The sequence below is a fragment of the Hyposmocoma kahamanoa genome, unplaced genomic scaffold (genome assembly GCF_003589595.1).
Source record: "Hyposmocoma kahamanoa isolate Upper Pololo Valley unplaced genomic scaffold, ASM358959v1 78, whole genome shotgun sequence".
Taxonomy (NCBI): Eukaryota; Metazoa; Arthropoda; class Insecta; order Lepidoptera; family Cosmopterigidae; genus Hyposmocoma; species Hyposmocoma kahamanoa.
The window spans coordinates 15,569,326-15,641,414 of NW_020653945.1; the positions used below are offsets into that span (position 1 = coordinate 15,569,326).

The 72,089-nt window shown below is 35.8% G+C and overlaps 1 protein-coding gene and 1 non-coding gene across 2 annotated transcripts; one reads left to right on the forward strand and one right to left on the reverse strand.

Annotated features, from left to right (window-relative positions):
• Positions 1-20,341: 20,341 nt before the first annotated feature.
• LOC113233064 (zinc finger protein ZIC 4-like) lies at positions 20,342-53,439 on the forward strand. Its single transcript, XM_026468029.1, has 3 exons — positions 20,342-20,647; positions 27,591-28,421; positions 51,806-53,439. The coding sequence occupies exons 2-3, from the start codon at positions 27,713-27,715 to the stop codon at positions 52,423-52,425; spliced, it is 1,329 nt and encodes a 442-aa protein (XP_026323814.1). The 5' UTR covers positions 20,342-20,647; positions 27,591-27,712; the 3' UTR covers positions 52,426-53,439.
• A 14,067-nt stretch (positions 53,440-67,506) lies between these two features.
• On the reverse strand, positions 67,507-67,588 carry Trnas-gcu. The gene has a single exon. It is a non-coding gene; the product is annotated as a tRNA-Ser (tRNA).
• Between the last annotated feature and the right edge of the window lie 4,501 nt (positions 67,589-72,089).

The window sequence follows — 72,089 nt, forward strand, 5'->3', positions numbered from 1 at the left end:
ACATTTGTTAGTCTGCTTGTTTTTATTTAGTTTTTTTTGTTATTTCACGAAAATTTACATTTACGTATTGTTATCAAACATGAGTAGAAATCAATTTTAGTTTTTAAAATTTGTAAACATAGTGCTTATGAAAATAGAAAGACTAAAATCAAGACTATAACTTTTACAGCTAAACTGTGAACAGTCTTAATAAGCTCTAATGTACATTATAGCAATCTAAAACGTAATGTACTTAGTACACAACATATAAACCTTTAAAATAAGATCTATAAGGTATCGAAAATCTACCTTTAATATACATTCAAGACTCTAGTGAAATAGCAACTTTCTACAGTCCTTTTATATTGTCCCCTTCATTAGACGCTGACAATTGCGTAATAACAGTGATTGGGGTATAGTCGCTATTCTCTTATCCACTCTTACGCTGGGGTTTTTGTGGCAAAAGCGCATAACGCGATACCTGTGAGAAAAGACGTTGAATCAAATGTACCTTTTACAACAATTTTAGATGTTGCTAAATATAACAAATTCAAATTCAAGCCTCTTTATTGAACTTCTTGTTATATTGACACATAAGTGTTTTTTTTTTGATAATATCAATTATCAAGTAACGGGTCGAACAAGACGAGTGCCTAGTGGTAGCTATACGTCTATCCATAACAGTTTCACTGCCACTCAGAGCTTTAAATCGCAAAGATCTGAGGGGCACTGCCACTGCGCCCGTCACCATGAGACATAAGTTGACAAGTCCCATGTACCTGTAATTTGACCATTCCGCAAAGCTCCACAAAGGAGATGGTGTCATGTCCATAATACTGATGCCATAGTCAATCCAGGCAGAAAGTTTTCGAAATCATTATAGATAATGTTAGAAAATTTGTGTAATGAAGTTTTTCTCACTGTATATAGACTCTAGCAATCGTAAAGTGAATAAAACGATAAACGCCTGGAGACGTTGTTTAAAAAATTATAATACTAACTTGCTAAGCGAGCTACCAAATAAATTTCAATCAAATGTACATGAGAAATTAAAGAATTAATTGTGAAAAATGCACGTTTGATAAGCGTGGAAGCTTTAGGCACGCCCGCGCACGCCCCCTTACGCCCATGGCCATTGAACATGTTATTATGGTCATAGTTAGAGAGGTTATTTTAAAGGCGAAAGTCTTCTTAGATGTGGAAATTTATGGTGTGAAGGCCACATCTGCAAAATGCTTTCTTAAATTTTTTGTTTAAAGTTTATACGAACGAAACTAGCCTATAATTTATTTATGCGTAAGTAAGTTATTAAATTTGACACTTTCATAATTTGTACCATATAGTTCGTATTATTTTTATAACTTTCATGTGATAAGAGTACTTCTGACGTATGATGTCATGTCACATGTGTCTTTATTACATCACAAGTACAAATTAATCACAATAGTGTACCTACCTACACATTGTTTTGTAACACTTGTTTATTTGTGTTATTAGGTATTACTCATCTCTTCATCTAAACTAGTTCAATCAGTAGGTATAGATACGATGTTAATAGAAATATTTCAAGTAGTACTTATTTGTATCGTAAGTTCCAAGCGCATGTATTTTTTTAAATTTTTATTTTTTGTTAATGTTTTTCAGTGTCAAGATTGATGTTGATAATTGTGATTTTAACACGTAAGATTATTGATTTTTTGTATTGGTAAGATTTTTCGCATAGAGTTTTATAAATGTAATTTCTTATATTATAACCTTAGCAACCCTTACGTGTCAGGGTACGTTGTAATATAGCCGGGTCGTGTTGTCGTAGAAAGGCACTTAGAGTGCGCGCGTTTTCCTCGGGTTATGGGTGCCCCTGCCGCGCTCCGCGGGACTCCGGCCGCCCCCACTTAACGCAATTTATTGCGCCCCCTTAATAAATAAATAAAGAGCCAAAGAAAATTCGATGAAATACAAGCAGGCGCCGCAAGCCGTGCCAGTTCCCGAGCTTTCCGCCAGTAAAACTTGTGAGAAATTGCCTTAATTTTGAACGAGACCCATTCTTGTTTGAACACAGTGTCCAATATTTATGATGCAAATTATAAAACTTTGCTGTAAGATTATAGCCTCTATTCCGAAACACCCACCTCTCAATTTACCACATGTGCCTTTTTATGCGTTACATATCATATCACCCTCGACACATTTTTCGTCCCATTGCTGAGCAATGTTTAAGCCATGGTTTGCACGATCTGGTGCAAAACGGGTTGAGGACAAACAGTTGGTATAAAACTATTATTACATTAACGAAGATATATAAAGTAGACCTAGAGTTTCGTTAATTTATAACGCAGTAGAAATCCTATAGACTATCAGTATAGAACAATTACAGTAAGTAAAAATTATAGTAAGGCTTTAATTTTAGTTTTAAATTTAGATAACGAATTACAGAAAATATCCACATCCATGAATCTGCTGTTGTATGTCTGACATGATCGCCTAATAAAGTTATTGCCAATGAAACATTTCGGCGACTTCTTAATTGAGAAAAGTGTATTCCTTCGATAAGATCTTTCAATTTGATAAGGTACTCTGAAATCTATAAAATTTATTACACGCCTGTCCATAACAGTTGCAGTGCCACTCAGAGCTTTAAATCGCAAAGATCTTGAGGGCCACTGCCACTGCGCCCTAAGACATAAGTTGACAAGTCCCATGTGCCTGTATTTCTCCAGAACCCTTTACCCTTCTAAACTAGAACACAGTAATCATTGACTTACAACAGTAATGCTCACATTAATGCTTGGCGGCAGAAATGGGCATGGTGTACAGTACTAGTAGTGGTGTGCAGTACTTCCCCGGACGAAATCTTTTACAAATAAAAAGTATTTCTGCCGCCAAGCAGTAGTGTAAGCATTACTGCGTTTCAGTTTTGAAGGGTAAGGTAGTGAAATTACAGGTACCTGAGATTTTACTACTACGTGGCAAAATCGTTGCGATTTAAAGCTCTGAGCGGCACTAAAATTTTTATGGACAGGAGTGTCGCTCACCGCTTGGTGGTTGTCACTTGGTATCATAAAAAAAAATTAATATATTGCCCATAAACGTTATTGGTTGACGAAAACAAGCAGGCTGTCAGTGGCCGCCATTACCCGCGCGCAAAAAAACTTTTAAAGTTTTGCTGCTTAGTACATGCCAGGTCCGGAAATCTAACTGTCGATTTCTCAGTTAAGAAGCAAGCGTTCTTCCATTAGGCTACTTTCATTCATATACGTAGGACGTAACTTATGCGTACAATATACCGAATACTTTGAATATTTACATTTGTTATGCTATTATTAGACTATAGAGAAATTGCATTTTTCATGTAAATGGTGCACTATTTTAAATGAATGAACGATCAAACTTAGTATAGTCAGAACTCTAGAACCCGAAAGATGTTTTGTCTCTAATCTACCTACATAGCCTCCGATAGATATCTACTTGAAAATGGATCGGACGATCGTTTTGTTAGCGTCCCGCACAAGCGGAGCCGGTACAAAAAGTACAAACTCATTAGTAAGCTCTACCAGGAGCACAAGAATTAATGAAGGTGAACAATAATTTAGGGTTTAATTAAAAGTGCAGCCCCCCGCCGCGTCGCTGCGCGTCCCGACCGAATTATTATTTCTACATAATTTGTGAAAGCAGTAATTTAATAAAAGTCATCTGCCTCCAAACGACGGCGATGAAATTAGAAAATATACTCGAAATAGGGGTATATTCGTAGCTACTCGAGATACCATATAAGATCCTGTAGGTATTTATGGGAACCAAAGAGTCATAATATTTGAATGTATTTCTAACGAAATCTAATATGTATTTAAAAAACTGAATTTTAAAAACCAATAGCACATATTGATAAGCAGGGCCGAATTTAAAGTTTGGGCAGTACCATATCTTTCTACTTAAGTTGAAATTATAGTGCCCCTCCGTATCATCCTCTTGGTTATACAGGAAGAGCACTATAACCTGGGCAAGCAAGCCCGCACAGGGACCTTATATGCTAAGATCCTGCCCACAGATCAGCCCGTGGACAGGGTTGTTGCACACCGTTGTCAAAGGTGCCTTGGGTGAGCACTCGCCCTGACTTCCAGATAGGTTTCGGAGCTGTGGGCACGCTCACTTCCCGTTGTGCATTTCATAACTAACGGTTACCACCGCTAAAATATAAAAAAAAAGTTTTGGCAGTGAAAAGTTTTTTTTAGTTTAATTTAGTTTAAATGATTTTTGGCGCGCTCCCCCTGGCTTAGTGCACCTCCGAACATTATTCGCGTGGTAATGTTAGATCAAGCCCTGCACATAAGGCAAATAGCAAAAATAGTATTTTTCGAAATGTGACAAATACCTGACTATAAAATAGTTGTGTATACTAACAAGGTGCTATTATGAAAACCCTCGACAAAAATATGAATGCGACTGATTGCCGGGATCTTGATAACATTTTGCCTAATGGCAAGCTACAATGACGCAGTTTCCATGAGTTTGATTACAGTACTGATTACTTGATCAGCCCTTTTGTATTCTATTCCCCACAGTCAGTTGTATTTCTATTCAGTTATCCACGATTTTTGTATTTATTTAATGTTTTCGGGATGTCATTAAGTAATTGATGGTATCTTTTTGTGCCTTATCCCTTTCTTGTTTCGTATACTTGGTAGGTATAATTTTTAGGATATTGCCACATTAACTGCCTCCGTGGCCAATAAATGTGTCTGTGGCTCAATGGTTACCATGTGTCTTAGGGCGGGAGAAATATTTGTAAGGCCTATATTTGTTTCTCTCGTAATTTTGGGTATAATTTGTGATTGTCTATGTGTGTGTCCATGGCACCCGCGATACAGAGTTTCCCTAGTGCTATGAGTGTGTGTGTTAAAAAAAATATTCGAAATTTGTCAGGGATATTAAAACCTTTCATACAAGCTATTACATGCTACAGCGTTTTCAGTTTTAAACTTATCACGAACGGCATAAAGTTCTTCTTTTCGTATCTACGGCGTACACTAATGTCTGCCATCGTGTTAAAAGGATTTGCCAATTGACGTAAAGTACTAGCCGATTGTTGCCTAGGATTCTTCCTGCTATCATCCTCAGGATACCATTGGTGCTCATTCACGCAGACACGCAGTCGCAACATCTGTGACTCACTTTTTATTCTATGAATATGTTACTAAACAAAAAACTAAACTTAGTCGTATATATACATATATTGCATACCAATTGTAAAGTACCTACTTTATTACAGGATCTACAGTACGTTTACTTCAAAGTATGTTATATGATTCATTTATTTATTTTTCATTACGCAATTTGATCGTGAAACCAGATCCAGTAATTAAAATACCTAATTGAGTTCGTCAGGAATATTTTACTTTAGCGGCCCAATTAACATTCCGTAGAACAAATTACCAATTTTATATTGCGCGACTTTATTTTTGTAAGTACCATAAATACAATATAAAGCCAATTCATCTGATTATTCTTTTATACTGCTTATCATACAACATTTTATACGTAAATACGTACGTCTTATTCGATAATTTAACTATTTTTTTTATATTTATTCATTTATACTCACGCCCTTAGATTCCCACTGGGGTAGGCAGAGACAAACCTATCTTGCTTCACTTACATTAATCTATCTTTTCATACATGCACCTTATTGTTCTCACTACGCACATCAGCTTTTTTAAGAACACTCTCAATTTCATCACAGAATGTTCTTTGTGGCCGTCCTCTTCCAATGATTCCTTCTACGTTAGCTCTATAAATTTCTTTCGATCCATGTGCCTAAACCACCTCAGCATACCCTTTTCTTTTTTTGTCGCTATATTCTCTTTCAAATCACATTTCTCACGGATCACAGCATTCTTCACTCTGTCATACAGCAGCACAGCATATATTCTTCTGAGGGATCTCATTTCAACTGCATTCACTCTACTCTCATGCTTCTTCTGCCACACCCAACACTCACTCCCATACATTAACGTTGGAACCAACACAGCATTATGTACCGCAATTCGTGCTTTCTCAGATATACTGGCTGCACGTCATTCCCTTTACGGCCCCGTTTTCCCCATTTCACTTTTTTACTCTTCTTTCAATGTCTTTCTCACATTCATTATTATAAACTCCATAAAATCTGGCTTGCTCTAGGCATTGCATTATAAAATTGTAATATTTTTATACAATCGCCCATCACAAGGGGCCTAATTCTGCTAATTGTTTTGATACCATTAGGTCATTATAATTCCATTGTAACTCCACTGGATTATATTACAATTATGATAATATTTGTTATTCTGCTGAAATCTAGTTGCAATGGCAGTTGAGTCTCAAAAGAGTGTCAGAGCGTCATTGTTATGGCAGTGATGACACTTATTTATTCCACGATCGACATCCCCTCACTATAAACATAAAAAGCAATTACAAATATTAACCCTACCTTCTATGTCTGTATTTATGTATGTATTTGAAATAGCTAAATTTATTAGAAAAAATAATGAACCATTCATTAGTGCTGTACCCACTTCTAAAAGACCGTCTAGATATAAGAATATATTAAGTCTTTCGCAAAGTACATTAAGCATAATGCAATAAAAGCTCACAATAAAATACCCGAATACATAAGAAGTGAGACAAATTACAGAAATTTCACTAAAAAATTAAAAGTATTATTAATTGACAAGTGCTATTATAACTTAAATGAATTTTATATTAACAAACTTACGTAGTTGTTTTTGATTAAATTATGTTGTTATGTTATTTTATGTATTTGACAAAGACTGATGATGGATGATTAATATTTTAATTTTTGTACCAAATAGTTGTAGACCACGTCGTTAGGTTCCAAGATTTTTTGGCTCGCCTATATATATATATATATATATATATAGTGAAGTTTATATAGATAATTCAGGTTTTTAATTGCGGTAGCACCCCCTGGACAACATCAACGCCTCCCAATTGCTTCCAGCGGTCCCGCCGCTCCCTAGGACTCTTCAGCCCACAATGAGTGGCGATAGGCACCACTTTGGGAAACTGTGGCCTAAATCCTCGTCTGAGAGGAGATCCGTGCCCAGCAGTGAGACGTATAAGTGGGTTGACGATGATGATGATGATAACGAATTACAGGCTTCATACTTCAGTGTAGCTGTTCTACAAAAAAAAAAATACAAAATACAAAATAATTATTTTACAAATGAACTTGTGCAGGCACATTACAATTTAGTTACGACAAAAAACCAGGTAACACAACTCAATTGTAGCGTATATCGCGTACAGAGAATTTCCTACGATTCCTGCACTAGGCAAAGCCTGTCTCGCAGGTAATCGATAAAAACATTGTTACTGTATTCTTCTTCCGATGTTCTTTTCAAATTTTCAAATCTACATTCCCGTACATTTCTATATAAGTTTTGTTAATAATGACGCCCTTAGCCGGCTAAGGGCCGGTAGGGAGGTGTGCGAAAAGGGAACTATAACCTGTGCAAGCAAGCGTGCTGTATTTAAGTACAGCCGATTAACAAATTTTAGTAACAGTAGACCTAGTTGTGAAAGAGTTCGTCCAGGGAAGTACTGCTTCCTTATCACAGGCCAAATAAATGTGCTCCTTACCTATTTCTGCCACCAAACAGGATTGTGAGCATTACCGCGTTCCGGTTTTGAAGGGTGCTGGGGAAATTACAGGTACATGAGACTCGTCAACTGCGCCTCAGATCTTCGGGATTTAAAGCTCTGAGTGGCACTGCAACAGTTATGGACAGGCGTGTCGCTTACCACCAGAAGCACGACTTATTCGTCCCGTCACTTGGTATCATAAAAAATAAATAATTATCTCTAAAACCAATTTATAAAATTATACTAATAAAAAAAGGTTAATATCTCATACAAAACAAAGTTTGCCTTCGTGTTTTCTCGTAGAGCAATAAAATTTTTCCTTAAAACGTTGAATTAGTCGTGAGTCACTTTCGTGAGTTTCAATTCATCGTGTTCGTTTTTTGAACAATTGCTTTATTTTCGAAATGGACTCAATTTGTCGCGTTGATTCGTGGCTGTGCGGCACTTTGATGAGTTTTTGTGGGCAACAGCGGTGGCGGCTGCTGTTGCGGCAACAGAGTCAGCGGCGGTTTTCGGCACACCGATTGGCCGCGGTGCCATGGTAGTTCAATTTAAGTCATTGTACTATAGGCATCCAATCGTTAAAAGAGGTCGAACTTACCTTAGAGAGATTTTAATTCACTTATCAAGATTAGGTTATATGAGTATATAGAATATAGGCTCTATTTCTGTACTTAATAGAGTAAACATTTTAAAACTTCTTGGAAATGAAATATACTGAGTTACTAACATAATTATTATGTGAAATATCTAAAAAAAATATTATTATATTATATTATGATAAATTTCATCTGCGTAATAATTACAACTGCAGAATAATTACTTCGAGTAGCCTACTGTACTATACTAATTTTCATACTCTTATTTGTTTTCTACACAAACATTCATTCCCTAAATAATCCCCTACAAGGTTTAATTTTGTAACAAAAAGGAGCCTATGTCTTTCTCCTAGTTCTCATCTACCTCTATATCAAAATTCATCAAGTTTGGTTTAGCGGTTCAGGCGTGAAAACAACGAGTTATTTTCGTATTTATAATATTGGTTTGGATTGCACTTATGTTAGTACCATTTTATTGCGTACAAAATATTCGTCGTCAGCAAGTGGGAAAAAAGAATTTTGATTAGCAGTTAAAATTTTTTTATGACGGTTTATGAGGCAGGTATGTACATAAGTTTAAATGAATGTAATCTCCTTATGTGAAGTAGTTTTCTTCTGAATCAAGTATTGAAAAAAAAACCAAGAAAACCTCTCTCATATTATGAATTATTTTTTTAAAAAGTTTATTGAACTGATATTCAATTCTTTTTATGTGAAATTACTCCACTAGTTTAATATAATTATTAATACAAAGATCGAATACTCAGGAAAAACTCCTTCGATTCGACCGGATTTATTTATGTTTAGTTTACCAAAAAATATCAATATTTTCAAGAACATTTCAAAATATTATTCTTAGTATTAAATGACAATGTTAGCGTCTGTCCCACACATTCGTGCAGATTATAACCTTTTATATATACATTACATATACAATTCACAGATTTCTTATTGCATTCATTTCTTATTTCATATTATTAAAAGCACACTTAGCATATAGGAACTTCTAGAAGTTATTGTGTTGTATGGTCACACAAATTTATGGAAGTGGTATCTCTATACCAAAATTCATCAAAATTGGTTCAGCAGTTGGAAGAAACAATTTTGCTACATACTTATAATCAAAATGTCAAGTACAGCATGTTGCTCTCGTTTTACTGAAAATACTATTACTTAGAAAGCATATTATTATACATATGCTACTGTAGGGACACATTTAGCATTGTAATCATTTTTCAGGTCTAGTATTGGTATACGGCCCGCGCGCTACCAGTCGTTCCCTCACGGCCGTCCACATAACTCGTATAATTATAAATGTAATTATAATTGGAGTCAAAACTATACAGTTTCCACGTGGAATATTACTGTGTTATTAATTCGCCATGAAGAACACAAATTATACCCTAAACTACAAACGTGTTGCATGCGTATCCACAGCATTTATAGCCAAAAGACGGTAGATATCTAAAACAGTCTGAAAAAGGCTGACGCTTTATTCATCACTTTAATTCCAAGCCGTTTCGAATTGAACCATTTAGTTTATATAATTGGTTTGTTCCCATTTCGGTACAACAAATTAATTCGTTTGATGCTTACTTCCAACACTTTCCATCAAATGTTTTACATTTGTCAATATTCGAGTTCAGTAAATAGACTTGCTCTTTAGTACGTTAGACAATGAGGGAAAGATAGATGGAAAGACCAAGAGTCATTCTTGGTCTTGGTATGGTGCACAAACAAAAAAGAATATCAAAGTAAGCAGCTATAAGGAGGTGAAGGATCTGGCTTCTGACCCACAAGTACTTGAGGAGGCTACACCGACAAGAGCCTGGCTTTTAAGGCGAGGTATTTCAACGCCAGCCTATATTTTAGGCAGCGAGGTGTACCCATTCGCGTCAATTAATATGAATAAAATATGACCAGGTGGAGAAAGAACAAGCTCCCGATGGCAACTGATGGAACAGCGGGCGGCGCGGTGAGTCGTTAAACCGCTGGGCAATTTTCAAATTTTGGGAATAATGTGAATTTAATAACTATAGGGCTTCAGTTGAAAACCTACATTTAGCATGTTCTCTGTAGTACTTAAAGAGAAATATCTCCATATAACGAAGTTACGAATTATACATGATCGAGTAAAGTACATTCTGAAACAATGCATATTCTTTAGACAATATCCTTAGGTGTAGGCGGATATGTTTGTACCTAAACTAAGTTAATACCTAAACAATTTGAATTTATTCTGAGTGTTCGATCTTTGTATTAATAAATTATAACAAACTAGTGGAGTAATTTCACAAAAAAAATTGAATATCAATTCAATAAAAATTTAAAATACAGTGAATAGCGACATCTCTCATCAGGGCTGTAAAGGTATCTAACTAGGTGATAAAACTTTCATAGATGTCTCACAGATGGCGCTACTACTATAAAGTCGTTGAAAAACTAAATACAAAGACACGACAACAAACACAGAGATGTTCGTAAGGTCCGCTGATTCGTTCCGTAGCTTAGTTGGTGTAGCGTCTGGCACGGTATGCTAGAACAAGTCGGTTCGAATCCGGCCGGATGAAAGGAATTTTTTCTGAGTGTTCGATCTTTGTATTAATAATAATAATTAGTTTTTCTAATAAGACAATTATTTATGTGAAAACACTACGAAAGTTAACGTATAATAAGAGTTCGTCATCATGAACCTGTTTTATGTATCCGCCACGCTGGCCCACTGCGGGTTGGGGACTTCACACGTTTTCCCAGGGTTGTGAGCCTACTTCAATTTGCAGGTTTCCTCACAATGTTTTCCTTCGCCGAAAAGTCCGAAAGGCTCATAGTAAATATGAATTCAAATTGCGCACACAAATTCCGAAAAACTCAGAGGTGAAATTATTACAATAACTTATTATAATTAGTTTATAATTAATTTATAATATTATAGTATTAATTTATAATTAGTGTATAATTAATAATAAGTTATAATTAATAATAAGTTATATTAAACATATTACAAGTTAAAGAAATTATATCTATATACAATGATTTACAGTCACAGTGACACGAAATATTTTATTAATATATGAAGCTAATGTAAACCCCGTTTGAGAGATTGATCTAAAAAATATTGTACGTACATTTTTCGTAATAAACTTACTAGTTCTTAGATATAACTCAAAATATGCACATTAATTTGACGAACTTGTAATGTTCGAAACTACACCACACCATGTTTTTACTACAGCATGTGGCAAGCCGGTTTCGATCTGTTATTATTAATTACCTTCTTTCACAAAGCTCTCTCCAATGGATCGCAGTGATTAAAATATCTAAATAATAGCCGGACATAATAGCTTCGTGTAAAAACTCCGTGCCGAACGGCGGCCTCAAATGCTCACTCGTTTATTGAATAGAGATTCATCGTTCGATCTCACTTAGCCGCTAATGAGGAATTAGAATGTACCAGCTAAATAATGGTTATGTAGAGCAACATTTAGATATATATGTAGTTTAATTGACCATTCGTTCATTTAGAAATGACAATTTATTTTGCTAAAAGAATTGAGAGCTTATTTCAACATAACGAAAAAAGAAGTACGTGTTTAAATATTTTGTAAAAAAAAACAATAAAATTAAATGCAAAAACATGTATTCCACCGTTAAAATTAGACTCAAATAAAAATGTAATCTTTATTTCATAGGTAAGAAAATTACATTTGAAAATAATCATAACAAAAATTGTGGAGTTATTTCACAAAATATCTCAATAATCGAAAAGCGACGTCTACGTCAGTTGTGATATCTATAAAGGTATCGGCTACGGTGAGGAGGTTATTCAAAAATATCTCACTAGATATCACTAGCGGCGACGAATGCCGAAAGTCAGTACAAAGATCTATAACAAAAACACATAAGAAAAATTTCAACGACTTGGTAACTGGCACCGTGGCTCAGGTGGTTAGGGCAATGCTACGGTGCAACATGGTCATGGGGTTATGTCCCACTGGGTTGACGAAGTTTTTCTGTCTGTTCAATCTTTGTATTCCTAATCATAACAAAGCTAGTGGAGGTATTTCACAGAAAACCTCAATAAATCGTCACATTGATTAAACTCTTCTACTCATTCGTACGACAGATTCCCCTAAGAAGAACGAGTAAGGAACTCTAGGGGTTGCTTTTAATAAATAAAGAGCTAAAGAATAAAATTAAATTCCACCAAGCACAGTAATAAGATATATCTCATTAAAAGAATCGATAACGGGAGGGTTTAACAAAGTTAATTGCTCGAGCACTACCAGGTACTCGAATAATAAGCGTTCGTTAAATCGCACGCACTCACGCTCTGCGTTTGCGCACAGACGTGTATAAATTGCTCAATTTAGTTTGGACGAAATGGCATATTAAATTATAGCTCTGTGTTGTATTTTATATCTACCCAGCTTCTTCAGTACGCGTTCTTTGTAGCACTGCGGGAGCTTTCTCGGTGCGTTTGCTCATGAAATTGTAAATGAAAAAAGTATTTGATAACGCATGCTCAATATACAGACACAGTAATTATGACCTTCAATTAGTTCCAGCATACAATTTTTATGGTCAGACAGCCCGAGAAATAAAAAGAGATAAGTTTATTATATGAATTAGATAACCGTTACAATGCTCGGGGAAAGAAGATTAAAAATAAAAAAAGTTCTTCATTTACACAAGATATATAAAGATGGAACGCTATAAGAAATCGAATATAAATATCGCCCCAATAATAATTTCGAGTTTGTTTCTTTGTAAGTTTTTATGCAGATGTGTCACGCAACAGGTAGGTACGGTCGAATCGAAAACTTTACGAATCCGAATCTAATTTCGGTAGAATCGATGCGGCAAAAAGTCGATCGCGTCCGATTGTGTCGGCGAGCTCATAGGAACCGATATCAATAGTCATGGGACCGGAGTCGATCTGATGGCTTTCTTCCAGGATCGAATTAATTACATTTACAGTTATAGAAAAGGGCAAAAGGTGAACAAGTGTATCTCAGGAGATATCTAGAAATGACAAAGCATAATTTGGACTTTTAATTTGGAAAAATTTAGTAATGGTTGTCTAACGCAGCATTAGATACTTAAATGCAAAATACAATTTGTTTTACACCTGTACCGTTGAATTCCTGCAGCGAATATACAAGGACCACTTCAGAATCAGCAAGGTAAGGAAAATGAATAAAAATAATGACTTCACTGTACTATGATATAATGGTTTGTTATGATAAGACCAATTGCGAAAAAAATAAGTTTCATTTCACAACGAATATAATCTTAGTAGTTTAGACTTCAACGAGTTTGAAAATCAAATTATTCTGAGTCATCATAAATATTTGTATTTTTGTCATGCTGTCTGGAGTAAAAAATCGATCAAACTTTGTTAAAATAGATCGAAATCAAAATCATAATATCTTGTAGTCATGATTTCCCTCAATCTTTTTTTCTGTTTTTCGAAACAAAAACGAATTTACGGCTGTTCAGTTACAGTTACAGTCGTTATAAAAAGAGATATTTCTTGTCTGTAAAGATGCTTTGATGACATTCCATGGTAGCTTTGTGATCGAACCAACATAATTTTCCGGCGCATCGAGCGATTAGAAATCAAAAACAATTATTAAAACCGCGGACCGCCGTTTCCGTTTCATGACTCACTAAATTTTTTGTTGTGCTTTTGTGATTCCCGTACTTTCTTTGAATTTTGTACAGCGTATTAAGGTTGGAAAATGTTCACGATAGCAATAATTTATGAAAAAAAATTAATGAAAGCAAAAAAACATGTCTGCATAGAATATACCTGTCTACCGTGAACATAGGCCTCTCCCAAAGCTGTACGGTAATTTCAGTATTCGATCCTTTTCCAATCTGCATTCGGGGCTTATGTTATGTCATCTGTCCATCTACACGTAAACCATATGTACCGTAAAATATATGAACTTATAAATTTCTCTTGAAATGTCTGTCTTCAGCCATCAAGTAGCAGTAGAGCTCCTTGTGGAAGAGTTCATCCAGGGAATTGTCACCTTATCTTTTCTGTCGCCAAGCGATACTAATAATAATAACGCAGACACTCATAGCCCCGCCATAACCAGAGAAACCCTGTATCGCATACGCATTTACATACTTATAGAAAACCACAAATTACACCCAAACTCGCGAGAAAAGATAATGTAACCCAGTGAAGTATTTGTAATACTTCTCCCAGCCCGGGAATTGAACCCGGGACCTCTGCATGGTAGTCCAGGGCGGTAACCGTGCGGCCGCGGAGGAAGTTGAAAAAGTGTGAGCTGTGTATATGTTCCGTGCTTATGTACTGTGTTCCGGTTTTGACCCGATCGCTTACCACTAGGCGCATGACTTTTCACTTGGCATCAAAAAAAAGCACAGGACGCGTAAATATTTTTTTTTCAATGTCACCGTGTTAAATACATCATTGTAGCTCATACCTCTAGATTTATTATAATAAGAAGTAGTAGAAAATAAGATATTGATTCAGGTACATCAACCGCTAAAGTACATACCTAATAAATAAGATAAAATTATAATTTTAATACAAAGATCAAACACTCAGAAAAACTTCCTTCGATCCGGCCGGATTTTAACCGACGTCTTCTAGCTTTTCTAGCTATACCAACTAAGCTTAGTTGCTTAGTTGGTATAGCGTCTGGCACGGTAAGCTTGTAGACGTCGGTTCAAATCCGGCCGGATCGAAGGAATTTTTTCTGAGTGTTCGATCTTTGTATTAATAATTATAACAAACTAGTGGAGTAATTTCACAAAAAATAATTGAATATAAATTCAGTAAAAAATTAAGATAAAATTAGTTTTTATTACTTAATTTGTGTGTTTTTTGTTGTTTGTTCATTAGTAAACACGTAACACACACGACGACTAAAAAAAGGCGTGACATCTTTGACCACGATAGTCAGTAAAATACTTGACTACAGAACCTATAGGGCAGCGCTCCACTGAGAGTAGTAAAGGGTGCCCTTTCCATTATGAACTTCATCCATCTGTTTATAGCCAGGAAGGCTGATTGCAGGATAAAGGAGAAAAAAAAATTTATTAGTGAAACTGTTATTTTTATCTAAATCTGTATCTATATTTGTTTTTTTTTTCATACAAACCAACATTTAGTGCCCTTTACATGACCCATGTTCGCGGCTAACTAACATGGTAAAGTCCTCTAACCATTTATGACTAATACTTATGCAAACCACCCTATTTTCCACTATATAATCTCTTTTTATTATGAAGCTTTATGTAAGCTTTTACAACACAGCGCAAATTGAAACAATACTCAAAATTTTATATTTTTAGTGTCCTCAGTTTCGTTGTGCGTTGATGCCATGTTTACCAAGTATTTTTTATTAATTGCGATTGTGTAATATATATATGTGTAATATTCGATATGGTAAATTTTATCACATGTGATAAAAATCAATCTTATGTATATCGTTTTCCGAGAGCTGTGAACCCTTTTTCAACGTGCATCATCACGACGTTTTCTTTCACCGAAAAGTAAAGCTCGTGGTAAATTTCAAATTCAGGTTCGCACATAAATTCCGATAAACTCTGAGGTGCAAGTCCAATATCGAACCCACGGCCTCTGCTTAAGAGGCCGTAGATCAACCTATTTATTCGGCTTTTCAAAGAAAATGTGAATAGTAAAGAAAAGTCCCCAACCCGCATTGCGCCAGTGACTCTGGTCTAAAATCTCGCTTGAGAGGACACTCCTGACCAGCAGTGGCACATATAAAAATAACAATAATAATAATACTTTTATTATCAGATTAAGGTACATCTATGTGATAAACTCTGATAACCACACTGGTACACGCCTGTGTCGTGGTTATCACGCAAGACGTTTATGACGGTGGACGAGTATTAGGTACAGCATTTCTTCTATACAAAGTCGTAATATAAAATAAAATATATATGAATAAGAAATAAAGAATTAATGCACTACTATTAATAAAGTAATATGAAAAGTTACAATATGAATGGATTGATGATGATTGTATATCCTTTACACTTATGATTGTCACCAATGGCGACAAAATTTTAGTGTACAAACTATGAAATATAACCAGGAAATAAAGTTTATTTATTACTTCATGTTGATTTCCTCATAAAATGATACCTAGATAAATAATTATGCATGCATATATACATATATATTACATTATTATAGTACAATAACATGAATATATATATGCATTATATATTCATGTTATTGTTGTAATCACAACCGTTATTCTAGCAAATTACAAACATTTTTTAATTTAATTTTGTTTGTGCGGGTGCAGGGGTGCTCAACTCGCCATCTGGTGGGTTGCACTTAATAAGGGCGATGTCCTGCGGAGACATTGTCTGCAGTAATTTGTAGCTAGCATCACTCCCTAAAACTCCCGTTTAAATAATAACCTTATTTATTTTTAGATTTTGACTACCAAAATGTGTAACTAACCACACCACTGACGACGCGGCGTTACGATGCTAAATAATCTGGAGCTACAATTAGTAAGTTCTATTTATAAGCTTTTTGGTTTTTCAAACAATACCAACGTTTCGGTTTCTTTACAGCGTGACCATGGAAAAACAAAACAAATACACGCGATTTAGAACCGAGAAAATAGTTACAACTGCAAAACTAAGAATTCGATGTTTTTTTATTTATTTTTTAATGTAATTTGAAAATTGTTGCTGCTTTGCAAAATTTTATATCCACAACTTTTAATTTAAAAACGCTTGAGAGAAATATAATCAGTACAAAATATTAAAACGATACTTAGTTAGGTGTAACATCTGAAACATAACTAACTAACTTTATTAAATGAAATCAAGCACAAAATCCAGTTGAACGCTAGTAAAGCATTTGTAGCATGCTATCTATAAGTACAAGCCTCGAGCAACAAAGATGGCAAAAAACGAATTGCGTGAGAAAAGCACTGGCGTAAGATTTATTAAATTAATCATTGAGGTACTCCGCGAGTTCGTGCAGGATATAAATGGAATAAAATGTTGGAGTGGTAGGTAATATGCGCAGGAGCGGCCGCCGCCCCCAGCGCTTGAGAGCCTCAGCAACGGCCAATGGTAGGGCGAGGCGAGAGGGGCGTGTCAGCATGAGGCACTCCTTCGATACGCACGTGGAATGCGATTTTTCACTAATTAATCGTTAAATCTTTTATTTCTTGTAAGTAGTTGTATTAAAATATAATTTAGTGTAGTTTAGAATACTCTTACGAGAGTTTTTATATTGGTAGGTACGTTCTATAATTTATTACGTTATTTGCAATAAAAATTTCATTCAAGTTTTATTATATAACTTAATTAAAATTAACTTTAATGGCAGTAAAGCTCCTTGTTAAAGAGTTCGTCCAAGGAAGTACTGGCACCTAGCATTACTGCGTTCCGCTTTTAAAGGGTGCTGGAAAATTACAGGCATGGGACTTGTCAACTTATGTCTCAGTGCCCCTCAGATCTTTGCTATTTAAAGTTCTGAGCAACACTGCAACTGTTCACCGCGTACGTAGGACCCGTCAGCCAAGGGAAGTCCTCAACGACCCTGACGACCCTATCACTCTCGCCACTTTGAAGGCCAACCAGATTTCTAGTGAGTCCCGCCCCTCACGCACCAACCGTCCTCGGCGAGGTCGTAGAGGCCCTCATTTTAGCACGTACACTGGTAGATTCTCTCCAACAGCACGCCCTTCTGGCGGAAGTCTCCAGTAGCGCCCTGAGCCGAGGTCCGTGCCCACTTGGGCGCCCTCAGGCCCGCTACTTAGCTTTAAATTTATTTTGGGGGTTATGAGCCTTCAGCTCGCCCTTTTTCTCCGGTAAAGGCCATCAGCGGCCAACTGCAAAATATCATTAAAAAAAAAAAAACTGCAACTGTTATGGACAGGTGTGTTGCTTAACACTTCTTCCCGTCACTTGATATTAAAAAAACTTTTTTTTTGTATAACGTCGACTGGCTTTTGGAGACTTTAATTGGAGAGTGAATGTAAATATTAATAACTTAAATGAATGTAACTCGTGTACAGACTGTTAACTACTCTTTACAATAAACAATTAAAAAACTAACATCCAGTGTTAATCTGAATCTGAAATTAATTACCGCATTAACCCATCCCAGAGATGTTAAGGTGCGTTTACAATGTTAATTGCCCGTGGGAGAGCTCGTAAAACGTCGGTATTAAAACTGCAATAGATTCTGTAATGAGGGAGAGGAATAGCTTTATTTTTATTTTTCACTCTATTTTATTCGACTGTATAAAATATTAGCTGGTGCCTGCGACGTCGTCTGCGTAGAATAAGTACTTCGAGTATCCTACTGTACTATATTAGTTTTCATAGTTTTATTGGTTCTCCTTACAAACTTTTATCCCCTATTTCCCCTTAAGAGCGTTTAGACGTGGCGACTGCTACTGCTACACTTGGGATTCATAGATAACCATTCTTGAAATTTATTTTTGTGACAAAAAGTAGCCTACATACTTCTCCTAGGTACCATCTATCTCATACCAAAATTCATTAATAGTTCAGCGGTTTAAGCGTGAAAATGTAACAGACAGAGTTACTTTCGCATTCATAATATTAGTTTGGATTCAACTTATAGTATCATTTTATTACGTACAGTATGCACGTCGTCAGAAAGTGGAAAGAAAGAATTTTGATTAGCACTTTAAATTTTTATGACCGTTTATGGGGCAATGTAAGTGCATAGTTTAAAGAAAGTAATCTCTTTATGTGAAGTAATTTTCTTCTAAATGAAGTATTCAATAAAATTCAAAAACCTCTCTACTATAACTTAAATATTTTTTTTTAATTTACCACCAATTAATTATGATATTTTCAAGATCATTTCAAAATTTTATATTTTTGAATGTAATAGTCAGTGTCGTACACCTTTTGCATATACTTTGCATAATACGTATTGCAAATAAAAGTACATTAAACATGTAGGAACTTCTAGAAGAACACAATAATGTGTGGTATACAAATTCATGGAAATAAAAAGTAATTTTACAAAAACTAAAACTCTAAAAGTGATATACGAAGTTCCAAATATCGTTCTATTTTATTTAGGTATGTTATTGTAAAAATGCTTTATAGTATGTGGCATAGAGTTATTTTTAAAATGTGCGTGTGAGTGCATGTGTGTGTAGAGTATCCAACGCCAGCATAATGTTGCCTGTCATCACTAGTTTTTATTTGAAATCACATAGGCTATAATTATCAACGCAGTACAAGGCGTAGGTAAGGATTCCAACTAACAGAAGCTAATAAGATTTTAGAAACTAGGTATAGTCAAATCGTAAATAATAGGTATTTATTTTTAAATTATATAATGGTTGTAAAATTAATGCAAAGAGTGCTTAGCTCATAAATTAAGTACCTACTAGATTAATTTAAATAAGTGTAAATATATATATTTTAAAAGGTCAGTATCAGTAATACATTATGTTAGACGCGATAGCATCAAACATAAATATTACAATGAGTTAATGTAACTAATATATTATACTAGCTAAGTGATAGAAAATCGCTAGCGAAATATCGGCTCCGCATGTAAGCGCGACACAGCAACGCAGCGTGACGCGTATTAAATTAAAAGCGACGACATGTGTTTTCTTTCCCACAGGAAAATACATTAGCCGAAACATTTCCCGACCTCGCCCCTCTTACTCCCACCTACGGCACTGCTGCTGAGTGCGAGCGGAAAACGCGACATGGCGCCCTCCAAACTAACAGCCAGCTTTCAAAGTAAATCTGATAAAGCGAACACATTACGACACCAACACAAAGAAAATTTCTTCTTTACACTACCCGTGAGCTTTATCTTACTTCTTTGTTAATCGTCGTCCGAAAAGAGTAAGTTAGAAAGAGACGGTTAGACGATGCAGTTGCGTTCAGAAGTGGGCACTATTGGGTGAAAAAGTGGATGGCGTCCCGCCCTTCTCGTCGCGCAGGGCTGCGTTCGCGCCTTGAGGTTCGGGCGCGACTCGTTTTGATTTTCTGAGTAGCGGCATGCTGCTGCCGGCGCGTCGAGGGGCGGCGTCGCGGGAGCCCACAGTCATGCTGAGAACCTCAGCGGAGCCGGTGGACCCACGTCGCGAACCCTTTCATCGGCGCCAGAAAAAATCGTTGCGAGACAATTTGTCCAAGAAGCTGATGTCGCCAGCTATACGACGTCGAGTCGAAAAGTCCGGCTGTGAAACTAAAACTATACCGTTATAACAATACGCCAACTCCTGTGATAATAATTCCATTAGTTTCATGAGGATACTGAAATTTATTTTAGGTACACGTTGAGTGAAGTGTTTTTTACTGGTGTCGTTAATAAAACTATGCATATAGTGATTCCTCAACAATCCTGATGGTATAGTCTGGATTTGTATAAATGCCAGGTGAGTTTTGTTAATAATTTTATTTTTATTGTCTCAATAATGCTATTACGAAATTAATGGATAATTTAGGAACCTCACTTACCCTAAACAATATTGTACGGAAGAATCAGATAGGGTACAACAAGACAGTGTACAGTTTAAAAATTAGATATTTTTCCCTATCTATTAATAAAATGTTATTTACACAACCCTTATCATTTAAACTTAGGTAATAGATTTGATAGTAGACTTTTTTTTCATTTCAATCATTCTAATTAGGCAGCTGTAAATTTGACCATATAACATTTAACTTCAGTTATGAAAAGCTTTCTTGGACGTCGATTTCTAAATTTCGATTTGCCACTTAAATAACATCGCCATAGAATGAGTCTAGTTCAAATTATATATAGAAAGAATGATTTAAATATAAAGCTTAAGTAAGGCCCGTATAGCATACAAACAAAAATATCTCTATCAGACAATTTAACTCTGTAATACTTTATGCACAAAAAATGTATGTTATGTGTACTTCGGCATTTGTGAACCGATTTTGATGATACTTTTTTATTGGAAAGAGAACACTTCAGTATTGGTTCCATTTAAATTTGAAGAAAATATTCCACCTCTAAGGGTAGCAAACTAAGGGATGGATCCGGTTTCGCGCACTTTCCGGTATCCAATTTCAATGAAACTTGCAAATAGATGTATTTCCACGAACTTTTGAGGTCAGTTTTTTAATATAAAAGGTGTAATAAATTACGCTTTAAATTTCGTATGTATGAGTATCTAAAATATTTGATATATAAATTACTCAATAGTTTATAACATAACATTATGTTGTATACACAGTGGTAGGTAATTTAAATTAAGATTATTATGGATCCTGTAAAGGCACAGCAAAACTTTTAAAGTTATTCTATTTACTTAAGCGTTAAGATTAATGAGGATATATTGCTCAGTGTGTTTGAAAAGAAATCGTTTTTAAAATTTATTTTATAATACTTTGTATCAGTTTATTCAACATGTCATCTACATAATATTTAATACATATATGTATAATTAACTGGGCATATTCCTATCATGTGAGTTGACATTGTTATTAAGTACATGTTGAGTATTAGTACTTATAAATTAAAAATCCCAATGTAAATATGATTAGTTTCAGAACAATACTGAAAGCTTTAATTTTGGCCTAGAACTATCGTTAATATCTACCTATATACCTATTTTTTTTCACATAGAAATAAAATAGACTATGGAAACAATTTTACTTGAGACATTAAAAACTATCAAATTAAATATAAATTTTAACATTTTCATCGTTATTCACTGAATGATTATTACTAGTTACAAAATTCTCACGACGTATTACAAAATTGCCATGTACGAGATTTAAAACTATAGTGAAACAAAACTTTTGTACTAAAGGTGTATTTGTTATACAGCTTCTACGTATTGGAATGACAAAAATCCACGGTAGTGACACGTTTAGATCTTGCAGTCAATTCGATCTTTAAAATAAATATTTGAAATGATAAATGTGTACAAATATTTATTTACAAAGAGCCACCCCTAGAGTTAGTTATACGCTCTTCTCAGGATAATATACCTTACGAATGAGTGGTAGATTTTAATCAATGTGACGTTTCCAATTGTAATTTATTTACCTACGAAATAAAGACGAAACAGTTTTGTAGAAAGGGCGCTGTTTTAAAATGCAGTTTAAGGTTTAAAATTGAATGTAAAACAGATTGTAAATAATTTAAAATAGTCCTGAAAAACCAAAACATGCTCCCATGAATTTTTTTTTGAAATGGAGCCCTTTTTATAAAACACCGATGTGAGTCCAAAGTTTTATTCTTTTCGAGATGTTTTAGAGCAGAAGGACAAGGACTACAGACCACATAATCTGTGACAAGGACAAATTTTGTAGAAAAATCGGGAGAGAAATAAAAAGAGATATCTAGGTATATACACAATCAAAATATAGAGAGCACAAAAAGGTGTACCGTACGAAGAAGTCATAATTATTTACTCAACAGACTTCAGTTGCATTTTATTTTATTAAGTAATCCACCCATTTACTGAAAATTACATGTATAAATAAAATTACTATATGTAAAGTATTTTTAGTGGATTGAAGAATTGTGTAAAAAAAACAGAACGTTCAATTTTACAAAGTCATGTGGAGGTGATAATCGGACCCTTAATAAAGTGACATGTGAATTTCAAAAGCGCATTTATTACATGAAAGTCATTAAAATAAAACAAATTATATATATATGAAATTTTATCTCTCGTATTCATATTTGATAATATATTCATATTGAAAATAACATAAAAAGTTAACGACTAATTTCGTTCATAAAATTTTTAAACCTCTCCACTGAATAATTATCGTTTTACAGATCTGGCCTTATTACACCAAGAGTATGAAACTTGTCAATTAATCAATACATAGTACTGTAAAACTGACCTCAAAAGTAATTCATCCCCTAGTTTGCCAACCTTAAATGTACAATATTTTCTTCAAATTGAAATGGGACCACTTCTGAGGTAGGTACCCTCTTTCCAATAAAATCATCAAAATCGATTTACAATACAAATAAACTACAGTCTAATTGAGAACCTCCTCCTTTTTTTTGAAATCGGTTAAAAAAATTGATTTTTCTACATATCCACTGAATAATATCACTGGTTATAGATTTTAAGAAATGAAAAAGACTGAAACTTTGTTTATTTTTTCCATTGAGATATGGTTAAAAACCAAAAACATAGACAGCAACAAGCACGTAGAAAGATTCGTAAGGTCCGCTAGTTCCTTCCGTGGCTTAATGGCATAGCATTTGGCACGATTTGCTGGAACACGTTGGTTCTAAATCAGCCGGATCGTAGATATTTTTTCTAAGTGCTTTGTGTTGTGTGTGTTCGATCTTTATATTAATAAATTATAACAAAGTAGTGGAGTAATTTCACAAAAAGAATTGAGTATCATGGTGGTCAAACATCACGGCGTTCAATAATAAACTTAAAAATTATGAACAAATAGTTTAAATTCCTATGTGTAGCAATCGCTAAAACCTTAAGATCTCTTTTCAACATTTCAAAACGGTTTTTATTATTAAAAGAAATAAAATTTAATTACTTGATTAAAGGATAGAAAATCATGCAATGACTTATCATGACATGACTTATGATTATATAATTTCATATTCTTATTATTTAATATAAAAATATTGTGATGAAATCAATCCTCAACCTGCGTGTTGGATTGTGGTCTAAACTGTCTTCTCAGATGAGACCCGTGAACAGCAGCAGGTAATATTTGCAGTAAGTTGACGATAACGGTAAATAGATTAGTATTTATTTTAAATTTAAGTACCTAGTTACATTACGTAGGTAAGTACGTGTGAAACAGGTTTTGATTGTAGAAAGTTACTTCCATCAAATTATTACTTTTTACTTTTCACGCAAACAGTCTTCCATGAATTAATAGTTATTTATATATTCCTCTTAGAATTAACCTATCGCACTGTTAATACAATACTGTATTAACTCAAAAAGTGTAGGTATTTGTTTCAAAATCGATGAAAAACGAATTTCACACCGTGAAAGATTAATAAAATTAATGTATAGGTTAAAGTTTATTACAGATATCTAAACAAGTGTCTACTCGCCAAATATATTTTGAAAAATAGGACTGTTTTGTCCAGAATTAGCTCAAAAAAAATTGTCTCATTTTGAGTTAAGTTGATATCTTTTAATTGTTTCTTACAATATTCTAACCACTGCTTTATTGAAGTGTAGAGAATCAAATTTTACGTTCAGCAATAGCATAATCTGGAGTTTCACATATTTTGAGTTACAACACTATTGTATAGCAGTGCGCTATAATGCCAGCAATTTATTGATAATTATAATAGATAAGATGACCAAGAAATGATGTTTTGTTGAATAGTTTGTAATAATAACTTTTTGTTTTATATTTATGTTACTAATAGAATTTTACAAGTTCAGCATTAACTTAAGTATCTACCATAGGGTTTTTTAGCCGGTAGAAGTCAGGCATAACCTCTCCGAAGCCCTCGCGGCGGAGAAGTATCCTAGGAGGATTTCCCTTTAAGTGTCTAGACGGAGTTTAACTAAGGATAAATCAAAATTCAATTCCACAATAGAGGCTGTCAGCGCTGAAACCTGTAACCTATATTTATCATATGAAATATTTATTGTATGAAAATATCATCCAAATATGAAATAATGACGTACTTAAGTATCATTTAAAGTAAATTTGTAGAAAAAAAAATTAAATGTGGGTTACACCACTTTTGCGCTGATAGCCTCAATTAAGAACTAATTACTACAAATTAACTAACAAAGAGAACATAATAGCACAATGTTAAGATGTAATTTACTTGAATTTATTCTATTTCACGTCTCTTTCAACAATAAAATAGATGCACTTTTATGACGAGCCGATTCATTTCAGTTGTTTATCTTTTATATTACAAATATTTTGTTCAAAAATTAATGCATTGAACATTTCAACGCCCTTATCCAAATTAGTACCTACACTTTACATTGTAGTACATTGTCACTTTCACACACATTTTTTTACAAAATAATTAAATATAAATATAACTTGCTTAATACTGTCTTAGAAATAGTTTATACGTAATAAACACTTACGGGCAATGAATTTTAGTTGTTTACAAATTATTACTCGTGTAAATATAATAAAATATAAATAGAATGTGAAGATTTTGAAAAACGTACATAATATTTTTTATATATATAAATTTAAAATGTAAATAATTAAATTAAATGTATACATAAACATACGCACATGCACACACACACACACACACACACACACACACACACACACACACACACACACACACACACACACTAACACACACACACACACACACACGCGCGCGCACGCTAACTATACACCATATTATGTCTACCACCTACTATTTAAATTTAAAATATCTATTGTTTTTTCTTAGTTGATACAATTGCTACTTTTTAATGTGTAAATAAATAAAATCTAGGTGCTTACAATATAACAGCGTGAAACCCTCTCCACTTATATTGCCATGACCTTACGGGGCGTCATATTGTACTATAGATAGCAAAGTATGCCCTTTTTCTTTCATTACAAATGTGCAATATTGTCGCCTTACTTTTTCAAACGCGTATCTTAAAGCACAAAGTTACTTAAATGCAAACAATGAATTGTACATACAAATTTTGCTGGATGATTTTACACTGGCTTTTACTTATATTTATTCTTAAAGTAATGCATCTAAATTAACCCCTTGATAAGAAATTTAAAATAAATAAAAAGTTGTGCCATCTCCTGAATAATCACTCTTTATAAGTACGAGTTTGAGAAAGTAGGCGACGATATGATATGCAATAAATAAATACCTTATTTAACATGAAATATATTAAAAAAGAAACGAATATATAAATTAATAAAAAACAAACTCGTTGAATAGGTCTTATCCTCAACTACAGAGAACAGGGAATACATAATCCTCGCTGATATTTTGTTATATTTGGTTATTGGTTAAGAACCCCACAAAAAAACGACAATTAAAATTTAAAATCTAAAATATGCAAGAAACAAGACAAAACATAAAGTACAAAGCAAAAGAAACGCATATCGGGATTGCTTGTCAAATAAAAACCACAATAGTTAAAAAAAAATTGCAAACCCCAAGCCTTGAATTCAATATAGAACTACTTACACAATTTACAGAATAAACAAGCTTGCATAAACGCAACATATACATATACATAACTTAAGTAGTACACGATAAATTCCTTCATCTTATGAAGACCTCGAAAGATATTAATGAGATTAAAGACTAATTCCGTAAAACTGCAGAAAAAATTCAACGTAACATCTGTAAATTTCAACAAATTTAACTTTGCTGTTGCGATGCGAGGTGTTACTATGGTTCAAGCCCAGAATACACGTGAAATTGATTTAAATGTCAGAAAATGTCGAATTTTTATTAATCCTATCGCTCCATGTCTGTCTGTGGAGATCTGTCAACCCGTTGCTTTGTGATGAAGCGGCCACGCGGCGGGGAGCCCGCAGATAATGCACAGATTAGATGAAAATCTAAAAGGAACGACATTGTTTAACGGGCCCAGGTAGAGAACAACTCTTGTATTCTATATACTACGGTGAAGTGTTCTAAACAATATACAAACAAGATTACGTCGAAATAATGCGATTATATGCATTAGCAAAAAATATACATTTGCCCTGATGGACACATTTTGAAAATGTTTTCGGGTGTGACATCAAACTATAATGAATTTTTTTTAGTTACAGAAATACTTATTTCAATGTTTGTTTTCACATTTAAACAGACTCTGAAATGTTTCGTTTAAAGAGGCATTAAAATCCTTAGGTTACTTTTAGGGGCACTACAATTTCGTGCATGGTCGTTAAATCAGGATTGTTTTTGCTTTTACTATTCCTATAGTAGTGTAGTACCTACATAATTTTATTAAGAAGTGGTAATAAAATAATCCTGGGTGCATTTGAGAGTCCGTGAAACCGGTTTTATCATTCATAAAATCTATTTTAATAAAGTATCGACGCTAAACCTCTGCCATAAAAGAGATTGGAGCCAGCCTAACAAATAAACTAAAATTAAATATACACAGGCACAATCAAAATTTTTGTCTCAGGCGTATAAAAATGTCCTATAAATTTACCCACAGGTTAATTTAATGTCCAAAAGTACCTGCCTCACTTTTTTTTCACTGTAAATAAATGCGTGTCGCCGGTTATGGGTGCTCGAATGCGTATTATTATTTAAAATTTTTGAGAAATGATTTTGAATTTGTCTCGATCTCAAATGGCTACGAGAGTTTTTAGTTTACTTTTTATTATCCTGACTTTATTTGATATTTTATAATTTTTTACGTTTTACAGGTTTCGCGGTCCTGGATGGTCCAATAGGATTGCTGTAAGCTCAACAGAGCAGTATTGGAACACGGAAGCGTCGGTGACGACGCTGTCGGCAAAAGCAAGAGCGGGGCGCTCCCGCCGCGTGGATGGTGGCGGGCGAATGGGGCTATGCGCCGGCGTCGGCCGCCCCCGCCATGAATGTTTTTCTCGAGTCGAATCAGGCACATCTAGCCTCGTACGGGCTGAAGATGTCGCCACAGCCGGGATGCGGCATGGGCCCGCAGCATCGCGCTGCTGCTGCGCCACACGCGCCTCCGCACCACGCGCCGCATTACCAGCCCTATCCGCTACACTCGTACCAGCCTGGAGGCTACTTGCGTGACTACGGTGGCTGCGGCGAACTGTTCCCGCAGCAGCCATTGGATCAAAGCTGGGAGTGGCGCGGCGACGTGCACTACCAGGGCGGCGCGCCACCTTTGGTGCCCCACGCGCATCCTCATGCGCCGCATGCCTTCTTGCGCTACGTGCGCGCGCCGCCTCGCCGTGACATGCGCTGTCAGTGGCTGGACCCCGATCAACCGCCGCCAAAAAAGTTGTGCAACAAACTGTTCTCGAGTATGCACGAAATCGTCACGCACCTCACAGTGGAACACGTCGGCGGGCCCGAGTGCACAACACACGCGTGTTTTTGGCAGGGCTGCTCACGAAACGGACGGCCCTTTAAAGCTAAATACAAGTTGGTGAATCACATTCGAGTGCACACAGGGGAAAAACCATTTCCTTGTCCGTTCCCCGGCTGCGGGAAAGTATTCGCCAGATCGGAAAACCTAAAGATTCACAAAAGGACACATACAGGTGAGTATCATTATTTTTTCTATAGTTTTATGCAAAATTACATGCAATTGCTATTCATTATTTTAAGTAAATAAAAGCAATATCCCCTTGGTACATACAGTACCTAGTATATACGTGGGGCGCACTATAAGTTTCCGGAATAAATCAGAAAAAAAGACTATAAATGGTCAGAAATGAATTTATTGCAATTGTAGCTGTAAAGGTACTAACTGGGTGATAAATCTGTTAAATATTTCTCATAGATGGCGCTACGACTAAAAAGTCGTTGAAAGACCAAGTACAAAGACACGACGCAAGCACATAGAAAAATTCGTGAGGTTCGTTGGTTCGTTCCGTGGCTTAGTTGGTATAGCGTCTGACACGGTATGCAAGAAGACGTCGCTTCGAATCCGACCGGATCGAAGGAATTTTTTCTGAGTGTTTTTTCTGAGTGTTCGATCTTTGTATTAATAATTATAACAAACTAGTGGAGTCATTTCACAAAAAAATAATTGAATATCAATTCAATAAAAATTTAATTAATGAATTTATTGTTTCTCAAAATATTCTCCGTTAGCGTTAATGCACTTTTTCATAGGAATGAACCAATTTTGAAAACATTTATGCCACTCCTCCGTGACAATCTCTGAAACATATTTTTTATACTCTTCGACTGCCTCCTTAGGTGATGAAAATCGTTGACTGCGTTTCTGGTTCTTAATTTTTGGAAATAAATAAAAGTCACAAGGTGCCAGGTCGGGACTGTACGCGGAATGGCTCATAAGTTCAACGTTGTTCAACTTCAAAAAATCATTTGTCTGTCAGGCCCTGTGAGAACTGGCATTATCGAGGTGCAAGATGAGACGGCGTTTGCGGTTATTTTTACGGAGTTTGTCAATAACTTCCGGTAAACAAATGGTCGTGTACCAATCACTATTCACGATACAACAATTCTCCAAAACAACAGTAGCCACGTGTCCAGTTTTATTAAAAAAAGAGGCAATCATCCGCTTAGAGGCACTCTGCACGCGCGCCACTTTGGTTGGTTTCAGCTCATCTTGAAAGACCCATAAACTCGATTGCTGCTTTGTTTTGGGATCGTAACTATAAATCCATGTTTCGTCACCTGTTACTATGTCCCACACCAAATTTGAACCCCTTCGTTGAGATTCAACGAAGGGGTTCAAATTATTCAAAGTTCAATATCAGATGATAAGCATGGCATTGCACCAAGTGACGCGATCCGTTTTTTGAGCCACAAGTCAAATTGCGTGGGATCCACGGAGTGCACAGCTTTTTCACACCCAAACATTGACTTCCAAATGTTTGTGTAGTATTGATTGTATTTGACTCACGCCTATGCCTAAGGATGCCCGACTCTCATCGTATGTCACATGCCTGTCTGTTTTGATCATACGGCGCACAGTATCGAAGTTTTTGTTGTTCACATCAGTGGACGGGCGACAATCACGAAATTCGTCACTGAAATTCACAAGACCGCATTTGAATTCTGCAATCCAGCTATAAATATATTAAAAGTCTTGCATGGTGCTTCATCGGCAAAAGCAGTTTGAAGCCGTGCGAAGCTACGCTGAGTAGTAGACAATCATACTACGAAAATTTTCACGAGTTAAATCCATGGTGATGTAGACAACCAATTTCTAAAATGACGCCACAATGTAAAAACAAGTGACAGTCTGAAACAAACTGTATTCTACAACCAAAGAGTTCCATTTTCAAATGTTATAATTACTGTTTAAATATTGTTTATGTAAGTGGCCAGTTCCGGAAACTTATAGTGCACCCTATGTACTTGCAACGGGTTCAAACTTAGAATGATTCGTCACGACTGTAAGTAAGTCAAAGATATAAACGTTCCTTGCGTCCGGCAACGGTGTAGTGAGACGTCGCAGCTATTCAAGCGAAGTAGTGTTGATCTGCCGAAACATTTCAATTCTCATTAATTCATAATGAACCGCCTCCCGCGGTCGATGCCGCCTGCCGTGACTGACGGATGCGATATATCCTTGCACGCCTCGACAATAACCGCACTGACACAATGACATCACAACAAACTTCTGTCAAAGAAGATCCTTGTAACACGATCCTGAGCACAAACAACGGAGCTAACGGCCAGCCTATAAATGTCCACGTCGACTTGTGAAGTCCGTTTCTCGGTAAGGACAAAAACCGTTCAACTCAGAGCTCCATTTTTCAATTCATTACAAAAGTCGAAAGATTCATCTGAACTGTGTAATGTTATATAGAAAAAATCAGCCATAAATTAAAACGTCCAGTTCCATCGACTGGGTTCCTTGTGCGTCTCCCTCGCTCGCTAGGCGCATTGTTACCAGTATAAAGTATTGGTACTTAAGTTTAAATATCGATTTTTAAGGGAAGAGTCCAAGAATTTGTATAGCATCGGTTGGCGTCGGGAGTGTGGCCAGATGGTTTTATTTTATTTTTTTTTCGACTGTCACTGTTCGGTGTTGCGTTGGGACTTTTGTCCTGTGCCCCCGTACGCTATTATCTCATACGGATTTTGAATAGAGCAACCTTTTTGTGGGGAAGTTTGGAGAATTGTTTTATGGGTGGTTATAAATTTACTTCGAAAGCTTCCTGAAAAAATGGTTGACTAGGAGCTCAATTTCATTATTAGCTATAATTAGTAGAGTGTAAATATTGAAATTATGATTGTTGCCCAAAAACTTTTATATACAACTCGCTCTTGGATTCATTGTTGCTTTTTTTAAATTCGAATATATAATAATTTGAAATATTAACTTAACAGTTTTTATTGCTAATATTTAATCAACCGATTGTATATTGATTAGTTAAAAGAGTAATGCAGTTGGATTAGGAATGTAAAGAAAGAAACTTCGATTATACTGGTTGTTGCCCCATGTAGGACTGCCGGCGCCGCCGTACTGGCGTTCCCCGTCGTCCGTCGGAAACTGATATTTTTATTACAGCCACGCTCCACAAGTAAAATGATACTTTTTGTTTAAAGATCAGTAGCGGAATCGATTTCAATTACTCATTTTATTCTTAAATAATTTATTAAAGAATATTTTACTCTTTTTTTTTATACGCATTTCGACAATAAATTAAAATTTTTACTGTAACCAACTTCATTAATTTCATATATTTTATTATGAAAGTTGTTTTTATTTCGTCTAATTAGTTGTCAGCTGTGATCATGGAACCTGTAAGGTTTGTTTGAAAAAAACATATGCGATTCAGTACTAAAAAAATAGTTCATTTTGAAAATGAAACAATTTCTTTTACTTTTACTATTTTGTTTTCACCATTTGTGATGAAAACTTAAGAAATTGATGCGTGTAATATGTTTCATCATCAATCTACCCATACGCCTCGCTACTGGACACGGGTCACCTCTCAGGCGAGGGTTTTCGGCCACAGTCTGCCACGCTGACCCAATTCGAGCTGGAGACTTGACACATTTTCCGAGGGTTGTGAACCTTCTTCGACGTGCAGATTTCATCAAGGTGTTTTCCTTCACCGAAAAGCTCGTGGTCGATTTCAAATAAAATTTCGCAGATAAATTCGGAAAAACTCAGAGGTGCAAGCCTGGATTCGAACCCACGGCCTCTGCTTGGGAGGCGGTAGGTCAAATATTTTTTAACGAATACCTAACACATTCTTCGTGCGTATTAGTTCTATTGCTGTAACTGTGACAGGTCCCATTTGTTTTTTTTTATGACCAAGTGATGTGACCGGACGAACTACTCATGCGCCTGGTGGTATTTGATACGCCTGTTCACAGTTACAGTACCACTCACAGCTTTAAATCGCAAAGGTCTCACGTGTACTGCTACCGCACCTGTTACCCTGAGACTTAGGCGACAAGTCCCATCTGCCTGTAATTTCACCAACACCCTTACTTACCCTTCAAACAAATGGTCACATTACTGCTTGGCGGCAGAAATACGTAAGGTAGCAGTACTTCTCTGGACGAACTCTTTCACAAGGAACCTTACTGTTACTAAAAATATTGAGATAGATTTTCGTTCATTTATTTATTTTATCATTGTGGTGTGTGTACCTTCTGTTACTTGCATAAAATTCGACACTTAATGAAACAACCGTCGAGTGCCCGGGGCAACGATGAGGCCCGTGCTCGCCGCTGTTCACGCCGCCCGCTGCCGCCGCCGGCTCACTCCACCCACGGCGCGCGATTACTTAATTCCCTCTTAAGCCTTTGTAAACACTCAACACCTTTTAGTAACTTGCAATTAAGGCGGTTAAGCTTGATTTTTTACCTACTGCCTTATTTGAATTTTTGTATAGTTCACGTTTTATTCTTATTATACCAAATGGCGGGACGAACAAGTTGTACGCCTAGTGCTAAGCGACACGCCTGTTCGTAACAGTTGCAGTGCCGCTCGGAGCTCACAAAGATTTGAGGGGCGCTACCTCTGCACCCGTCACTCTGAGACATAAGTTGACACGTCTCATGTGCCTGTAATTTACCAGCACTAAGTAAGGTCGCAGTACTTCCCTGGACGAACTTTTTCACGAGGAGCTCTACTGCTACTAAACACTTTTTGTTACTATCATATGATAGTGAACATATAGCTATTTTCGAGTCATTGCGAAAATGTGTTTATTTGTTCAACGTTTAAGAAACTTCATTACCAAATCGAAGGGTTACCTAGGGTGTTCACAAAGCGGTAATGATGATATGATCCAACGAAGACAACCCCGGCTATCAAACGCAGCTCTAATACGGCGTATAAAATGACGCTTTCAAAATATTTTGCAAACAATACGACCCTCGCGTTTGCGCCCCTGCGGTCGCGCCACGCATTGTCTGCGCGTCGACTGTCGAGCACAGCTCTAGTATTATTGCCACTAACTAAATATTGAGGCGTTGAGTGCACTAGTCAGCTTTATGATGGACTGTTAATATAAATATTGCTTTGTAAAGCAACTAATAAATTTATTTTGAAGCAGATATAAAGGGTGGCATAGGTCAGTTTTGTTTTTGTGGTAAATAGTAAAAACATATAAAATTATAAGAGTAGCAAGATTTTTTTATGATACTAAATAACGAGACGAATAAGGTGTGTGCTTGGTGGTGAGCAACGTGGCTGTCAGTAACAGTTGCAGTGCCACTCAGAGCTTTAAATCACAAAGATCTGTGGGGCACTGCCACTACACCCTGAGACATAAGTTGACAAGTCCCATGTGCCTGTAATTTCACCAGCACCCTTACCCTTCAAAATTTGCGACAGACATTGGTAAGGCAGTACTTCACTGGTCGAACTCTTTCACAAGGAGCTCTACTGCTACTAAAATTTGAAGCTTTGTATGTTTATGGACGAAACTTAAAAAAATAATTCAATCTTTTTTCCTTTAACACCGTTGCATATTTACCGTAAGTACAGGAAGTGACTTAAAAATATATCCAACTATTATCATTCACCGTAGAATGCTTAAAATTGATCAACTTTTTATACCAGCAGTAATATTTCAACGGCCATAGAATTATAGTCTATAATGCTCTACACATGATAATGTTGTAACCCTTATGAAAGTAACTGTCAGTGCATTTTTAAAGGTGTTTATGTACATGTGGCCATCTGCCCCAATTGATAAATTGTATAAAAAATATTACCAACACAATACGACTGTGCTTGTGTGCTAATATATCGCGAGGGGATTTTTGTCCAATGTTTTCGAATTTTGTCAGCACATTCCAAAATCTTTTAATGTTTAAAACGTGACGGCCATTTTGTTTCATTTGTGTTTTATTATCCGCACTACACATTTTCAGCAAACAAACATAAACAAACATTAATTTCGACGTATCGTCGTGGTCATATAAAACACTCAAATTGAAAATAAAAATTATCACAAATAACTATATCATGCTCAAAATGTAACACTAATGTTTTATAGATTCGCTCTAAATCAATTTTTCACTCATAAATACGCAATTTTATTCAAAACACCATGTAAAAACAAAACGATTATGCCATGGGCGTGGCCGACCCATCACCCGTCGGTAGCAATATTACAACCCTCGGCACGCACACACTCACCGCCCACGTACACGTATGCACACAATCTGTTTCTTTACACGATGTAATCGCACACATGAAAAGTATCACTTGATACTCCAAACACACGTACTGTATTGTCACCTCTGTAGACAATGAACGTAAGCGCTTTATTTTTTATCTTCTTTATACAATACATCCCCTATGTCCCCTGCTCTGAAGTGACGACATCAAGCGCCCTGCACATACGTCCGCTGCGCATACAGATTTGTTGAAGGCTATTTAAATAACAAAGTTAGCGACTGTGGAATAAATTACCAACCATTGATGCTAAACTGTAAAAAATTCTAACTCCGTGGAGGTAAACACACGTTCCTGTGAGCCTTGAATGTAAGAAAAAGTGAATTGAACTTTCAGATTAGTTTCCAACTGGGTGGAAATTTTTATTCAAGCATTCTACAATATCGTGTTTTTCTTCTATACATAAGACTCTACCATTACAACCATTAGTATGATCTATTAAAAAATAGTCTTCTCACTTCTTAAGAGACTATACGAAAACTTTATAAGTTCGAAAAGACAATCAATACAGTATAAAGCAAGTATTTTATAGTGTTCTCATGAAAACGAACGTGAAAATGGTTTTTATTTGTCATATTCGTCGAGATGGTGCGAAACTCGTGAACAGGACTTTGGCGTGCGAACAAAAACCCTGGGGACCCGTTTCAACGCGACGGGGAAGAAAATATCTTATGTAGCGAGTGTAGATGTATCTTTAAGGATCGAAGACGGTTGTGGCAGCATCACATTCCTTCGACGCAGTACGAATCTCACATCACTAATGTGACTTTAGCAATTTGTTAATTACATAGGCGCGCGATAAGAACTTCGCAATGATTTATGAACGCGCCAACTAACATACGGTGATAAAAAGTACTATGTTAAATATTGTTAAATAGATTCATTAAAATATGCGTCCGATTAAAAACAAACTATATCCGTCATCGCCTTTTTTTCCTTTCTTTTACACAAAAAAGGCGAAAAAGACAGTAAGGCAGATTTTTGAAAAATATCGTGAATATAACAAACCGCTATTTGTTGGCTTCGTAGACTACTCTAAAGCTTTTGACAGTCTCAGCCATGATTCCATTTGGGAAAGTTTGAATAGTCAAGACATAAGCGACCAATATATTAACATAATAAAAAACATATACAACATTAGCAAAGCTAGAGTAAAATTAGAATGTTTAGGACAAGAGTTTCCAATCGAGAGACGCATCAAGCAGGGAGACCCTATCTCGCAGAAAATGTTTTCGGCAGTGCTGGAAAATATCTTTAAGACGTTGGAATGGGAGGAGTATGGCCTGAAAATATATGGAATAAAACTGAACCACCTGAGATTCGCCGACGATTTGGTGCACTTCGAAGAATCTGAAGATGAAGATGCTACACCCTCTATACACGGATAGCAAAAAGATTGGTTTGTCGATGAATACTAGTCAGACTAAGGTAATGACTAACACCAACTCAAAGATCAAAATAAGCATAGATGGGACGCCTTTACAAAATGTGCAGCAATATACTTACCTTGGCTGTATCATCTCTCCGAATGATCAAACATGTAAAGAAATTGAGAATAGACTGGCAAGCGGCTGGAGGAAATACTGGACTCTAAAGGAGATAATGAAAAGCAATGAAAAGGATCTGGAGGAGGCCTTTGCCAAGAGGCACGCTGGGTTAAGGGATAAAATGTAAAAATTTAAAATACAAAGGAAAATTGTAATGTAAAATATCCCTAACTCGGCTTCAAAAGGCTAATATATAACAATAATAATATCCGTCATCGCGTATTTTTAAAGCGTAACAAGTTTGTTCAGATAGGTTTTGCTAGCTCGTTGCACTCACCACTCGCGTGGCTATAAATAATTTATTTAATTTACTTTATTACTCGTTTACTGGCATAATTAATCAATTCGCTAAAGTACTTTTTGTTAGGTATTCAAACAAAATAAAATAAAATCAAATGTAGAACAAAAATTCTTAAAAAAATAAAACTCGAAATCTTAAAAAGCTTCCCATTCATATAATAACAACAATTCATGAAATAAAAAACCAAATTAAAGAAGAGATTAAATGTTATCATATACATATAAAACGGTGATGGATAATCTAACAAAAAAATCAATATTTTGTTAAGCGATGTTATCGACTTCGTTAATTAATCAGGAGATCTTTTGTGGTCTCACCTCACCTGCTGTCTGTAGCTGGAATCGACAAGGTAATCGGGTAAATAGCTCGATGAATACCAATATCCGGTCTGGGTGGCTTGACTTAACTGGTTGGGTTTATCGTAATGTTATACAATACATATTTTTGCCTTTCATGTTTTATTTTACTAGTTATCTATATTTCATACCACTTTACTTACTTGTTATAAATGCAATGCTAGCCTAATGGTAAAACAGTTTCTCAATTTAGAGGTCGGCTTTTAAATCCTTGTGGCATCATGTACTTTTGATTTTAATTTCTAAGTTATTTGTTGCATTACCTCGTGCTAAATTTAAAGGAAAACATCGTGTTAAAACTTGCACATGTGAAGTCCTAAACCATCTTGCGCACTATAAGTTTCCGGAATGAATAAGAAAAAAATTCTATAAATGGTCAAGAATGAATTTATTGTTGCTCAAAATATTCTCCGTTACCATTAATACACTTTTTCATATGAATGAACTAATTTTGAAAACATTTATGCCACTCTTTCGTGACAATCTCTGAAACATATTTTTCATACACTTCGTTAGCCTCGTCAGGTGATGAAAATCGTTGACCGCGTAACTGGTTCTTAATTTTTGAAAATGAATAAAAGTCACAAGGTGCCAAGTCGGGACTGTATGCGAGATGGCTCATAAGGTCAACGTTGTTGACATTCAAAAATTCATTTGTCAAAATTTTCACGAGTTAATCCATGGTGATGTAGACAACCAATTTCTAAAATGACGCCACAATGTAAAAACAAGCGACAGTCAGGTGAAACAAACTGTATTCTACAGCCAAAGAGTTCCATTTTCAAATGTTGTAATTACTTTTAAATATTGTTTATGTAAGTGGCCAGTTCCGGAAACTTATAGTACGCCCTATGTATTAGAGAAGAAGACCCATGCACCATGCAGTGTGTATATTTTTATCAGCCTTCAAAAAAGGAGGAGATTCTCAATTAGACTGTACTTTTTTTTATGTATGTTTGGTACGCGATTACTCCGAAATTTGTGAACCAATTTTGACGTTCTTTTTTTGTAGTAAAACGAGTACTTCTGTAGTGGTCCTATTCAAAACTTGAAGAAAATATTCCACGTTTACGGATGGCAAATTAGGGGATGAATCCGATTTATTGAATTTCGATTACTTTCCGTTAACCGATTTCAATAAAACTTGTCACATAGATGTAATAAAAATAAAATGTTATGCTGACCTGGAGATGACCTGTCAATGGAAATGGCAGACAGTTGAGAGGAATTCCTCAACAGTGTACAGCACCTTGTGTTTGGGCTCATATGATTAGTATTAGGATTTGAGTGAAGAAAAAGTTTCATAGGTTTCTCACAGAGGGTGCTGTAGTATATGCACATTATGTATCATAGACATTAGACAATCTAAGTTACACTGCGGACGGCCATTCTCGCATTACGACACTAGGCAGTGGTGTGAGAGGACGTATCGCACGTGTACGTGAAGTAAACACATGTTGTTTCATTGAGCTATCCCTGTATTAAGTAGCGTAAACGCCACTGGCGCTATGGCAAAAAGTCGTTAAAAACCAAAACAAAGATCTGCAACAAACATGTGGAAAAATTCGCGAGGTCCGTTGGTTCGTTCTGATGTTTAGTTGGCATCGCGTCTGGCACGGTTTGCTGAGAGACGTTGGTTCGAATCCAACCGGATCGAACAAACTAGTGGAGTAATTTCACAAAAAATAATTAAATATCATGAAACATCCTGACATTCAATAAAACTTAATTGAAGTTATAATTTACCTACATACTTTTTATTTGACATTTAATTTGTCGATACAATTTCTTGCTTTGTGTTGTATTAAAGATTGCATTCTGTATTGTTTGAAATATTGAACCAAAATTAAAAATTGACAACCACTGACAACAACGGCTTAGATCTTTGAAAGTATGCTATAACATTACTTGTTTGCTTCCTATAAGTTTCGTACAGTACCAACGGGCCACAAATACGACAAGTTATACATAAATTGTACATAGTTGTGGTGTAACAATGGCTGTAACCCCGACTCGGACCTGCCTACGCCTTGCGCCGTCATATCTTATTGCCATCATGTCATCTACAGTTTACTAGCACACCCCACTACTTTATATCTACACTAACTTTTGTCTGCTTCACTGTTAGTGAGTTGAATAAATTTCAACTGCATTTATGTTTGTAGTGATTTCATATTTCGATGTATTTTCACAGTTTACGCCTTGGACAGTTTGAGAGAGTAGAATACAGTTGTGATTTTTCTATTGTGATACTTTTTTCAATAAGAATTTCATAGACAGCAAAAACATTTGATATTTTTTACAAAATTTTAAAAAGTTCTATCTAGAAATGAATAGTTAATAAGTTAATAACCATCTGTGCAAGTCGTCCATACAGTCTTAAAAAAAAACGTTTTTACGAATGAGCTTTGACTTATATGAATTTTGTTTTAAATGTTTTATGACCATAACCTTATAAGACTGGTACAGTCGAGTACCCAGACAAAAATCTAGCTTCACATTTTGTATCGCGCTTATCCCAAGAAGTGTAAAGTTGAATTTAAATCTTAAGTATCAAGATTTCACGTGTTTTTAACTATTTAAGAGGATTTTGGGGTTAAGTGCGTTGTTTTCTATTGCCGCCATAGTACCAAAGTTTTAAGACCATATAACATCAAAACGAAATTAGCATGGGTTCTTTACTCATTCTCATTCTTCAAAAAGTTCAAGATTTAGTGCAAGTTACTTAGAGGTGGTTAACTGATAAACTTATTCATAATTCTGTATAGTATATAGACATTTTTAAAGAGTTTGTAAAAAACATCGAGTGTACTAAGTGTTCACTATGAAAAGTTTTGTATGGAAATGTGTAAAAAAAAAGAAGAAGAAGCCAAGCGGTCAGTTAGGCACTGATACTTAACTGGAGATGTCCAAAACATTCATTTTGTTTTTGGTGTAAAACAAAGCTCATTAATTTAAATGAGCTATCAGCAGTTTTCAATGGTCCAAGAAAAAGCTTTTGCAACTTGCAAGGCTAACTGTGCGAAATTCCTTCGTCTTGTAGAGCGACTGTGGAGGTCTCACTGCATCATTCATGTGTTTTTTCGTCGACACCTTGCGATGTCAATATGTATGCCCATCTTTGATCTTGCCGACATCAACCTACCGCACCATTACACAGTCTGACATAGACTTTACCTCTAATTGCCTGAGGACATGACATAAATTAGATAGTTAAAGGCAGTCTGTTGGTATATATGTAAGTCATTAAGTTATGGTTGGGATTTGGGGCTTAAAGAAATATCTAAAAAGCTGAAAGCTATATCCACATTATTACTTAGATGCGAAAGGGGATTGGTTCGCCCAAAAAATTTCTTTCATGTGCGCAGCATGCAATATTTTTTCGTTAAAACACCCAATTAACAGTCTTAAGACGTGTGACAGAAGTAAGTGATCCAAGTGAATTACTTTTTTCACACTTGTATTGTGCCCGATCTGTTGCAAATTGCCCATTGGCACGTGTGTTTGTTAAAGATTCACAAATACGTTACATACGTATGTTGTTACGGGGGTGACGATCAGAATTTTGAGTAGTGTCTCTTCTGTTTCTTCCATTGTATCAGGCGAATGTGCATTCCGCACGTTCTAACACCGCGCCTCAAAAACCCGATGCTGGAGACAAGATACGGATAACAATCGAAATGTTAACATGACAACAAGAAAATAACAATTGTCTGTAACAGGAGTCTTCTTTTGTTCTGACAAAATATTTTCGCGCAAAGCGTTTTTGGCCAAGTTGCTCTTATCATAAATACTAATGGCTATTTATTTTTGGTTTAATAAATAAACACGTCATACCTAATTTACAGCGTCATACTGAAAGTGTATTATAGTTCGCCGTTTTTATTGGTTGCACTAATTATTTTAGTATTTATTCAATTGTGTATAAATGAAACATAATTTATACTTCGCAACTTTGGTGTAATAATGCCACATCAGCACAATTACAATTTTTTAGGAGAGAGGCTTCAAAATTGTACGAACGACATTAATCGTTAACTTTTTTATACTTATACAGTAGAGCTATTAAATTAGATTTATACATAATTTGTTTCTTATACTTCTATTGACATATAATTACATGTGACTTTATTAAATCAACGGTACGACTTGCAGGTCTGCAACAATACTATTCAAAAAGAATGCCCGGCCTTCAAAGAATGTGGGCGAGTCCCAGTGTAAAAGAACAAAAATTAAACGTTCAAATAAAAACAAAAACAGCTATTAATATTCGTTAGAAATATTGGTTTGTCCCAAAAATGCGCCGGGGGCTGTAACACGACCAGCGTGGGCGTCATGAGGACCTGACTCCGATCCAAATACATTAACCAAACAATTTATTGGCCAACGTTGTCACACCGCAAAATTACCTCTTATGATTTATTTAACACTATAATCATCATCACCAAAATCTTATTTCTATATAAACGCGCGTAATGTATGTATATGTGTAAATTTTTATAGCATACAATTATTATTAATCACTCAATATTTTACGTCTGATTATGTATTGCTTTTTTTATGTCTCTTAAATATAGATAACAACATACAAATTATTTAATTTCCTGTCTTAATAAAACGTTCTACTCGTATCCATATTTTGATAGCGTTACAAATATATGTCTCTAAGAAACATCTCTGTAGGTTCAATCCTTACCAGGAAATGTGGTCCAAAATGTACAATTAATAATATGATTCAGAAAAGGCAATCCCAAATCCTTTAGTTTAGTGGTTATAATTTAAAACCTTTAAGTTTACACCACAAGACATAGCTAACATAGCATTAGCATGAGGATTCTTAAATCAGGACAATCATTGTCACAGAGGTCCCGGGTTGGATTCCCGGTAGGATCAATTTGGGTAAATGAACTTGTCTAAATTGGTGTGGATTTCGTTGCTCTTTTACCAAAGTTATTGTGTAGAACCTGCTCATGTTGTTTTTTTTTACTTACTTTTGTCCATAATTTCGTACTTTTGGTATAATAAAGCACATGTGATCATACCTCAAAAGTGCCGTTATCACGTGGTAGTCATAATAATAATACGACTTACATGAAATAAATCCCTCTGAATTATGTACATATGTGTACAGTCATATGGAACTGAAAATCGGACCGTTGGTATATATAATAAAGCCACGTTTGAATGTCAAAAATGCTTTTATCACATGAAAATAATAAAAATAGAACGAACTGCATGAAACAAGTAATGTACTCGTATGTATATATGACATTTTATTACTCTCTAATTTAAGCATAAAAAGTTATCGACTAATTTCGTTCGCAGAATCTTTAAGCCTCTCACCTGAAAAATTGTCATTTTGCAGATGTGGCCTTATTACACCAAGGGCGCGACCTGGGCACAGACTCTTAAATCCTATATCATACCATAAGTCATTCAAAGTAACGCCTTCGGTTCTCTGAGAGAGATATCATTTAAACCATTTATTTAACACACATAGTAATACGTACAGAACATAATAATATAACAATATTGTGGGAACAACAACAGTGCGTGGAAGGAACAGGCTCAGTATAATCCTTGTGGCTGTAGGCCTCGCGGTACTGATTTTCAGCCTGACCTTGTTGACACATCGTTTTTCAACATAATCCAATTCAACGATACCATCGCCACGATAAACATCGAATACTAATAATTATATCGGTTGAATTCATTAATAACATTTAATAGATTAATTAAAAAAAAATTATCATATATCATCATCATCAACCCATTTGTACGTCCCACTGCTGGGTACTGGTCTTCTATAAGGCGACGGTTTATGCCATAGTCCACCACGTTGGCCCAACGCGAGTTAAGGACTTCACACCTGAACCTTTTTCGACTAACAGGTTTCATTACGATTAAATTGAATTAAATTTAAATTTAAATTAAATTTCGCATTTAAATTCCGAGAAACTCCGAGATGCGACACCGGATTCGAATCAACGGCCTCGGCTTGAGAGTCGGTACGTCAAAACATTTCGCTACTACGACTTAGTAAATGTCTGGGGACTGAGGAAAGATATTAAGAGAGTAAATGGCAAAAACATTTAACTATGTAAAGTTTTCTCGTTGACTATATACCAAGTAGCAGTAGAGCTCTCTGTGAAAGAGTTCGTCCAGAGTAGTAGTACTGCCACCTTGCCTATTTCTGCCGCCAAGCAGTAATGTCAGCATTCCGGTTTAGGAGGGTTAAGGGTGGTGGTGAAATGACATGCACATGGGACTTGTCAACTTATGTCTTAGGGTGGCGGGCGCAGTGGCAGTGCCCCTCAGATCTTTGCGATTTAAAGCTCTGAGTGATGGCAGTGCAACAGTTATGGACAGGCGTGTAGCTTACCATCAGACGCACGACTTGTTTGTCAAAAAAAAAAGAGTTAGTAAATGTCTGAGATCTGAGAAAAAATCATGAGACAGTAAATGGCTGGAACATTTAACTATGTAAAGTTTTCAAGTTGACTGAGTACCAAGTGGAACCTACAACACCATCTCCGGCCCTGGACTAACCATCGCGATGCAGACGATAAGCTATCTCCATCGAGACACGATGCGCTGGTGGCGGCATTACAACCCTCCGTCCCCCCTTCTTTTAGCCACGTGTTTGTTTTCCTTACATTTTCTTACTACCTAACGAATGTATGTACTTATATAGATACAAAACAGTACGAGTAGGATTGTAAACGAATTAAAATCAACACAAGAGTCTAGAATTGCGGACAGGCGCAATTCTAGACTCTTTGATACATTGCAATAGGTTTCGAAATCAGTCGCAATCTATGGGGTGTAATAAGCTCATATCTGTAAAATGACAACTTTTCAGACTAATTAGTCAATAAATTTATGCTTAAATTGTAAATTTATAAAATTTTATTTCGTGTTATTTTTATAACTTTCATGTAATAAAACATTTTTAACGTATGATCACGTGTTGATTTATTATACCAAAGGTAGGTACAGGATCAAGAGCTAGTCAAGTTTGACACTTAAGATTTAAATCCAACTCTATGCCGCTTACGATAAGACCGGTCCAACGTACAAAGTGTCAAGCTTGACGTGCTCTTATACGAATTACTCATAACAAGTATTAACTACTCCAGTAGACTACACCTATATTCTTATGATACATTTATTCAAAATAGGGTTAAATGCAGTTAGCCTTATTTCTCTGTGGTATAGGTAACGTGTCCATGCGTCCTGCTTTAAGCGGGACTGTCCTGCTTTCAAGCTTCGTAGAACACACATAACAATAAAATTTAAAAAATAGCGCTTAAGCGAAAAATATATAAAGCTGGTGGCTTGACTAGACATCGAGTATCAGACTACACAAGAGTAGCTTTTTTTTAAATTTTTATTCATTAAACAATTTTAGTTCTTTTTTTTATCATTAAACATTTCATTACAATCATAAATATGACGTCTTTAATTTTTAAAACAATAATAAATTTACAGGCATCTCGTTCTAAGGGAAAAAAATAATGGTCACGTTAGGTGTAAGGTACCTTTTGTCTTGATCTACTATAAAATTGTGCACTCAGTAGGTATAGGCACGATGCCAATAGAAATATTTAAAGTACGATTTATTTCTATCGTCAGTTCTAGGAGCACATATATTTTCAATTTTTATTTTTATTAATAAGTTTTTTCCGTGTCAAGACAGACGATGATGCCGGTTATGCTGTCAAAACGCTCGACGGAGGATTGACGAGCGGGCTACATCGTTTTGTGCTCACCCGTTCCCAGGCAGGTGGCTTACCGTGTACTATATTGTTTATCTGAGAAGTAGTCGAGAAAAAATATTTCAACAGAATAAGTTGCTTTGGCAGTTGTAGTTTATTACGAAACTGACTAGGTACTTACTCTAGGGATTAACTTTTACGTTAATAAGAACCGTACAACGCCATACACATAGAGGCCATTTGTAAGAAATTGATCTCGGTGGTCTCAACATTGTATGTACCAACAGCAAATCTTGAAAGCGGATTTTATTTTTCCTTCATAACATAGAATAGGTACATTCGATTAGAATCTTCTCTGTTGCACGTTCTCAGCAGATACCTATCAGAGCAAGATAGATGGTGTTTTCGCAGTTTCCGCTAGAACAATAGGACAGCTTAATTTACACGTACGCCGCGCAGACGGTCAAATGGGCCCCTATTTCTTGTTACTGCGAGGGGAACAGAAGCTTTTCACAACACATTTTCCGGGAAACAACACAAGATATTAATAAAACAAAAGTGTAATAACGTTGCGAAGTGAGTGGTCTGCATTTAAAAATGAGCGTTCAATAATCTTTTATTGGTTTTGTTGTACTACGATTTCAAAGTTTATTGTGGTGAAGTGTCACTGCGCGATATTAATTGCTCAGAAATAATAAAACGCAAAGCCAATGAGTGAATTATTATAATAAGTCACAAAATGGGACTGGTCTCACAGTCCCAATGCTCGAGCCATGAATCACAAGCCGCTGGCGAGGTGCGGCGCGGGCGCACAGTGCGACAAAAAAGGCTCATTGCGATCGCTGGCTCAATGGTAGACGCTGCATGTTCGCTCTCCTAAAAGCCATCGTCCGAGATGTGCGTGCACATTTGAATGTTGTATCAGTTTTAATTTGTTTTCGTTCACGGAACACTCGCCGTCCTTCTTCCTCCGGACCTCTGCGTTTTCATTTTAATTTATATTTATCAGCGAGATATGACTGTGCAGTTTGTGGTCTGTGTTGTTGCTACATTTACTATTATATTTTTATTGGGATGCTTTTGTATGAGTTGGCAGATATTTATCGGGTATCGGAACATTATTCGGTCTGCTCATAATCGTCCGCATAAAGCACCTTGTCACACGGTCGTTGGGCGCCGAATGCGCCTGCGCCGACCCCGTGTATTCTTTTTGTGCTCCCCGGACAAGGGCCCGTATTCTCTGAGAAGTGGAAAAAATTAAGATATTAATATATCTTTCTAATTCGAAATACGTTTCGGATAAAAGGAAGATCATAAATCATTATACACGCTGTACGAAATTCCTTTTAAATATGCGAGAGAAAATCGGTATTCGGGGAAGCGTCGTCAATCAGTTGCTATTGTGACACTTTAGGAGGGCCGCGCCGGCTGTCTTGTTCCTTGTCGTTGTTGTTCACGAAATTGTAGACTATATCAAAAGAAAAACATGAAAAGATAATAAACGTCCAGCAAGATAGCGGGCAATCACAATATAATAATATTACCTACTACTATTTAATACTAATAGCTGCTTTATGCCCAGTCTCTAAATTTTCATCAGTTACATAGTTCGTGTAATGTAATCCAAGGGAACCTAACCTAAAATTTATATTGGAGTAGTATCTAATATTCCGTTTCTTACGTTACTGCTCTTGGAATATTAGTGCCAGAGCTAGACATATTGTGCATCAAACAGCCCAGTAGGTCATCGGCAGGGCTGGGCTTGCGTCACAATCGACCAGTCATCCAGTCCTCATCAGCCGCCTGTCCGAGATTGAATTAGCCCCGATATGTACCATTTAATAACCGATTAAACAATGCCTAATTCATTCTAGTCGATCGACTGATTTGTTTTTTAAATGTTACCTCGAGAGTTACATCCATTCTACACTTTATGAAATGTGTTGTATTAAAAACAGAAGTAGTTTGGCTTGCTACTTGTACAGCGTCCCAAAAATACCCAAATGAAACTACTTACATATTCCAATTTCAAGTTCATATATTGTAAACCACTCGACAAACAATACAAATATTATTAACAACTTAATAGCGTATTTAGCGCGTTTTAAAGTACACAAAAATGATTCAACGCTTTCTAGCGCCATCTTACCTAAACTAAATAAACCGCACCCCTCATGGAAGAATGGCATGAGTGGACTTACGTCAAATATGTTTATTGCTCCATTAGATACAGAAAAATTTAATCCACATCCTCTCCAATTCTTGTAACTCTATGTACAAAATTAGTCGATAGAGTTACAAGAATTAGAGGGGGTGTGAGTTACATTTCTCTGTATATAATGGCAATATACGTTTTTGACCTAACTCCACATAAGTGGAAGAAGTAAAGGCACAAACCATTGTTCCATGAGGGGTGAGAAATATTACTGCCCTTCTTGTCAAGACTAACGCATTTGCATTTTGGTAACTTTCGCGATATTGGCACCTAAAGTTTTTTTCTTTGAAAAATGTCAATTACGCTGATTTTGCTTAACAATAAAACTGAAACTAACTAAGATATAAAAAAGCCGCTTATATGGGTTGTAGATCTCGTTTTCTTTGATCCCAGATATGTTAATGACTCACTTTCATTAAAATATCGATTACGTTAGTTATCACGGAAGAAAGAATTTATGTGGTCTGTGTTAGTTCTAACGAGAGGGCAAAACAGAAGTCTTAACACTATTCCACGAACCTAAAATAAATAGCTATATAGTAAGGTAATTTAATTCTACTTTTAGAAATATTGACTTCCTCAAAGTAACGTCTATACGACCTGTTTTATCAATGCAATTTACAAAATTGATGAAATGAGAAACTTTACTTTGCTAGGTCCAGTCTAGCCTGATAAAGTGTTTTGACTTTATTTTATAGAGTAAATTGAAAGTTAAATCTCTATATGTATTGTTAGAATAAAGAAATATGAAGCAAAAAGAAATAACAAGAACGCGCACACACTCTAAGAGTCGTATTCTAGAACTCTACTTAATGCTCAAGTCAGGATTGCAATGGAAACACAAGCACTGGAAATACGACCCTAATGCCAGGTACTTGAGTATGATTTCGCGTGCTTTAAACCATACTCAAATCCTGAATTGAGCATTGAGTAGAGTTCTAGAATACGACCCATAGTCCCGCACTAGGGTAACCCTTTATCGCGGGTGCCATGGACACTCACATAGACAACTACAAATTACACCCAAACTCACGAGAGAAATAAATATAAGCCATACAAATATTTCTCTCGGTCCGGGAATCGAACCAGGGACCTCTGCGTGGCAGTCCAGTATGGTAACCTTTTGAAGGCAGTTAAAGTAACATAAAGAAACATGCGACTTGGTCAACTGAAAATTATGCAAAATTCCACATTGAACATTGCGGTTCGTTTAAGTGAGAGAAATTATGCTACTCAGAGAATGTTTAGGATTAGAGTTTGCATAAGTAATAATTTAAATGAAATATATCATAACTATTACGTAATATACCTAATTCATCTTAGGCAATCAAATAAAAATACCATATATTTATGAACAGGTGCACAAGGTATCAAATATCAAATAGTTATTCAAGGCGATGACAATCCCGCACACATTATCCAGAAATCCGGCAGCGTTTACAATTTTACAGTTTTTTAAGAGCCTAATAAATAGTATTTTCTTGGCATTCGGTGTCCTGTCATCAGATACCCAGTAACCTACGATTGTTTTTTCTCTAAACGCACCTAACCATTTACACAATTTGGGAGCAAAGGCCGCAAGAGTCAGGTTTCACATCAGTCGTGTTATTTCTAAAAAGCTTGTTTTCTCAGCGGAGCGCACTTAAGTAGCGATTTGTAACCCAAAACCGAGCTAGGCGATGTGCCAAATGTAGACGCGTTGTTTACTACAGCGGCCGTCTTATATAAACCGAACTGAATCAAATTAAAGTTTAATTTTGTTATTATTTTTACCAAGAATATAAATCCAAGGAAATTTTGATTTTTTTTTTATATTACGTAGGCAGCAAACAAGCACACGGCCCTGATAGAAAGCGGTTACCGTCGCCTATGAATGTCTGCAACACCGGGCGTCACGAGCGCGTTGCAGACCCTTTAGAGCCCTTCTGAAACCCCTTTTGAAGGACTCCATGCTGTATTCCTGCGGGAAAATCCCGACAGGGAGCTCATTCCATAACCTAATTGTATATCGTTAGGGCACTGGCATCACAGTACATTTCCTCAAACATTTTATACGCACATAAAAATATGCGTAATTTCATTAAGAAACAACATATCCATAATAATAACATTAGAACTAAGTCCAAATTCGTGGTACGACGATTTTATGGGGGACTGTATACGTTTTTACAATAAGTTTCCGAAGCATAAGTATATTAAGATAATCATTTCCTGTTCAAAACTTACATTAAAAATATTTTAATTGCCAACTCGTATTACAAAATTGATGACTACGTGTTAGATAAATATGTATGAAAAGGCAGCTCTGGACATTGCTCTAGATTCCACTCAAATTTGATTCAAAGTGTATTCCATGGCATTTAAGTTAAAGTTTATTCGAAAAGAGCAACACTTGCTCATCTTAGGGAAGTCAACACAGTGAATGAGTAGTAGCTTAAAAAATGACGTTTTCAAGTGCAGATTTATTTTACTAATGGAATATAGTAACATTATTGCAGAGGCCGGGGAGTAAGGGACTTGTATTAAGACCTCGCGTTCTGGATTGTGCACCGGAATAAATTCCGCTACTCTAATGCTCATGGTACCTACAGGCAAACCCCTTGTCATAGACCAATTAATTGTGCTATTAAATACCTCTGAGATTGTTCAACACAAACACTACTAAAGCAGTCTTCTTCAACCGCATAGTTCTGTATAAGCACGACGATTGCATAATTTGTGATATTATGGTCGTTCACAACAAAGAGGCAATCAGTCCTCATCAAGCCCCTTTGGGAAAACAATCAATAGATAATGTAGAGTCGATAATAACATCAAAAAAAAAGTGTCTCCGGTGGGTGATACAGCCGTTTAAGATAAACATCTGACCCCACGTCCCGAGTGGCATGCGACGAATTCACGACGCGCATTCTCTGTCTGTGTTCTCTCTGCTTTATTTTTTACAAAATAAATTGTTGCTTCTAATACTTGGTTATGATATAAATTTATTATGAATTTTGGTCGATTTCTAAATTACAATTTATTTTTAATATAAGTTATAAACAGTAAACTTTATGATTCTTAATCGACACGTAGAAACAGAACATCCTACATTTTCGAAGCCGTTGATTTATTTCCATTAGTGTCATAATTATATGAAAGGAGTTCATCAAATGTATATTCCACCGGCGCGTGCGCAGATAACGCATCACATTCTAATAGAATTTGTCGTTGATCCTTTTTTGTGTGGCGGCCACGACCGAGATGAGATGCCCGATTAGTAATTAGACGGGCGACACATGTTTCGAACTCTTTTTATCTTGTTACCTCATTAGCCCGTACCCAGACATTTTTAATGTTCACATCGAAATGAGACCCATGACTTTCTGTATATCCTTTATTTCAAGTTCGCTGTTTTATGGGACGTTTATAGTCTCTGATACGATCATTATATCTTCCAATACGAAATAAAAGGAATATTTGTGTGCATACTTTTGTATCCGGAGAATGATAGAGTATAATGCGAAAATATTTTTAAGCCGCATCGCGGGTTTGAAAGGAAGTATCGTTCCATTCAAAATAAGCCGTCGAATGTGATTCGTTCATTGAGCATTTTCGATACAGTAACAGGAGTTGCGGTATGAGAATGTAAAGAGCCCTATTATTGGTGCGTTAACAGACACTTGAGATTAGCATCTGTGCCTCCTCAACGCGATCTTCAAGTTTCAAACACAATGCAGGAGATTATGGGCGAAGAGGTTTATTTGTAAACACGACAAAGAGTAGCGCATTGTGTGATTCAGTCACACTAGCCGTGTCTACTTGTAATGTGTTTTATACAATGTTATTCTCAACACGATTCGGTAAACATGTGAAGAATAAACGTATGAATGTGTGGTTATGGGAGCATGAACTTATCAAAGAAGCTAAGAAAAAAATGCTTCCTTCAAAAATAAATCGGTCTACAATCAAGCAATTCGTTTGTAGAGTTATAATTTTTGTTATAGCGTTATTGTTTGTACAGAATTTTTTTAATAAATCCATAGAGGTGGCCGTTTAAACGAAAAGCACTTTAAAGAGTTTGCTTTTTAATATAAGCACTAAAGCACACTTACAATTTTTAATTCTAAGTATTGCTCACTTCAACACTCAACAATTTCATTTTTTAGTCCCGCCATCTATGTTTCCTAAACAAATTAATTTGTAAACGTGATTAATAATGTTAGAAATAAAAATACAACTCGTGTTAAAACACGTTTGTAAACAAATAAACTTATTCATCTGAAAAACTTTGGTGGCCTATTCTCGCTTTTCGCTGTCAACACAATATTGCAAGCTTTTTTAACATAAAGTCTATGGGCTTAAACGTTCCTCTAAATGATTTTGTAAGCTTCAAGTATTATGTCTTTAATTTGTGCTACAAACTAAAAAGCGTTTAAGAGAAATTTTTTTTTATAAGCACTCTTATTTAAAAAAGTAGGTTTTAACGTTTAAAATTTATAAGCAGTTTTTCCCATCTCTATGAATCCAACCCGCAATACGCCATACGCCATAGTTATTTCAGCAATGCCAATATTAGGTAAAGCATTCAAATGTTACAATCATCTTCATAGGTCTAATGATATCGTCATTTTCGAGGATTACGCTGATTGTGGACCTTAATCGTCAGGTGTATCAAAGGAGAATGGGTATTGCCCTCCATTCTGTGACAAACGCATCAAAATTACAACATTAACTCCACCTAAATTAAGCCCAAAGTCCTGTGTTTAGAGTCCAGTTTACCATGATTGTTCGATAGCTGGCCTTTGTTACGGCACTGTGACAAAGTTGTCTTATAAAGATGATTTATGGCCATGTTAAGTATCCCGTGCAATTGTTGTTGAATTTATTTGTCCTCGTAAACTATAAACAACGAGCAAATCTGGTTATTTATGGCGTGATTGGACATACGCGTACAACGGTCGGCCTTTTTTGCTCGTAGACCAACGGAACGAATGTTCACTGAAATATTCACGAGATGTCGCAATGTCAGGATTATTGTCGACGAGGATTGAAATATTTTGTGGTATCCCGGTTCATATGAGATTTATAGCGTTAGTACATTGGTACCTTTACAGATCCCAGCATTCTGGCTTTGCCAACGTTTGAGAATTTCAAACTTAATTCCTTTATTTTGTTACAGGTGAGAAACCATTCAAATGCGAATATGCGGGTTGTGACCGAAGGTTTGCAAACTCCTCGGATAGAAAGAAACACTCACATGTACACACATCGGACAAGCCGTATAACTGCCGAGTGCATGGATGTGACAAATCATACACACACCCGTCGTCGCTGCGAAAACACATGAAGGTGCACGGCGCCGCCGGAGATGCCTCGCCTCGATACGACAGCGATGGCGACGACTCCTCCTCGGCTGGCAGTGTCAGCGTCACGGCCGGCGCCGCAAGCCCCTCGGCCCCTATACCACCGCCACCACCTGCGCCGGCGCCCATACACAACCCGCATCATCACCCCTCGATCACGGACAAACTCGAAAGTTTAAATGACAAATACCTAAACCCTCACGACCAAAAATCCTATGAAAGACATCCTCCACATCACCAACATCAACCGCATCTAACAAATATCGGTGGGAACGGTGTGATGGACAACAAAATTGGTTTTGGTGGGCATTGGACACAATTCCAACAACCGGCGCCGACGGTACCACACGGGGTGCCGGACTGGTGGTGCCCCACACAGGAAAGCTACCACCACCATCACTTGATGCACCACTCCGGTGCCGCCGCTGCATATTGACCACACCGCGCTTAGGGAACTCTTCATTCGACGATTAGCCGACTGTCAATGCTAAGTAGGAACGCGTCTTCACGGGAACAATTGTGCTAGCTTAAAAACTGTGCAAACTGTTAATTAAAAAGTCAGTGAAATTTTTATACCGTGGAATGAAAAGTTCACTATAGCGCTACAGAATATTCCATGTTGCATTACGCTTAGTAAATTTAAAAGTCCATAGAATCCGACCAGTGAATCTGCAGACTTCAGCCGTCCGAGAGTTTTATTGATATTGAATTCTACTGACTGTAAGTAAAGAGTTATTGAAAGAATTGTGTAATTATTTAATGGTAGGGTCTCGTGACAACTTGTTTGCTTTAAACAACTTGTAAACAATGAACAAGCAACCACCAGTTGAATGCTTTACAACATGCTGTATTTTTCTAAAAACAATCTTCGTGAAAAATCTTTATTTTTGACTATGCATTTCTGTCCTGAGCATTGTCAGTTAGAACTTTTGTCACTCTTGGGATGGGACACTTTATTCATTGAAGATTTTTGTCAATTGCATTGTTGACAGAGATTTATGACAGCCTTTATGTAGAGTAAGCAAAAATTTACAAACAGTTGCATTGTTAATAGGATTCCTAACACCGTAATTGAATACACCCTTATTTGATGGTTTCTTTGATTTTCGACAAACTTTTTGAATCCATTATTGTATTCCAATGGTTTTAACAATATTTATCGAATAAGTGTAAAAACATGTCTATTTACGGGTTTAACAGTTTCCGTTTTATAGGTAAGTGATGGTTTTGTTTATTCAGGACAAGTAAGCTCTAACACAAATCTTGTAAAAATAAAATTAAATGATCTGCATGGCCAAAGCACCGAAGTCCAATAAAATTACAATTTATAGGTTGTAAAATTCTTGTAAATTTTTAATTTTAGAATAAATAATTTCATGTAAAAATATTATAAGAAAAAATGCCCAGTGATAATAGATGTAAGGGATTGATTTTATTGTACATTTTTGTCTGTGTCGTTGATATTAAAATAAGCTATATAATTCTGAACTATGTCTAACTGACTATATATTTTAAATAATGTAATAAATATTTTTTCACGGAGTGACATTTGGGAGAGAACATAAAATTGTACTTATATATATATATTATCTATATGTATGTATATTATAATATAAATGACTGAAGAGCACGATGTATTTTAAGTTATTTTAAGATGAATTTGTTGATTGTCTTTTCTACAGCCGTGTAAAATAGCGAAAGAATTAAAATAAAGAAAAATCGTATTTGACTTCTCGACACATGTGTTTTATGTTTACAGTGCCGCTCATACCTACTTTAAACGCTAAAGCTTATGTAGCAATTTTAATGATTAAAGAATGAAAAATAAAACACTACAAAAGAACCCAAGATGTACACACAACTAAAGAATCATTAATTTAATGGAGGCTTATATGCACGTTTACTCAAACTCGTATACTAAATGGACGTATTAATTTTTTTCTCGAGATCAAAATCGTAAACAAAAGTCCTCATTCCAAATTCGAAGGTTGAAAGATTGATCACTTGATGCAAGAAATCTAAAATGAAAATCCAATTCTCGCGATCATTTCGATCGGATTCAGTTCAAAAAACCTAACTCCGTGACGATACCCACAATAAAACACCACAACAAAACGAGGAACAATCATATTCTAAAAGAGAATTGAATTTATCATTGGGAAAGAGCGAGAGAAAGAAATGATAAATGATGTACTCAGCGTAAGGATCCATGAGTGCGAGAGAGACGGCGGTCACTCGATTCGACTTTACTGTCCACGGGGATGATTTATCGTTTCTCAACAGGGATTGGCCGATCGAGTACTTTAAAGATTTATAGATCCTTATGGTGCATGCGCGGTAGGAGCGTTTTCTTATTATAAATCTCACTCCTGCGCATGCACTCGCGATTGCCTCTTTAACTGTCTGGAGGAGAAATTAAAAAATATGTTAACATATTGCGCTGGCTGAGGTACGAGTGGGTCGATCTCAACGTAGGCCACTGGGATAATTGGCCGACTAAGTTAATGCGTCTGAGCAGACTGTGCTCTCGCTGTGTGTGCTCATGGGCTGGTAGGTAATAATTCTTACCCTTCGTTATAATATAGCCATAAGTGATCATATGTCAAAAGTGCTTTTATTACATGAAAATGATAAAAATATTATGAAAAACATGAAATGTTTTTTTATGTAACCAAGTGACGGGACAAACAAGTCGTGCGCCTGGTGGTAAGTAACACGCCTATCCATAACAGTTGCAGTGCCACGCAGAGCAATAAATCGCAAAGATCTGAGAAGTACTACCACTGCGCTTCATCATCCTGGACACAAGTTGACAAGTCCCATGTGCCTGTAATTTCACCAGCACCCTTACCCTTCAAATCCGGAACACAGTAATGCTGTAATTACTGTTTGGCTACAGAAATAGGTATTGTGGCAGTATTTCCCTGGACGTACTCTTTCACAAAGAGCTGTACTGCTACAAAATTACGTATATGCGAAATGTTATAATACTACTCTACTATTAAAGCATAAAAATGTTATCAACTAATTTAGTTTGTAGAATCTAAAAACCTCTCCTGAAAACTTGTCATTTTACAGTTGTGTCCATATTACAACAATCTTGAGAAACCAAACCAAAATGTAACTTACTCGAACATTTTTCATTTACCAAAGAAAGCAAGATCAAAGAAAGAGTATAAACCTGGTAATAATTATAGTATGTATAGTTTTTTATCAATCGTAAGCAAGACTAAAAATCTCATTTACCCACCCCACAATACAGGGTGGTTTTGTTACCATACGTCTCTAGATAAGATCTGCAGCCTGTGTCTGACACCTGGCCCCGCCCATTGCAACCCCCGACTGATTATTCCCTTTTTATTTTGTGTCGGAACGAGGGAATATTCCAGTTATGTGAGTAGATGTCAGTTTACATTTATTTTCCGAGAAATACTTTTTTATTTATTTTGAAGACATACCTGAATTCACAAAATGAACGTAAGTTAATAACTAATCTGTAATAAACAGAGATCGGAAAAGATAAAGTAGGTATATTTAAGTAAATTTCAGGTGAATCATCTAAAGCGGATAATACCTCCCCCTGAAATAACAAAATAACTAAAATAAAATAATGATATTTCTACTTACAATTTAATAAAAAAAAGAAAGCAAGAAGATAAGCTTATTTCTTTACCACAAAAGAATAAAAACGAAATACCTAAACCAGAAAAAAAAAAAAAACAATCAAAACATTGAAACGTAAAACAGAAATAAATAATTACAAAAAAATCACAAAACGAAACAAAGAATTAAATTAAAACACAGGCTGTTCACATAAACAAGAACGCTAAGTATAAAAGATACTTTTATGCCTGCTGCAGTAACAAAGTGTCAGTAAGGGTAATTCGGTGTTTGCAATGCGTTTACCACAGATTTTCAGTTAGGACCCTAAGTGAGATCACGGAACGACATACGTAAGGATACTTACTTAAATTTGACAATATTATTATTATATTTCAATTATTATGTATACCTTAAACTATAATAGATCTCCTCAATGATAATTGAAACGCATATACAAATCCACGTCAAAACGAACCATATGAACCAAACACAAGGCAGCTGTTGTACACCGTCGAACGGTTAAAATGCTGGTCTGTCACATAGAAGTCCCGGGTACGATTCCCAGGCCGGGAGAGATATTTGTATGGCCAACGTTTATTTCTCTCGTGAGTTTGAGTGTAATTTTTGGTTATCTGTGTGTATGTATATGGCACCAGCGAATCAGGATTTCCGTAGTGCGATTTTAGATCCAGAAATAATATTCAAAAATCGCTATAAAGTGGCCACATACCGCAACGTTTAATTTGAAAAAGAATTAATTAAATCCTCTTTAGATTTCGAACAACTAAACTTTTATGAAGCTCTATCATGAAAAAGATAAAATGTAAAAAATTCGTTAACTTTCATAAACTTTTGTAATCTTTTTTTTTTCGGATTATCTTCATTTTTACATAATACCAAATGACGGGACAAACAAGTCCTGAGCCTGGCGGTAAGCGACACGCCTATACATAACAGTTGCAGTGCTACGCAGAGCTTTAAATCGCAAAGCGTTTAGGGGCACTGCCACCGCGCCCGTCACCCTGAGACATAAGTTGACAAGTCCCATGTGTCTGTAATTTCGCGAACACCCTTACCCTTCAAACTGGAACGCAGTAATGCTCACATTACTGCTTGGCAGCAAAAATAGCTAAGGTGACAATACTTCCCTGGACAAAATCCTTCACAAAGAGACGACAATCAACGTTATCGCAAAAAGCGTCAATCAGTGAAGATTGCAAATGTATTCGGAAGAGGTGCAAAAAAGAATGTACGGCAAAACACAATAGAACGCGAAATGTAATGCATGCAACCCCGGCGGTCGTTTTTGGGCTTGAAATCTTTATTTATTAGAGCCACTAAATTATAATAAACGTCGAATGTTTTATGCCTCTCGTATTGTTATTTAGAAGCGACAAAAACTCTTTTCGTGGACAACTAGATTTGTTATAGTCGAGACTAAATTTATCAATAAACTCAAATCTCCTAACGAATACTTATTTGTTAACTCTCTGAAGTGTATTTATGGCAAGAATAAAAGATGCACAAAGACATGATGTAAAATAATGTCAACTATTATTTGAAGTACTAGATATCGTTTTTAACAGACTTTAAAAAAAGGAGGTTCTCAATTCGACTACTTTATTTTATACGTATGTTACGTGATTGATTACTACGATATGTGTGAACCGATTTCTTTTTTGTTGGAAAGGGTGTATCTCAGTAGAGGTCGTATTCAAATTTGAGGAAAATATTCTACTTCTAAGAGTGAAAATTAGGATATGAATCTTTCTATTAACAGATTACAATAGAATTTGGCAAATAGATGTAATTCCACAAACTTATGAGTCAGTTTTTTTTTCTAAAGAACATAATAATTTGAAATGAATAAATAACTGACACACTCAACATAGCACCGCACTAGGGAAACCCTGCGTCGCGGGTGCCATGGACACACATAGACAACCACAAATGACACCCAAACTCACGAGATAACTAAATGTAGGCCATACAAATATTTCTCCCGGCCGGCCCAGGAATCGAACCTGGGACATCTGCAAACCGGCATGGTAACCGTTCGGCCACATAGGCAGATTTTATATTTATATTGTTAATTTTTATTTAAATGAATGCATCAGGGACCGTTCGGATTTGTCATTAATTTATTTGTTTATGCTATACATTGGGTGCATGATTACATACTCATAATATTTTTTTGTGTCGGGAATGTTATGCGTCTTTTGTTTGTCGATATAAATTCTTCGGTTTTCACGATTGTTACACACAGGAAGTGAAATTATTTAATACCATGGGACAACAAGACCAGTCATCCATGACCATGGGACCTATAAAAGGCCCGAAACGTTAGTTTTTTTGAAAAAACAAATGTACACGATTTAGATCAGAAAAAATAGTTTCATTTCCTATGAGTCATTTTTTTTATTGTTTGATGTTTCAACCTGCATAACATATACAAATATTCAAATTAGTTACGTGTTATATGAACTCTAATAGTTTCAGTGCTAATGTAAGTGTCTGGCTGTAACAGTGCCGATATCCATCTTTTTTAAGCTAGTCAATATCTAACCGTCGTGACTGCCACAATGATAAATAACGCCAAACTAATTGCATTAAAAATGCGAAACTTTCTAGCAGCAATAGTGCATAAAGATAGACATAAGATATCATGTTTCAAATTCAAATGAAAATATATATTTACTTTATACATAAACAAATTAGACTGGAAATCGTTACATTGATCAAATTCTACTACTCATTCCTAAGGCATATGCCTTTTATATCCGATAGAACGCATAAATCAATTTAAATACCTCGGTAGCTACATGGACTTTGGGATAGCGTACAAGAAGTAAGTTTAGTAGCAGTAGAGCTCCTTGTGAAAGAGCTCGTCTAGAGAAGTACTGCCGCCTTACCTATTTCATCCGCCAAGCAAATAAAGTTAGTATTAATGTGTTCGTATTCTGGTTTTGAAGGGTAAGGGTGCTCGTGAAATTACTGACACATGGGACTTGTCAACTTATGTCTCAGGGTGTCGGGCGTAGTGGCAGTGCCCCTCAGATCTTTGAGGATTTAAAGTTTTTTTAGTGCCGCTCAGAGCTTTAAATCGCAACGATTTTGCCACTGCTTCTGTAACCCTGAGACAATATAAGTAGTAAAGTCTCAGGTACCTGTAATTTCACTAGCTTACCCTTCAAAACTGAAACGCAGTAATACTTACACTACTGCTTGGCGGCAGAAATTTTTATTTGTAAAAGATTTAGTCCGGGGAGTACTGCCACCTTGCCTATTTCTGCCGCTAAGCATTAATGTGAGCATTACTGTGTTCCAGTTTGGAAGGTTAAGGGTTCTGGTGAAATACAGGCACATGGGACTTGTCAACTTATGTCTTAGGGCGCAGTGGCAGTGCCCCTCAGATCTTTGCGGATTTAAAGCTCTGAGTGGCACTGCAACTGTTATGGACAGGCGTGTAGCTTACCATCAGGCGCTCCCGTTCGTCCCGACACTTGATATTATATTAAAAAAAAGTCCGCACCTGATTCGAACAGGCACGAAGTGCCTTCATGAAAATGAAATGGATTCTGTGTTATAGAACATTCAACCTTAAACCGCATGCAGTTAGTCCGCTGTTATGTCTTCAATATCTTGCTTTTTGATATAGAGGCTTGAACCTCAGCATTATGCTTAAAACTGGACCTTTGAGATGACGCTATATAGACGTATGCATGGCTGTATAGATTCAATCATATCTTTCGATTTAATCACATTATATACTAACAATATTTCACAATTCTTAATTCTCATTTGACTTGATGATCTTGAAAGAAGTTAATGTAGGTTTTGACCTACACTAATTTCTTACAATATCATAACGTCATCCAATAAGAAATATGGTCTCTTATATTGCAAACATCATTTTAATTAAAAATTTCCTAACAAGGTCATGTACCTAAGTACCTCGTAAAATGATCCTTAAGAAATACGGTATAGGTGTTTACGAACAGGCTGCATGTGGACATATTAACGTGCAAATTATACTGAATTTTCTAATTCATTACCAATAACACAAAATTGTATTACAATCTGCTTTTTTTAATGTACAAAACGTTCATTTACATTCTCCTATTTGGAGAGGAAACAATAAGTATGAGAATGTACAATATCGTAGAATGTTTAGGACGCCTTCAAATTGTACTTGTACAAGCGCTGCAGTTGCACGGCTGTGTTATCAGTAATTTTTAGTAGACTAATCGTGACTACAAAAGTGACGCACGCGTGTCAACTCACGACTGCTTGGCACTGCAACTGCGCTTCTAAATATTGTTTAAAAAGCAGTAGAGGCGTGGCTGCAGCGCCATAGCAATACCATTGCAGCGCTTCTATAAGCATTTAATTTGAAGGCGCCCTTAGTGTATTTGAGAATTAGCATTTTGTACAAAACAATATGTCTCAATCGTGTCAGGAATATAAATGAGCTCAGCGGAACCGATAGCGGACAGCGGGAAACAATATGTCGTAAGTCGGGTTTCAATGTCTTTAACACCTTTAGTTTGTAACAGTTATCTATAATGTGTAAAAAAGTCCTTATCGGTTTTACGCACCTGCACCGAAGTTTATCTTACCATACCTTTGCTTTCTACCTACTCGTGTGTCTCTTACGTAATTTTTAGAAATAAATTATCAGAATATTATCCATTATTTATCATTTCATTAGTGAGATTGATCATGTCAATATAACAATAACACATATCGCCCCCTTAATGAATAAGGCCATATATGCAAATTGACTATTCATGAGGACTGAGGTTTAAAGATTCTATGAAGGGAATATCGAGTGCTTAGGTTTTTGCGGTTGTTATATACAGGTTGTAATCGTTAAGTGTGCCCAGGCGATTATTCCATAATATAAGAGATATCAAAAAGCTTTAAACTGATATCGAAAGTACATTAATTAATGAGTAAATCGACATCAATAACTTTTTTAAATAAAACTAGAAATATCCAAAATAGGCAATGAAACTAGTTTTCCGGATTTAAATCGCGTATATTTGTTTTTCAAACAAACCAACGTTTCGGGCCCTTTACAGGTTCCATGGTCACGGTTGACTGAGGTACCGTGATCAACCGTGGTGGACACCAAGATTTAAACTCAACTCTATTAAAGAAGACTTGGCACCTGGACCGACCTGGCAAGCGAGCATTTCCTTTTGCCTGTACTAATTTGAAATCGTTATCTATTTTCAATAATCGTTATTCTATTGCGTCAGACCAAAACACTGCAAGACCTTGTACAATGTTTTGAAATTTTTTTTTATACTATTAAGAGTGACGGTACGAACAAGTCGTACGCCTGATGGTAAGCTACACGCCTGTCTGTAACAGTTGCCGTGCCACCCAGAGCTCTAAATCGCGAAGGTCTGAGGGGCACTACCACTGTGCCTATCACCCTGAGACATAAGTTGACAAGTCTGTAATTTCACTAGCACCCTTATCTTTCAAAATTGGAACGCAGTAATGCTAACATTACTGTTTGGCGGCAGAAATAGGTAAGGTGGCAGTACTTTCCTAGACGAACTCTTTCACAAGGAGCTCTGCTGCTACTGAATTACATTACAACTATGTGCCAAATTTTATAGAAAAATAACGGAAAGTGAGTGAAATTCAATGAACCTGATTCATCCACCAATTTGCCACCCTTCAAATCTTCAAATCTGGAATGGGATGGCACTATTGAGGCTGATCTAACCTTAGCTATTTCTGCCACCTGCTGTCAGTATTACTGTGTTCAGGTTTTGAAGGGTGCTGGTGAAATTATAGGCGCTTGGGAGTGGTCAACTTACGTCTCAGCGTAACGGGCGCAGCAGCAGTGCCTCTCAGGTCTTAATGATTTAAAGGTCTAAATGGCACTGCAACTGTTATGGACAGTCGCGTAGCTTAGTATCAAGGGCGCGAATGTTTCCTCCCGCCACTTGATATAATAAAAAAAAGTAATTCCTCTGAAAAACCGAAACTGAATAACCGAACCGAAAACGTATAAACAAACTTTGGAAACAGGTTTTTTAAATGTAATAATTACTGATATTACCTACAGTGCATTGGTTTGATAGAATAATATTATTCTAAGCTACGTACACGCACACACAAATAAATACAAAATACAAGATGGACAATTAATTGGTAAGAGGTATTTACTTTTTAAAAAATTTCACTACTGCTTTTCATTTGTTTTCCTTCTCGCAAAATCTTTTTATATCCGCCGATATTTCCCCTTTTGCTTGCACAGAGGGTATAATTCACACAAATCTTTATTTTTCTTTGTGTTTGGGTGAGGGTGCGCGCCTCCCGTTGCGAGCTGATGATGAGTTATGACCGCGAGGAGCACCGGAAGAGGAAGTCGCCCAACGCCCCTCCCCGCCCCGCTTCCGATACCAATCGTCGGGCTTTAGAACACTGTAGCTATAACTAATAATTTATTGACAATCTTGCTGCTTCATAGGAGAATATGGAAGATGCGGTAAGGATTGCATCAACCCCTATTATATGATAGTTTCGTAAATCAATCTATGATTTGTTATTCTTGTTCGGAGTGGTCATATAAAACCCCTAGTGTAAGTACGTGTCGTATTTATTTAACTCATGTTAAGTTATCAATATAAATTTTGTTTCGTTTCAATATTAGAATAGAATAACATTTATTGCAATGCCACGACACATAGATACAAAAAAATATTCATAACACTAAAAAATAAAAACAATTAATAAATAAAATAAAAATGCAAAAAAAAAAACAACATAAAATAGGACAAAACAGACAAAAAACAAAAAAAGCCTAAATATAACGACTACAAAATGTACTGTCATTTGTGCGGTGGTGGCGTACGAAAAAGTACTTCATTCAGGTTATGCCACAGCTATAATTGACTGTGGCGCTGATTTTCAATAACATTTTACAGAGTACAGACGGCAGCACATCAAGCTAAACATGACGCATCTTATTCCGTTGCTCTGAAAGCGATATTCGAACAAAAGTGTGTACTTGATGCGCTGTTAACTGTACAATACATTTTTCTTTCTAATAAGATATATAAAGCCTATAAGAAGATTTTAATAGCATAAATTTATTATTGTTACAAAGATCGACCAAACAATGAAAACATAACAATTTTACAAAAAATAGATGATTACCATGATATTCAATAAAAATAGATAAGATAAATTTATTCAGTTTAAAGTTCTGAGAGAAGTTAAATTATTAAAAACTATTTCGGCTCAATACAAGCTATTGTCTAAAAGTCAAGATCAATCTTTATTTCGTAGGCAAGCAAATTACACTTGACATCGTCATGTTGATTAAACTCTACTGCTCATTCGAAAGGTAGGTTCCCCTGAGAAGAATGAGCATAAAACTCTACAGGTTGCTCTTTGTATATATACTTTTGCACACATTTATCGTTTACAGTATTTATTTCAAATATCATTGATCGAAACAACATGCAAAAGCTAAACAAACGTCAACCGAGAGCGCAAAGATGATGATAAATAAACTTCAGTATAAAGTTTTTAACCGACTTCAAAAAAAGGGGAGGTTCTCAATTAGACTGAATGTTTTTTTTTTTGTATGTATGTTGCGCGATAACTCCGGTATTTGTGTACCGATTTTCGTGATTATTTTTTTGGTGGAAAGAGGGTACCTCCATAGTGGTGCCATTTCATTTTCAAGAAAATCGTCCACCTCATAGAGTGGCTGTTCACGCATGAAGATTCATTTTTATAAATAGCGTCTAAATTTTATTATAAGGAGCAATTTATTTTAATGGTTTTTTTTTTACACACACACTCAACATAGCCCAGCACTAGGGAATCCCTGGGTCGTGGGTGCCATGGACACACACATAGACAACCACAAACTACTAAACCACGAACTAGGGGATGAATCCGGGTTTGCGCACTTTCCGGTAACCGATTTCAAAAAAACTTGGCAAATATATGTAATTTCACGTACTTTTAAGGTCGGTTTTTTAATAGGTACTCTGTACTGAGATTATTGTTTCGTCAGTGTTAGATTTTTGTTTATAGATTTAAAACTCATAAATGGAAAATGTTGAATATCAACGGTAATCTTATTATAGAAGCGTATATACAATTTTTTTGCGACTGCCAAAAAAAGGAGGAGGTTATACGTTCGACTGTATGTATGTATGTTTTCAGATATTTTCGTCAATTGTGGACCGATTTCGAAAATTCTTCTTTTGTTTGACAAGGTACACTCTCGAGGTGGTCCCTGATGCTGTTCTGGGTTCGTTTGGGCTATCACAAATTACTAATTATATACCGCAAATAAAAGACGACTTTTCACTTAACACAATACGTGTAATCAACAAATCACCGACACCATGACGACCAGAAAAGAAAATGTAATATAAAACTGTACAAAGTAGTCCGTAACAATCCCATTGTCACCAAGAAGTCAGAATCCGATGAAGGGATCCCATGGAAATCGAAAAAAGTCGATAAGCAAACTTTTGAGGTCGATGTTTTTTTTTAAAAGTTACAATTATTATATCACGTATTAATATTATATTTGTCATTATTTTTAATAAGAAAATATTCTTCGTCCTAATATAAATTACATTTTCATACATGTACTATGACGCTAGTGTAAGAATATCATTTTTTTTAAATTTAACTCTTAAAGACTTCAGACAAGCATTGACTTCCGCATGAACTATTATGATAGTTCACCCTGCGTAAGTGTTCATAAGTGCATGTCACACACCCGCCGAGGGCCTGGTCACGTGTCGAGGATCCTACCCGCCGGATCACAAGTTCATTGCAGCAAGAGACTACAATATTCATAAATAACAGTGGCAACAATGCCTGACACGCGCTGCCGCGCCTCGCCGCATTTAATTATGAGAAGATATTGTAAAAATCTATTACACCCTCGCTAGCTGTAATTAAATTAACCGCAATATTGTTTAGATCGGAAAAGACGAGAAATGTTGTTTAAAAAAGTGTGAATCGAGTTCTTAAGCTTTAACGATTGCTATACATTGAAATAAAACATTTTTTAGGTTCTAAATTTCCTGGGATTTAATTTTTTTTCTGCCATCAAGCAGTAATATAACACGGTACTGCGTTCCGGTTTTGAAGGGCAAGGGTGCTGATGAAATTACAGGCACATGGGAGTTATTCATTTTATGTTTCAGGGCAACGGGCGCAATGGCAGTGCTCCTCAGTACTTTGCGGTTCAAAGTGACTAGTGCTGTAGTAACTGTTATGGGTACCTAGGCGTGTCGCTTACCACCAGGCGCACGACATGTTCGTCCCCTCGCTTGATATCATAAAAAAAAATCTAAATCGTGTATATTACTTTTTTCAAACCAACCCATGCTTTCCAACCAACTTTACATAGTTGATGACTACCATCTCAGTCAGCTATGACCATGGTACCGTAATATTGGTTTGTTTGAAATAACATATGTATATACGCTATTTAGATCCAAAAATTAAGTTTCAAAACGTAGATTAGCAGAAACTGTAACACCGTAAGTGACAATATCTTGCACTGTACAGCATGTAACTTAATCGAGATTAAAAACTAATGAAAGTGGGCAACAGGGTGACTGAAATGACCTACATTAACTCAAGGATTACCCAGACCAGATATCAATAGCTCAAACCGACTGTGTGACGATATGTAGCTACTTCCTTAACACTAAACTCTCTCTCTTTCTCTCTCTATTCATACCCGAAATGTATTCTATCGGATACATATCGGGGAGTGTGCGCAAGAACTTTTCAATTTAGTTCCACCCTCACCGTTCCTCCTTCGGTCGCCTAGAAGGTCCGAGACACTCCATCGTTATGTCGTTTATATACTACCGATTCGCACTAAGCGCTTTGCTTTCTCCTTTCTGATGCGCACGGCAAAGGAATGGGAACACTATCTGTGTTTCCCGAAAAGTATATTCAATTTGGGGCTACTTGAGGCTAGAGTGAATAGGCATTTTTAGGCAAACGCGTACCTTCGTCGGTCACGTCGTCGCTTAACATAAGGTGACATTGTAGCCAAGCGCGTGTCTATTATTTAATTTGAAAAAAATCTCATGTCTGAGGAGCTTGGTCAGCTTCATGCCTACTTCTGAATCGGGTAATCTGCCTCCATCAGTTACTATCCAGTGCGTCCCTTACGACCGTGTAAAATTTGGAAGATGATGAGCCTTTCACCTGTTCGGTCGACCTTGTTGGTGCATGACCTCGTAATCGTTTTCCGCCCGTATTTTTCACTATATGAATAAAGTTTAATACAATCAAACTAAACCTGACATAATATAATAAAATGATAGGAGATAGGTGGGACTCAGATCTGCTTACTGGGTTCACTGAGCTTCACGTCCTGGGAACTCGGTGAGCTTAGCAGATATCATATAATCATTTCATTCATTCCTTCATTTTATTTTATTTTCTTTAATTTTATCTGTAAAATACGTACTGACAGTAGGACTGTAAATTGTCTGCAATAAATTATTTTTATATTTATTTATTTAATATTTTATATTCATTTATTTACTATCCTTAAAGGTCATTCAAAATTCAAACAGTGCAAGGTGAGAAAGTGACGATGGCATAACTGTAAGATGACGGAAGTGGCGGCACTTCTGCAGGCGTTCACGGAGTGTTGTTAGGTAAATAACCTACTACACTGGACAAGATGGTTGAGGTTAGATTTTCTGCTAATTAAAAATACCTACATCATATACAGCTGATATTGTGACTTTCCGCTGTGTGTAAATAACATTACAGTCGAACTGCGATGGTATGATAATTGAGGCTATGAGCGCAAAAGTGGTGTAAACCAAATGAATTATTTTTTATACAATATGACTTGAAAACATTAATAATTATAATATTTTTTATACATGAAAATAGCATCCAAATGTGAAATAAATATGTACTTTAGAATCATTTAAAATAACATTGAAAAAAAAATCGGGCTACACTTTTGCGCTGATAGCATCCATTGATAATTTTGAAAGCACATTTTATTTCATTTCAGATTGGAGATGTAACATTAATGTGTTACGCTGATCATATTACATCACTATAGTACTAGTACAATATTAGTTAATAATAGTAACCATAGTAAATTAGTATTCATACCCGCCTAAGATCACTAACTGCAATCTTCAAAAACAAACAACCTCCTATAAATTTATAAAAAGGTAATTTTTGAACTAAATGTAAATTAATATTAATTTTTAATCCATTTCCGCCCGAGTAGAGTAGACTAAAAGATATTTATTTTAATAAACATTATTTCAGTATTAACTTAATACGACCTTATTGTTTACAAGATAAAGTTTAAAAAGAAGCCATAGATCTAAACATATAAATAACAAATCACAAATTAAAAGTATCACAATTAATTGCAATTCAAATGTATGTATAAAACCAAACTATGTTTTAATGATAGTATTTAATGGAAATAAATAATATGTTGTTCGTGTTCATAGACAAGATAACATCCTAATTTGTTTTTTTATTTTGACAATAATTATTAAGGTTCGTTCTATACTCATTAGTCGACGTTCCTAGTTATCAAATTCACCATCTTGATTCGACTATAGTAAATTATTTAGATTAATAAAAAGAGCAAACAAACATGTAACAAGCAAAATACAAACATATTATACTAAACAGCAACTTTTTCCTGTAAAGCTAAAAAAACTAAGGTCAATACAATTTCAAAGAAAAAAAAACAGAATATTATGAGTAAAATAGCTCAAATAATTTGTATTGGTTAATAAATACTTTTTAATTATATTTTGTACTCTCACGATTTGCAAAAAAAAAAAACAAATTACGATATAGAAAAAAACATTTAAAAGTACAATATTCAAGTAAAACCTAAGTTCGACGAGGATGGGATTCGAACCCACGCGTGCAGAGCACATTGGATTAGCAGTCCAACGCCTTAACCACTCGGCCACCTCGTCATGTCGGGCAGGCGCGAAATATGCGTACACGTCATAAGGGGGCCGTAAACCGCTTTCTGTATAGCGTTTTTGCGAGTGTATTTATGCTGACGTCACTAGTGTTATCGATCAATGATGACCCATTTATTTGAAATCTTTTATTTGTAGTTGAAATAATACTTGCTTTTAAACATTTTGGTTCTGTCTGTACTTAAATTTTTTGTATATTTTGCACTGATTAAGAAAGAATATATGTATAGATTATAGAAGATATAGATTGCGTTATAATGTATTTTGTCAGTAATTTTAAAATTAATAACTTTAAATCACCATACCGCCTACTGCATTATAAATATTCGAGAAAGTGATATAATGAGTCGTATAACTTGCTCACAATAAAGTGCGACCTCTTTCTAACTTTCTTTCTTTTTGATTATATATCATCAGCCGGGCCTTCAGGGCAGATCGAGCTCTAATATGACCCGATTTTAGCATATGCGTTGCATTGGAGAAAAATCTTTTCACCTCAGCAGCTCGAACAAGGCTATTTTGCTGTGTGAAATCAGTGAGCAAAATCTTATTTTGCTCACTCCGTGAGAAAAAGTAGCTTTTTGCTTTTTAAGTGGAGACTTGTCATTTAATGCGAAGGGGTCATTTAATTTTAATCTACAGAATTGTACAAACTTCACGTTCCACTTTTAATTTTTTGTAAATTCTGTATTTTTGTAAATATACAATGATGCATTTGCTTTCATGACGTGTTTTTATTACTTGTCCCTTTAGTATATATATATGTTCTCGCTGCTGAGGTGAAAAGTTGTATGTATCACGCGAGAGCAAAGTTATTTTGCAGCTCGTATTTTTGAGTCCCTCGCTTCGCTCAAGATTCTAATTCTGAATCACTCGCTACGCTCGTGATTCAACTATAGAATCTTTCGCTTGCTCAGGACTCAAAAACAGCACTCGCACCAAAAAACGACTTTGCTCTCTTGTTGAACAAATAACTATTTCTTACCAATGAAGAAAATATTTATACAAAATCGTAAAGGAATTTTTACAATAAAAAACAGTCTTGTAATATTGATTTTTAAGGAACATATTTATGTATCATGTATCAATTACTCCACTGGTTTCTCATAGGTAATTATTAATACGTAGATAGAACACGAAGAAGAATTCCTTTGAACTGATGGATCCTGAATTCTTCTTTGTGTTCGATCTCTTATAATAATAAATTAAGTCCTCTAAGATGAACCGACAAGGAAACGCGGCCATAATAATGAGCAAGCCCCACATAATTCATTATTATTCCCGAAGACGGAATTGTTCTTGTCGTCTACGATAGATCATAAAGTCTAATATGGGCTATTTGGATCCTGCCAATCATATCAGTAGTGGCAGTAGAGTTCCTTGTAAAAGAGTTCGTCTAGAGAAGTACTGCCACCTTACCTATTTCTGCCGCCAAGCAATAACGTCAGGTTACTGTGTTCCGATTTTGAAGGGTAAAGGTGAAATTACAGACACATGGTACTTGTCAACTTATGTCTGAGGGTGACGGGCGCAGCGGCTGTGCCCCTCAGATCTTTGCGATTTAAAGCTTTTAGTAGCACTGCAACTGTTATGATAACTGTGTGGTCAGCGCACGCGTATCTACGCGCACTTGGTACTGTAAAAAAAATCATTCAATGGAAAAGACATCAATGGCATCATTTGCTGTGTCTAACACTACCGATACAATCATGTGTAATGTGTCTTGACGTTATCTATGGATTAAAACGTTGCAGCTGTAATCGTTTTTCAATGATATCTATAAAAAAGTAACGATTACGTTAAAGTTAAATTAATTAGGCGACTCGAAAATCAGGAATTAAAGTTCGAAGCGCCTTATTCAAAAACTAGTGACTGAATGAGTAATGGGCAGGGTCCACAATAACGCATTATAATGATATACAAGCCTCTCTTTTCCATCTATTCGAAGCTTATTAATTATCTACTGGCTGTCTATAAAACACTCTACTTTTACGTGTTTCTTTTCTCAAATTATCAGCGTTAGAAAAAAGTATCAAGTAAAGTAAGAGTTGTAAAGGAAATTGAACTTAATATACATTGCCAAGGTGTTTCTTTATTTATGTAGATACATAGACAGAGAAAACAATTTATCGAACCAACACAGTATGTTTAATAACATTAAAATCAACCCAGATTTCTACGTGAAAAAATAATAACAAGTATTTCATGGCATTAAATTAAACAAATAATGTATTATATATGATTAACGTTGAAGAATATTTTTTTCTTCAGTTAGATAATTTCATCAAGGCTACGCCTTGCTGTCTTATCCCTATTGAATCGCGAAACTTATTCTGTAAGTATTTGCCGAGTTCCTGGTAACCGAAGATATGAAAGAGACGAAATTACGTCTTTTTAGCTAGTGGTTTTACCTGATGGCCACAGGATAACCTTTGCAAAAGGAGCAAAATAGCTATGAAAACTCAAGTTTAAGTGGTACCGACGGCAGAAATGTTTTAGTTTGTAGTGTGCCTGGTGTTAAGCTATACAACTTTACTGTCCAAAGCAGTTGCTTCTGAGGGATACTACCACTGCGCCAAATCCCATGTACCTGTAATTTCAGTAGCACCCTTACTTTTTTTAAACTGAAACGCAGTGATACTAATATTACTGCTTGGCGGCAGAAATAGGTAAGGTACTAGTACTTCCCTGGACGAATTCTTTCACAAGGAGCTCTACTACTACAAATTTTACTTGCTACCATGTATTAAACTGCCTCCGTGGCCGAACGGTTACCATACCGGACTGCCACGCAGAGGTCCCCGGGTTCGATTCCCGGGCCGGGAGAAATATTTGTATGGCCTACATTTATTTCTCTCGTGAGTTTGGGTGTAATTTGTGGTTGTCTATGTGTGTGTCCATGGCACCCGCGACACAGGGTTTCCCTAGTGCGGGGCTATGTTGAGTGTGTGCGTTATTTATATTTATTTATTTATTTATTCTACATTGAACTATTCTACATTATTCTATATTGAAAACTTACATGCTCCAAAAGTACTCTACGGGAAGTACCATCGCGTTGAGAACAGGTTACGTCTCCGTCCATGTCCAGCATTTACAAAAATATCATGAACAGTGCTGTTGAAACATGCGCACGTGTTTTCGATTCAGACATAGCTAATATTTACGCACCATTGGGTCCAACAAATGAGGTTCCAAGGCGCCAGCCCCGACGGTACTGTCTCCCGAATATGACAAATAACATTAAAAATGAAACTACACGAATACCAACATAAAATAAAAATGTCAAAAATTTAAATTAAGGATTAAAATATTTAAATTTAGTGCGGGCGCGTCCCGCTCGCGCCGGCCAGACGGCCCGGTCACCGACGAACCTTTGCTGAGGCCCGGTCCATCTTTTGCTACGGAAAAGGACTCAAATTTGGTGTAATGAAATACTCGTGCCAACGACGTTGAGAAACATTAAACATTGAAAATACTGGAAAAAGTGCAATAAAAATGACTAGAGTCTGCAGAAACCCGAATAGACTTGTAGTTGACTATCTTCCTATGACTGCTAAATACAGCAAAAGTTGTTCCAAAATGTGTATTGACATATCTTAATGCTAGACTTATGTTATAAAGTAAATATTTGACAGGAAATAAGATGTAAAACTTTATCTTGATTTTTTATCATTATTGACAAATTTAATTTGTAATTTGTGTGACATTATTGTTGTGGTAGTCAATTGATATTGTATAACTAGATATTTGCGTGGTATTTAATATGAGAAACATGTTTGTACTGGCACTGTCTGTTGTTAAATTTTCTATTTAAGCAAATAACCGAATTTTTATTATTAAAAACTTCAGTTCAATCGCGTCGTAGAGACAAATTCTTCTTTTTAATTTAAAATCAGTTGACTTTAGTTTCTCATACATAGATCCCTTTTAGCTTTACTCGTTTTTATTGTAGTAACAATTTAAAAAAGAACCTTAGAAGCCCATTCCACACTAACTCATCCCGCCCGAAAACTATAAATTAATGGTGTGTACTGTGCCAGAGAATTTTAAATATTTGAAGGCGTACAATTTAGAAAAAAATCAAAGTCTCCACCACGGCATAATATATTACATAAAATAAATAATGCAATCATAAAATAGTTATAAATGCAGTGTTTATAAAACGTAATCGGTGTTTTATGGTTCATATTTTTGGGACGGATGGACGTCACGAGAGCCTTGCCTCCACTCGACTCCGTGGTCCAAGCAATTTGTATTAATTAACAGGAATGATGAGATGTTACTATGTCTACTAAAAAAGTTGAATACGTAAACTGGGAATTGTTTGTTTATGCTGATAGGTTGACTCTAAGACTTTTTGTAAAACAAACTTTAAGCGAGTTTTTTTGTATTTACCAAAACGAACTTCCCTCGAGTTGAGTTTGAGTAGGCAAAGTTCGTTTTATAAATCTCACCTTTAGTCTAACTGTACAAAAAGTAGAATTTTACT

Excerpts from the sequence above, each read along its gene's own strand:
- LOC113233064 (XM_026468029.1), top strand. The coding sequence starts at position 27,713 with ATGGTGGCGGGCGAATGGGGCTATGCGCCGGCGTCGGCCGCCCCCGCC. Across the intron at positions 28,422-51,805 it reads TCACAAAAGGACACATACAG|GTGAGAAACCATTCAAATGC; the intron begins GTGAGTATCATT and ends ATTTTGTTACAG.